Raw genomic sequence first — 60,948 nt, forward strand, 5'->3', positions numbered from 1 at the left:
CAGAGGGACAGCATTGCCTGATTGGAGTTGGTGACAAACTTTACCTGTTTCTAAAGAAGGAGGAACAGTGCTCAGGGCTTCCTCAAGAGGCTAGAAAACCCAGTCAGTTCTCAGTGCTGAGAAGACTTGCGCTTACAAAAGCCAGGAAGGGACATGGAAAAAAAAAAAATACAGAACCTCAAACCATCCTTCGACTTTCTAGAAGCTACACTTTACAAAAGTGCACCACAGGCTAGGACTGATTGCAACCCTCTGCCTGGGAATCTTCTCAGTAATTTGACAAAGTTATTACCCAGTAATGCTTGGCCTTAGCTTTGGGCCTCCAGATTCCTCACTTGAGTCTTCCTCCCCTTTCCAAACTTTCACTCATTATTGATTTCTTTCTGAAAGAAGTTCTATAACTGAAGGTATTCTTTCCCAATTTAGGTAAGATTGAAGGTGAGTGATTCAAGGTGAGTATATGTTATTATGAATATCAATATACCCTCTGATATCACATTGCAATGCTTACTAAAGTAAGTCACTAATTTCAGGAATAGGAATTAGCACTCTGAATACAGAAGTTTATCTATTTAAAAATTTGGTTGCTAATGCTATCTGAGTCTGTATAATTACCTCTCAAATGTTAAATCTATGGAAAAACTCATTTCACATCTGTTTTTTTTCTATTTTATTTTATTTTAAATTGAAGTATCATTGATTTACAACGTTATGTTGTATTATACATATTCTTTTTCAAATCCTTTCCTATTATGGTTTTGAATAAAGTTCCCTGTGCTATACAGTAAAAAAAAAAAAAAAAAAATCACTAATACAAGCAAAGCTACACAGTATAGTCTACTTTAACAATGTGTTTGTCACTAAGAGATGATAGAAACGGTGAGCTATTTCAGCCTTCATCTCTGGCATATTGTTCTGTCTTTGTGCATATTCTTAAATATTTTGTGAACAACATTAAGTCCATCATATCCAATAAATACAAAAGTTGCAAATGGCTGATTAGAAGAGAGATTCAATTTTGATACAAAAATAAACAATATCCTCTGCTTCTGGTTATGATGGAGTAACTGGTGTCCCACTCACCTTCCTCTGTAAAGAGCCACAGGATGGACAGCTGAGTCCTCAATATGAGGCAACTGTGCGCAGACCTTAAACAATAGACAGTGCAAGTCAGAAGCCCTTAAGAGAGAGAAAAACCACCAGGCAAGAACCTGAATATACCATCCTTGTGGCTATATATAATTTTCTGAGAGGAATTTAGAAAGCTGGAATCCAAGCAGACAATGGTTCTTCTGGGCAGAGAGAGAGAGCAGAGTCCAGAGACCATCACAAAATCTGAAGGGTTGTTGTTGTTCAACTGCTCAGTTGTGTCTGACTCTTTGTGACCCCGTGGACTGCAGCACACCTGCGGACAGGCCTCCCTGTCCTTCACCATCTCCTGGAGTTTGCTCAAACTCATGTCCATTGAGTCAGTGATGCTATCCTATCATCTCATCCTCTGTCACTCCTTTCTCCTTTTGCCCTCAATTTTTCTCAGCATCAGGGTCTTTTCCAATGAGTTGGCTCTTTGCATCAGGTGGCCAAAGTATTGGAGTTTCAGCTTCAGCAATAGTCCTTCCAATGAATATTCAGGACTGATTTCCTTTAAGATTGACTGGTTTGATCTCCTTGCAGCCCAAGGGACTCTCAGAAGTCTTTCCAGCACCACAGTTCAAGAGCATCAGTTCTTTGGCATTTAGCCTTCTTTCTGGTCTGACTCTCACATCTGTACATAACTACTGGAAAAACCATAGCTTTGATTATACAGACCTTTGTTGGCAAAATAATATGTCTGCTTTTTAATATACTGTCTAGGTTTGTCATAGCCTTTCTTCCAAGGAGCAAGCATCTTTTAATCCCTTTGCAGCAGTGACCACCTGCAGTGATCTTGGAGCCCAAGAAAATAAAGTCTGTCACTGTTTCCATTGTTTCCCCATCTATTTGCCATGAAGTGATGGGACCAGAGGCCATGATGTTAGTTTTTTGAATGTTGAGTTTTAAACCAACTTTTTCACTCCTCTTTCATTTTCATCAAGAGGCTCTTTAGTTTTTCTTCACTTTCTGCCATAGGGTAGTGTCATCTGTATATCTGAAGTGATTGATATTTCTTCCAGTAATCCTGATTCCGGCTTGTGCTTGATCCAGCCCGGCATTTCACATGATGTACTCTGCATATAAGTTAAATAAGTAGGGTGACAATATACAGCCTTGACGTACTCCTTTCCCAATTTGGAACCAGTTTACTGTTGCCTAGTTCTAACTGTGGCTTCTTGACCTGCATACAGCTTTCTCAGGAGGCAGGTAAGGCAGTCTAGCATTCCCATCTCTTTAGCAATTTTCCACAGTATATTTTGACCCACACAGTCAAAGTCTTTATCATAGTCAATGAAGCAAAAGTGGATGTTTTGCTGGAATCCCCTTGCTTTTTCTATGATTTAGTAGATGTTGGCAGTTTGATTTCCAGTTCCTCTGCCTTTCCTAAATCCAGTTTATACATCTGGAAGTTCTTGATTCACATACTGTTGAAGCCTAGCTTAAAGGAATTTGTGCATTACCTTGCTAGCATGTGATATGAGTGTAACTGTGTAATAATTTGAACATTCTTTGGCATTGCCCTTCTTTGAGATTGGAGTGAAAACTTTTCCAGTCTTGTGGCTGCTGCTGAGTTTTCCAAATACACTAACATATTGAGTGCTGCACATTAACTGTATCATCTTTTAGGAATTGAAATAACTCAGCTGGTATTCCATCACTCCACTAGCTTTGTTCATAGTAATTCTTCCTGAGGCCCACTTAACTTTAGACTCCAGGATATCTGGCTCCCAGTGAATGATCACACCATCGTGGTTATCCTGGTCATTAAGACCTTTTTTTGTACAGTTCTTCTGTATATTCTTACCACCTCTTCTTAATAGCTTCTGCTTCTGTTAGGTCTATACTGTTTATGTCCTTTATTGTTCCCATCTTTGTATGAAATATTCCCTTGGTATCTCTACTTCTCTTGAAGAGAACTCTAGTCTTTCCCATTCTATTGTTTTCCTCTATTTCTTTGCATTGTTCACTTAATCTGAAGGTTAAGTCCCCAAAAGGGAAATCGCAGAAGATGTGGGATTCCCAGTGGGTCTTTGGCTGAGATGGGGGCTTTGACAGCTACAGAGTAAATACCTTGATATTTTACATCTCTTCCAGTTCACTTTGTGTTTGTGTGTGTGTTTAAAATCTAGGAAATGCTTGTCTGGAATATTCTCATATAACCCAGGTCATTCTTTTAAAATGTATTCATCCAGTTGTTTCTTATAATAGTCTTCGACATGTTTTCACTTTGTTGAATATGTACCTAAGCCTTACATTAAATTTTTTGTTGTTGAAAATGTGTCTAAGGCTTATGTTGAATTTTTTCCCTTTCTTGCTGTTTTTGATATCTAATGTTCCATCTGAATTTGCTATTTGTCCAAAAGTAACATGGGAAGTGGTGGAGAGAATGATCAGGTCATGAGTGGAGTCTGCTGTCTCAGAACATGTTCTCAGGGTGTGTGCTTGGCCTTGCTCTGGAAAATATCTCCTTTCTTCTCCTGGGGATTACACATGTTCATTCACAATCTGTGGAGAGAGCAGATGGCCCAGGAGGAGGCCAAGATAACTCTCCTTGAAGCTCCGTAGTGCCAAGTCCTTCTGTTTGGTGATGTCCTTTCACTCTGGTAGGGAGTACAAATCCATTGGTTACAGCTTTTCTTCTCTCTTCTAGTTGGGAGTTAGGAGTCTAATCAAGAAAAACTCAAGATGGTGTGACTGTCATTCCTCCCTCAGACTCTTTCTTCCCACTCTACGTTTTAGAGTCAAACTTCCATAGACTGATTTCAGGTTTTTTCTCTGGCTCACCCCAAATGCTACTTTCTGTCATAAAGGATAAAAAGTTATTTGATGAATTCAAGAGAAAGTAACATGTAGGATGACATAGTTTTCACTTGTACTGCCTTGATTTGACCCTCTTTCATAGATTTTACAAATTTCTGAAAATCCATGGTTTGGGGTTGTAGTCATCTCCTACTTGTGTTGAAGTATTAATTTTTTCATTTGTTTATCATTTTAAGTAGATCAATATATACTGTTTAAAATTGAGAAGTCTTTAAAGAGTTTTAAGTATTTTATATTGTTTTAAATAATAAAGCTTTGCAGTCACAGAATTGATTATAAGGAGTAAAATAATACATACACAAATAAAAGCAAAAACTGTTGTGTCTAAAATACAATGTATACAGATGAATGGATCAAGAAGATGTGGTAAATATATACAATGGAATCTCATTCCATAAAGAAGAATGAAATTGGGTCATTTGTAGAGATGAGAATGGACCCAGAGTCTCCTACAGAGTGAAGTCAGAAGGAAAAAAATATATCATATATTAATACATAAATATAGAATCTAGAAAAATGGTACAGATAAACCTATCTCCAGGGCATGAATAGTGACACAGATATAGAGAACAGACGTGAACACAAGTGGGGAAAGGGAGGGTGGGGTGAATTGGGAGATTAGGATTGACATATGTACACTATCATGTATAAAATAGATAGCTAATGGGAACCTGCTATAAAGCACAGGACGTTCAGCTCGGTGCTCTTATGTTGACTTTGATAGGTGGGAGCAAGGTCCAAAAAGGAGGGAGTATATGCATGCGTGTAGCTGATTCACTTCATTGTATGGCAGAAACTAACACAACATTGTAAAGTGATTATATTTCAATAAAAAATACAGATGTAGAAATCTTATATTACTGGGGGTAAGGAGTGGGGAGGGATAAATTGGGGGATTAGGACTGACATATACACACTATTATATGTAAAATAGATAACCAATAAGGACCTACTGTATAGCACAGGGAGCTCTACTCAATACTTTGTAATGTTCTATATGAGAAAAGAATCAATGGATATGTGTATATGCAAAACAGATTCACTTTGCTCTATACCTGAAATGAACACAACACTGTAAATCAACTATATATATATATACACACACACACATGTAATTGGTACTATAAGGAAGTTACAAAACAGTAGGAAACTGACTTCATTTAAGAAAAAACTTGAGTGAAAATGTTAGTCACTCAGTAGTGTCCAGCTCTTTGTGACCCCTTTGGGCTATAGCCTGCTAGGTTCCTCTGTCCATGGGATTCTCCAGGCAAGAATACTGGAGTGGGTAGCCATTCTCTTCTCCAAGGGATCTTCTCAACCCAGGTATCAAACCCAGGTATCCTGCATGGCAGGCAGATTCTTTACCATCTGAGCCACGAGTGTATAGAAAACAAGGTATAGAAAACATCTGAAAACATACATAATATTTACTTGAGGGAGTAGAATTTGGGAGATTGTGGAAGGAAGAGGAGATTTTATTTTTCACTTTGTGGGATTCTGAACTGTTCATAACAAACATATTGCTTTTATAATAGAAATGTTTTAAGTAATTATCACATACAATCTTATTTAAATGATGAATTGTCCAATATTTTGCATAAGAAATGCATTCTTTGTCTATGCCAAAATCATTTATTTTTTATTGGATTACTCAAAAGGCATTTTCAAAGTTTTCTATGGATTAAGAGTTATAACTTGCCATAACTGTGCAAAAGTGGAAAATCAGAAGATTAGAACCTTTTAGATATTTTATGACTGAGGAATAGAATATAACTGTAAAGTGATGAAAAATAAGGCTTCAGAGGAAAGCAGATGCTGAATATTTGTTTATTAAGGTATTAGACACTAGTGCAAAAAGCAACTAAAATGCCATAAGTAGAGTAACACCATCAAAGTTGCATTTCCAACACATTGCTGATTGAATGTTAGGGAAAAAATTTGGGAGAAAGCAAGAGTGGAAGCAAAACTTGTGATTTAAGACTGTTAATATTAAATGTTCTGCTTAACTCAAATATGCAATTGAAAAACATGACCTGTGAGTCAGACAGCTGGAGCACAAAATATCAGATTTTTATTTAACTGATGAAGTTATTTTGATGCTTGTGGCCATGGTTCAGCTACCTCATTTTCTCTTCCTCCAATTTGAAGTCAAGACTTCGTATTGCATCCATGTGGCAGCTTTAGTCTGAAGAGCTAGGTATCTGTGTTTTGCAATCCCCAGAAACTAAAAATAAAGGCAGGCACAGATTTTCAGGCATGTCTTTTGAATCCAGCTTAGATCCAGACTGAGGTCTAGTTACTTTGGTCTGAAGAGCAGAGTAGAATGTATCCTTTCTTTCAGCAGGCAGATTCTAAAGGAGGAAATCCAAAAAGGCTGAATCACGAATGCTTACTCCTCTTCTTTAGGGGTGGGGTCATAGCAAGGATGCAGAGAGGACAGATTTGTTCCTTGCATACTTTCTCCTCCTTCTTTAAAAATGGGATGAGTAGAGAGTAAGTGAGACTAGGAGCAGAGGAGCCAGGCACAGTGGGCTTCAAACACTTTATAGGCTGGAGTGTTCTCAAGTGAACCTGGGAGCAGAGTAAGCATCTCAGAGCCAGCTGGGTATAGAGGCTATTTCTTCAGCATAGATTAAGAATTCCTGTAAGATAATGAGCTAAGATTTGTTTATTTTAAAAGGAAGATGAGAATGCTAAGCTATGTTATTCCTATAGGAATAAGCTAAGAGCTTAAGGAATGCATTTGCCAGATTTCCTGGTTAGAGTTTAAAGTCTGCCATTTAGAAAAAGCACTCAATCATATTAGTTTTCTTCCTTCTTTTTCCTTCTTTCCTTCCTTCCTTCCCCTCTTCAACTCACTGTCTCTCCCTTCCTTCCTTTTTTCTTCTCTTTTCATTTCATTTCTTTTTTCATTTTTCCTTGTCTTCAATTTTACAGTAATATTATTTCCCAAGCTTTGGGCTAGATATTATTTCATTGGAAAGTTCAAAAGAAGTATATTCAATACCTTAAGGAAAATGCAAGCTTCCCTTGTGGCTCACCTAGTAAAGAATCCATGAACAACAGACTGGTTCAGTTCCAAATCGGAAAAGGAGTACGTCAAGGCTGTATATTGTCACCCTGCTTATTTAACTTACATGCAGAATACATCATGAGAAATCTGGACTGGATGAAGCACAAGCTGAAATCAAGATAGTTTAGAGAAGTATCAGTAACCTCAGATAGGCAGATGACACCACCCTTGTGGCAGAAAGCGAGGAACTAAAGAGCCTCTTGATGAAAGTGAAAGAGGAGAGTGAAAACGTTGGCTTAAAACTCAACACTGAGAAAACTAAGATCATGGCATCTGGTCCCATCACTTCATGGGAAATAGATGGGGAAGGGGAAACATTGGAAACAGTTACAGACTTTATTTTCTTGGGCTCCAAAATCATGGTGACTGCAGCCATGAAATTAAGAGACTCTTGCTCCTTGGAAGAAAAGTTATGACCAACCTAGACAGCTTATTAAAAAGCAGAGACATTACTTTGCCAACAAAGTCCCTCTAGTCAAAGTTATGGTTTTTCCAGTAGTCATGTATGGATGTGAGAGTTGGACTATAAAGAAAGCTGAGCACTGAAGAATTGCTGCTTTTGAACTGTGGTGTTGGAGAAGACTCTTGAGAGTCCCTTGGACTGCAAGTAGATCCAACCAGATCATCCTAAAGGAGATCAGTCCTGAGTGTTCATGGGAAGGACTGATGTTGAAGCTGAAACTCCAATACTTTGGCCACCTGATGCGAAGAACTGACTCATTTGAAAAGCCCGTGATGTTGGGAAAGATTGAAGGCAGGAGGAGAAGGGGACGACAGAGGATAAGATGGTTGGATGGCATCACCGACTCGATGGACATGAGTTTGGGTAAACTCTGGGAGTTGGTGAAGAACAGGGAGGCCTGGTGTGCTGCGGTTCATGGAGTCACAAAGAGTCGGACACGACTGAACGACTGAACTGGAACTGGACTGGAGTGATACCAGGGATTGCATAACTGTAACACTAACTTGCTACAAATAGCTGCACATGCTGGATAAGTTGAAATACACATTATTTTAAATGCATAGCCACATTTGTAAGAAAAAATGTAAATCCTGTATATGTGGGAGAAAAAGCAATCTGAAAATAAAGATAGTGAGCCCATGACTGGATGTAGACTTTGCTAACTAGAGTGAAGAGTGGAGTTAATTGGAATATTTTCAGTCTTAATAACCCATAGAGTTGAGTTTCATGCTTTCATGAGGACAGAAGATGGTGGCCTCAAGGCTGCATAAGACTGGGAGATAGAGCTGGAAAGTCACACATCAAGACTTTAGAAGGAGAAACCAGAAAAACCTTCTTCCATCAGCATAAGTTGGTGGCAAGGAAACTTTACAGCTCTGTCAAGATACAAGGTAAAAAAATTAAAAAGACTTTGGAAATTAGGAATAAAAGGGATTATTCTTAAACTGATAAAGACAATCTACAAAAATGTCTAGAACAAACATCAAATTAATTGCTAAAAAATTTTAAACTTCACTTTGGCAAAAGGACAACAATACTACCATCTATGGTCATTATTGGGCTTCCCTGGTGGCTCAGTTGTAAAAGAATTCATCTGTCAGTGCAGGAAATGCAGGAGACAAGGGTTCAATCCTAGGGTCGGGAAGATCCCCTGGAGAAGAAAATGGCAATCCACTCCAGTATTCTTGCCTGGAGAATTCCATGGACTGAGGAGCCTGGCAGACTATAGTCCAAGGGATCGTAAAAGAATCTGACATGACTGAACGACTGAGCATGCATAGTCATTATTAGTCATCACAGTGAGGGGGGAACAGGGTGTAAGATTTGGAAGTAAGGAGCTCAACACACTGGTTTTACATTCTGTAATTTTCTTCATAGAAAACTCTAAAATCTCTACAGACAACTTGCTAGACATAATAGGGGATTTTAGCAAGGTAGAGGGAAATAAGACAAATTGAAACAATTCAAAAGAAAAATGATCAAAGGATTTGACCAGGTTCTTTACTAGGAAAGGAAATACAAGTGCCCAGTAAATATATTGAAAACTGCTCAAACTGCTAGAATTCAAATTAAAACCATTCTGAATTGTGATTTCACATCCACCTGATTGGCAAAAAATGAAATCTGATGCCCTAAAGGAAACTCTAAAGTGGATTTCTGGAGTTCTTTTTATCTATATTGTTCCTTCCTTTCTGTAACTCTGCCCCTGAACTACCATCCACCTCACCCCCTCTGAGCCCCAATCTGTGCTTCCCCAGCTCAGTGAGACAACCAGCCATTGCTTGTGATGATTTTCCCTTTTGTACAGCAGGTAACAGTGAACATGCCTCCAGCAGAATGTTAGCCCACAATCATTGGGCTCATCTTGATTTTCCCCTTCTCTCAGGCATCACAGTCTGGGGCTGCCTGTTGTCTAACACCTGAAAACAGTTATTTAATTTATCTGATTCAGTTTTCTACGTGTTTACCATGGGAGGGTATTTCTGGTTCCTGTTACTGTATTGTGGCTGGAAACATAAACCCCCTGTGTTACACATGGCTGAGTTCTGAGAGAATGAGGCAATGAAGGAAACAGACTCCAGAAATCTGCACAAGGGCATCCTTGAGTCTTTCCTCATTTTAAGATATGCATGGGTAGAGTAAAGCTTCATGCAGTTGGGAAAAATGACAAGGGATCTGTAACTGAGTGGTTCCAAGAACTCAAGCAGAACATGAAGTTTTAAACAAAGTTGCAAGTCCTTGCTGATCACTTGGGACATTTATTAGAGACTGTAGATGGATCAGACCATATAAATGGGAATAAATTCTTCTTGTAGTAAAGATTACTATGGATCTTCCCTGACAAAGCTTAAGACTAAACCCCGAAAGACTAACTTGCAATTAATGTTACTACCTGTAAAAACAAAGCCTAGTAGTCTGTAGAGGAAGTCTACAAAATTCAGACACAAAAAATGTTAACTTAAAAAAAATCACAATGTCTAAAAATCAACAAAAAATCATTAGACTTTTAAAGAAGGAAAATGTGACTAATAATTAGGAGAAAATATCCAATGAAAAAAACCCAAAATGATGGAAACAAATGGAAGTGATGGAATTATCAGGCAAGGATGTTAGAGTTGTATTATTATGTAAAAAGAAAAATGTGAACTCTGTGAGAGAAATGGAGATATAAAAGCAAGCCAAATGAAATTACAGTGAAAAATACAATATTTAAAATGAGAAGTTCACCAAATTGGGCTAATGGCAGATTATATTCTGCAAAAGAAGACTTAATAATAGAAACCAACCATAATGAAGCATAGAGTAAATAATTTTAGTACATCTAATACATCTGTATGTTTATATACATATATAAAATAGTAATAATTTTAATATATCAAATCCAACATATATACAGCCTATATATTTAGATATAGGCATATAAAATACATATACGTGTATGTATGTGTAATTCTATATATATAAACTAAAATGTTATGATATTTCTGCAGAAATAACTCAAATTTCAGGAGAGAAATTAGAAACAGATCCCTGTATATATAAGAAGTGGAATATGACAGGGGTGCAATTAGTGTCAACAAGGTTTCTTTTGAGACACTCAAGATAGTTCTCTAGATTATTTAAGTACAACATCTGTGGTTCGTGTGAAAATTCCCTCAAAAAAAAACAATATTGAAAGAAGTCTTTAAAACATCTTTTATCCCTATTAAAAAGTGCTTTCTATGAATATATACACAACACACACACACGCACACGCACACCATTTAGCAATTAGTAGACTTTTTTTGGGCTTCCCAGATGGTGTTAGTGGTAAAGTACCCACCTGCCAGTGCAGGAGAAGCAAGAGATAAGGGTTTGATCCCTGGGTTTGGAAGATCCCCTGGAGGAGAGCATGGCAACTCATTCCAATATTCTTGCCTGGAGAATTCCAAGGACAAAGGAGCCTGCCAGGCTACAGTCCAATCCATAGAGTCGCAAAGAATCGGACATGACTGAAGCAACTTAGCGTGCATGCACAGACTTTTGTTAGGACTTTTAGAGTAATATATATGGTTGTGTTAAACATAAGTGAGCAAATGGGAGAGAAAGTAACGTATTCTTCTAAGTAAACAAAATCCTAAAAATACAATAGCTATTTTTGTTGAGAATTTTCTATATGCCAGGTATTTCCTATAGGTTATCTCAATAACTGTCTTGTTAACACTAACACAGACCATTGATATATGTTACTTGAACTTCATAAGTTTGCTGGGTAAAGTTCTCTGTCATTAGGAACTCAAAACCTAATGAAAAGAATATAGATAAAACACAGATATAATGAAATGAATTAACTACATATGTTTCATCATTAACTCTTTAAGTAAAAACTGTTTGAATTCCAAGGATGGAATAATTTAAGTGCATATAAATCAGTCAAGGAGTATGGCCTCAGGCAGATGAACTTTTCATGTTTTAGTAGGAAGAATCAGTCTATTCTCCGCATATGTTTACGTTGTAGTAAGGGGTTGGATATAGAGAATCATTTTCTTCGCTAGGTTCAATATGTGAACACAATTTTGACTAGGATGTAACTAGAGTTAAATAGCATAGGATAAAATAATAGAAATCTTTAATCAAGATTAAGGAAACAAAATCAAGATTTTATATTTCAATTAATGGGCAAATAATGTTCTTAAGAATCAGAAGATAATTAAATAGATATAGGCAGAAAGAACTGCATGAAAAATCTTGAAGAGAGAAGAAGCTGGTTATGGACAAATTGTGCAGTATAGTGATTAAGAACACCACAGCATTTGGAGTCAAATGCCTGCGCTCAAGTCCAGATTCTACCATTGACTCAGTGTGTGATTGCAGGCAAGGCTCTTAATTTCTTTGTATCTCAGTTCAGTAGCAAAAGAGTGAGCACTAAAACCTCTCTCATACTGTTTTGAAAATTAATTAAAGAATCTAAGCAATTACAACAATATCTCATGGACAGTAAGCTCTGCATAAATGTTAGTTTTTTTAAAGAATTAATTTATTTTAATTGGAGGATAATTACTTTACAATATAGTGATGGTTTTTGCCATAAGTGTTAGTTTTTATCATTAGTGTTATTTTGTCTCTCCAACAAAAAATGTTGAAGAGATGCCCAGGATGGCAGTGTAAGAAGACCCTGAGTTCACCTCCTCCCAAGGACACATAAAATCTACATCAACATATAGAGCAATTCCACTTGAAGAAGACCTGAGTGTTTATTGAACAGCTACTACATATAGAAGGACCACACAGAAATGAGCAGGAAAGATGGAGACAGGGTATCCATGAGAATCCCACCCCTGAAACAGTAACTTGCAGTGAGGAGGGAATATTGCTGAAGGACTTGAGCCACCCCACCAAGCAGACTTGCCTTCCCTGACACAGGAAAAAACAAACAGCAGTTTTAACGGCACCTTGACTATATGGAAAGAAAATATGTTTACTAATCACAAAGCATCTGCCAATTAGAAGCACCAGCCTATTGTGTGAGTTCCCCTGGGACTCTTCCTAGTCTGTACTCATTCTAGCTCCAGCGACACTGCCAAGATAATGCTGGCCCAGGAGCTGCCTCTGGCCAGGGGCTTCAGCGCCAGCAGTCCACCAAGGCAGTCTCAGGGGCAGTGCTCTCCAAGGACTGCCCCTGGCCAGGATTCATCCCGCACCTTTAACCTCACTAAGGCAGTTTTGGGCGCATCTCTCCAGGGATGGAACCATGTCCTGGTCATGCTGTGGCCCTGGCCACCCCACCACGTTGACCCTGGGCCCAGTGCTCCCTAGGGGCTGCCCCAGACTGAACACATTCCAGCTCCAGCCAGCCTGCCAAAGCTGTCAGACACAAACAATCTAAACAGAAGGATCTCCTACACAAAGCCATTCCCTGAAGACTGGAGAAAGAGCTGTTTTGGCTAATTCATAGAAACAGAAACTGGAAGTCAAAATAGGAGACAGAAGAATAATGGAAAAAAGTAATTTACTGAATGAAGAGTTTAAAGAAGCAGTCATGAGTATCCTCACCATACTCAAGAGAAGAATGGAAGAATTCAGTGAGAATGTCAACAAAGACTTAAAAAATATAAGAAAGAACCAATCAGAAACACAGAATACAATAACTGGAATAAAGTACAGGAAGCATAGAGTCTCAAACCAGTTGAAAACAGAGATCTACCCAATCATATTATAATTGAAATGAAAAAAAATTAAAGATAGATTCTTAAAGGCAGCAAAACAAAAACAACTAATCATAAACATGGGGAACCAAAGATTAGCAGCTGATTTTTCAACAAAAATCTTTATAGGCCAGTAGGAAGTGGCAGATTATATTTAAACTTAGAGCCTGAAACACTGTACTTTGATAAGGTTATCTTTTCAGAAAAACTGCTCTTTCACTGAACTTTTCTATTTAGTCTCTATTTCATTTATTTCTTCTATGATTTTTATTATAAGCAGAGGCTTTCTACTAAGCTTAGGTTTTATTTATTCTTTTTCAGATTACTTTAGGTATAAAGTATTTTTCAGATGTTTCTTGTTTCCTGAGGCAGGCTTGTATTATTACATACTTCTCTCTTCGAACTGCTGCATCTCAGTGATTTTGGTTTGTTGTGTTTCCATTTTCAAGGTTTCCAAGTATTTTTTTTTTTTATCTCCTCTTTGGTGTCTTCAGTGGCTCATTGATTGTTTAGTAGCATATTGTTTGGTCTCCACATGTTTGTGTATTTTTCAGATTTTTTTCTTGTAGTTGATTTCTAGTTTCATACTGTTGGGAGGTGGAAGGGAGATTCAGGAGGGAGGGAACATATGTATACCTATGGCTGATTCATGTTGATATATAGCAGAAGCCAACACAATACTGTAAAGCAATTATCTTCCAATTAAAAATAAATACCCAAGAACTGGCTTGAATAAGCTCTAATTGAACATGTTCCACGTCTGATTCTAACTGTTGCTTCTTGGCCTGCATACAGGTTTCTCAGGAGACAGGTAAGGTGGTCTGTTACTCCCATCTCTTTAAGAATTTTCCAGTTTGTTGTGATCGACACAGTCAAAGACTAGCCTAATCAATGAAGCAGAAGTAGATATTTTTATGGAATTCCTTTACTTTTTCTTTGATCCAATGAATGTTGATAATTTGATCTCTGGTTCCTCTGCCTTTTCTAAATCCGTCTCATACTTCTGGGAGTTCTCAGTTGACATAATGCTGAAGCCTAGCTTGAAGGATTTTGAGCATTACCTTGCTAGCATGAGAAATGAGCACAATTGTATGGTAGTTTGAGAGTACTTCCCCCAATATTATTTTAATTAGAAAGATAAATGATAACTTTACAGTGGATAAACATGAAAGACACCACCTCTACCTGCGATTAATGTTAGTCATAACTTCAAAATAAGTCACATTAACAAATCAGTGGTAACAAACACTGAACATTACAGAACATCACTTCCAAATCATTCTTGCCAAAAATGCATCGCTGAAATCTAATCACGAGGAAACATCATGAAATCCGAAATATCAGAAATACCGAAATCAGGGATATTTTATACAGTGGTTGATCAGTACTCTTCTAAAATGTCAAAGTCAAGAAAGACCATGAAAAAGTGAGAAACTATCAGAGAAGAGAGGAGACTAAGGAAACCAAGTGACTAAATGCAATGAGGGTCCTGCCTGGATTGGATTGTAGAGTAAAGAGGATATTTGTGGGTAAAGTTATGAAATGCAAATGTGTTTGCAAGAATAGAAAGAAATAGAAATCTTTGTGTACTATTGGTGAAAACGTAAAATGGTACAGCTACTATGGAAAAGAATGTGCAGGCTCTTCAAAAATTTCCAAATAAAACTACCATTTCTTATAGAAAAAAAAAGGGAAAGGACTTTAAATCCTCTGATAATATTTCAGTTTGTTAGATTCAGTCCATCAGTCCTGTCTCTCTGTTGGGACAACTCTACCATTCATTCTGGTCTTGGTTCCTCAAGATATCTAGTTAAGCATGGGCTCTGTGACTTCATTGAGGCCATTGATAAAAATATTGAAAATAAGAAGATGAAGGACAGAGCCCTAGTACAAATCACTATAGAAATCCCTCCAGTTTAATATTAATTCAATAGTTAGCATGCTTCAGGTATATAATCTAATTAGCTCTAGATAGTAGGCTATATTAGGCATCCCAGGTTGCACTAGTGGTAAAGAAACCATCTGTCAATGTAGGAGATGTAAAAGATAAGGTTCAATCCCTGGGTTAGGAAGATCCCCTGGAGGAGGGCATGGCAGGCCATTCCAGTATTCTTGCCTAAATAATCCCATGAACAGAGGAACCTGTTGGGCTACAGTTCATGGGTTTTCAAAGAGTCAAACACAACTGAAGTGACTGAGCATGCACACAAGAACAGTAGACTATATTATTCACCTAAGCCAAGGAATTGTATAATTGGAGGACTATGTATAGTCAGGGAGCTCAGGAAAAATCCCTTAAATTTAAATCTGAAAATGCAGCTCTGATACTTTTCATCACTGTAGCTGTTCAGTTCCTAACTGGGCTGCAGTTTTAGGGCTACATTTCCTCTGAATCATAAACCTGTGTTTTTAAAGAGTAGACAGGAGCACCTATAAATTACCTTTGTGTGTTTCTCATAATGTTGCGTGTATGCTAAGCCACTTCAGTGGTGTCTGACTCTTTGTAACCCTATGGACTGTAGCCCACTAGGCTCCTCTGTTCATGGGATTCTCCAGGCAAGAATACTGGAGTGGGTTGCCATGCCCTCCTTCAGGGAATATTCCAGACCCAGGGATCAAACCTGCATTTCTTGCATCTCCTGCATTGGCAGGTGAGTTCTTTACCACTGGTTCCACCTGGAAAACCCTCTCATAGTTTTTGTCCTGGGAAATTTTTGGTGAAAACAATATGGGTTTCATAGTCAAATCTATTCTGAAGATGCTATCTTAGAGGTTCACATTGCCTGTTAGCATCACAAAGATTTAAAAAATCCCTCAGTGCAGAGGGCCTGTCATGAGACATCACTTAACTCTGCAAGAAACTGTAGTTGCAGAGCACAGGGAGGGAGCCTTCGGGTCCTGTGAAACAAGGTCTAACACCCCAGGGGGAGGCCCTCAACATCATGTGGGGTGGAACACCAACATGTAGAGGAGCCAAAATCCTGTGTGAGGAGAGGTCTGGGCCTCCGGGTGTTCTCCTAGTTCTGTTCCACTGTGCTGAAAGTCTCCAGAAGCTCAGTGTTGGTCCCCACTGGCTCTGCTCATCCCTGCGGAAGAGTGTGGAGGACATGGAGGGCAACCATGATTCCAGAAAGATAGTAGAGGAACCACAGTCAGTCCTGGCTGGAACTGAACGGAGGTATTTGGATGGTTCTCCACAACAAAGGAAAACAGTTCTCTGTGAAATACAGTGTCTTTAAAAGGTGTGACTCTTGGGTGATGTGCTTCTCATTCTCATGGCTAACTTCAATCATTCTGTAAGATGTAGCTACACTCAGAATGAGCTGGAAGAAAGAGCTCCTTATTTTCTGCATTTCCACCACACCCTCTGAAAAGTCGTTTTTCTGTCAGAGGGTCAGAGATCAGAAGAAAGAGAATAGGCTCTACTGTGTTTGCTGTCTTTATGGGAGGAGGATCACAGTAGGTACAGAGGAGTGAGGCTGGCCTCTGCTTCACACAAACCAGGCCTGACATTGCATCATCCTTCGCCTCTCCCTACGTGCACTGGGACTGAGGGATTATGAGAAGGTCAAGACATGATTTCAGTGTTTCTATTATCCAGGGGTTGTGTCAGGCAGCCAAACAACACGCCTCTGCCCCTGCCTCCTTGTCCAAGAGGTGACCTGACTCAGCAAGATCACCCTCTTTCCAGCATAAAAATTCAATCCTCCCATTTGTTCATCCATGTCTTCTCCCACACATGGAAGAGGCCAAGTGTGTTTAATGACCAGAGATTATTTTGTAATCCATTGGGCTACCACCCTACAGAGACTCCCGCTGAGATCAGAATGTTCATTTCCCTGTCAGAAGTCAGCTGTGGGGTTAATCCATGTTGTGTCAGAAGAGTTCAAGGTTTTCCTCTTAGCTCAGATCTTAGACCACATGTCAGTGGCCAGCTGCTTTGGGTAGCGGCAGGAGTTGTGTTCCCAGACCCCTAAACAATAAGTTTTTTAAAAGTTTTTCCAGTCTCTAAACATGTGCATTCCCCCACCCAGTCCACCTTCTCTGCTTCCTGTTTTTCTATTTTTCTTGGCAGCTGTTGGTGTTGGGTAAATATTCCTTTCATGGAGGTGCTTGTCTGTCAGGTCCCATGGAGAGAAAGAAAATGGCAAGTTAATGAATTCAGGATTGTGTCTGGCAGAAGCTGTGTTTCAATCCCATGTGCCACATCTGGCAGCAGGATGAAACAAAAAGTAACAATGGAGTGAAAATGCAGCACTCAGAAACCTGAATTTAAAACAGAATTCCGTAAATATCCTAAAGGTAAATAGCCCTAAAACAGAGAGCATGTGATGAAAGTGAAGAAAAGGGGACCAGGAGAAACAACTTCAAAGCAGTCATTATTGGACAATTTAAAACACTTAAAAAGCAGCAAAGAGAGGTGTTCAAAATGACACCAATCCAAAAACGTAGTGTTTTAGGTTATTGCCTTCCCAGTGATGCCTGATGGGGGTGGCAGTAACAAACTGCCAGGACCAGAACATCTTCCTCAAGATGTCAGAGTTGTTGGAGGCACGTCCCCCTCAATGTCTCCTTCTCTGTGACAGTGTTGCTGGAGCTTTAGGGAAAATGCAGGACGACAGGTCATTATTGCAAGTAGGGTTAGCAGGATTAACGTTTTCCAAAATCTATGTGCTTTAACATTCCAGTATCCTAGGTCACAAATATTTACCCATTTAATGAGTTGGGGCCCAGGAACATATATCTTGTTTAAAGCAGAATTTAATATGCACAGTAGCAGAGGACAGCCTCATATAGAAGAAAACGAAGACTTCCTTGGATATGGTTTTGTAAATTTTAAACAGAAGACTGAAGCTTTGAAATGGCACTGAAGAAGGGACTAATCCCATAAACAAAAGACCATTCCAAAGGGGGCATATATAACAAACATTTGTATAAAACAATAAAGATACCTAAGTGATGTCAACAGAAGTTTATAAAATTTAAAATTCAAAGAGTACTAAGTCAGGGCTCCATTTAGCAGAAAGTCTTTCCTTGGAAGAAAGGAAACATTCTTTCTGAACATTTGAGTGCCTTAAGAGAATGACACACTGATTTCTTCATGAAAAACAAAAATACTACTTTCTATGTAGACTCTTTAGACAAACAGATCAGGCAATCATGCCTAAAGATGTTGCTGGTTGAAAGAGAGAAGCATCTCATTTTACTTCTACAAAGTGGTAGAAATTTTCATTTGCCTAAACCACTAATAAGTCTTTCTTTGCTAAAAGGAAAAAAAAAAACCCCCAAAACATAAAACATCTTAAAAGCAATAACAAAAATTGCAGATGAACAAACACAAATCCTCAGTGGTGCAATTAACTTCAAGAAATCCATGTGCTCACTGGGCAGCTCATCATCCCTGACTTCTCAGCTTACACTTGTACCTCATTGCTCACCAGATGTCAAGTTCAACATCACTTTAATATTTGCTAAATGAACAAACAATAACAGGACTGAAAGCTGATATCAAATAAAACTGCTCATCTTCCTTGAAGACTTGAAGGTAAGGAAATTTAAGGCAAATTTAAGGCAAAAATTTCCAGGAAAATAAAATTTGATGTTTTATTTAATTATTCAAGAGGTCTTATGATGTTACCTAGTAGATTAGAGAAAGTCTCTCTATTAAGGATAGACTCTCTATAAAGGATACAGAAGAATTCTTAGGAGCCATAATGCACTGATGTTATGAGTTACCACTCCAGGGACCAAGACCCTCTAAGGCCAGTTAGACAGGTTTCATGTAGACCATGTATTATGAAGGGATACCAGAGTCTGAGCATAAACTCCTGTATATATAGGGTAAGAAAGGTTGTCTTGTCAGAGGTCTTTTTTAGGAGAAAACTGACTCCAGGGATATACGGAGACTCACTGGGAAACCCTTGTCTAGGGACAATAAACTACTGGTGAGATTAAAAGAAAAATTCTGAGAACAGCAGAATATCAGTTACTCTAGTTTTCCAAAGCCTTGCAAACTCTGACCCAGGGACTTGGACCAGACACCTGGGTAGAGGGGCTTATAACTGGTAGGACTGTATGCATAAAACTTCTGCAAAACATTTGAGTTCAAGGTAATGCCCTTTGTGTACCAGTGTAGCAAAATGACTATAAAGGATTTATCCTTCTCTTTACTAAAGCATGAGTGCGTGCATGCTAAGTCTCTTTCATCATGTCCGATTCTGTGTGACCCTGTGTCTATGGGATTCTCTAGGCAAGAATACTGGGGTGGGTTGCCATGCCCTCCTCCAGGGGATCTTCCTGACCCAGGGATTGAACCCACATCTCTTATGTCTACCCGCACTGGCAGTCAGGCTCTTTACCACTATCACCACCTGGGAAGTCCCACTGGAAACAAAATGAAAGAATGAGTGGTTATCACCATAAGTGCCTGAGACTTGAAGCTACAGTTGCCTATATCAAGGTCACATTTTTTTTTTCACACTTATCCTCTAGTGGATTCCCACTGTACTCTGAATAAAACTGAAACTCCTTGCCAAGGTGAATAAAATTGTATGCATCGATACCTCTCTTCCCCATCCACTATTTTCCCTCCCACTCTCTCTCTTTCTGTTTTTCTTGCTGTTTCATAAACAAACCAAACTACTGCAGCATCTGGGCCTCACATTGATCTCCCTTTCATTCTGATCTGCTCTTAACCTAAATCTTCACCTGCTTCCTCTCCCATTTCAAGCACTTTTTTGCTTAAATGTCACTTTCTTAGAGAGGCCTTTCCCGAGTTCTGGAACTTGTGAGGAAGAATTAGAGTTGGATTAAGGTTTCCTTATTCTGAAGAATGGGACTAAATCAGAATCAGTGCTACTTAGTTAACAATAATTCTGTTATGCACTGGGTCTAGGGTGACCAGAAACACGTAGGTGTCACAGGTATATCTCAGGGTCAGACTGTGATACCTTTTTTAGTACAACACTGTTCAGCGCCATGATTTGAACATTCTTTGAACCAATGTGGCTCTGCAGAGATGAATGCTGGAAGGTACTGTATACAAACTCTCATCATTTAGAAGTAATAGATCAAACATGGAAAGCAGATCATTCTGAAAATTAAATTTCTAAGAAGTAAGGAATTCTACTAAGTCATAGAAGAACATCCAGTATTGTTGAATCACATTTGCACACACACTTCAAGACATCAGAATAGGGATGGACTTCCTTGATGTCGTTTGTCCAATAGTCAGCAACACTGAAGTCTGCTTGGAGCATAGCAAAATGGGTTCAAGAGTGCAAATCAGTCATTTACATCCAAATTTTGACAAATAAGCAACCTTTCTTAAATCTTTATCTATGATACAAAGTAATGATAGAACTAACAGAAAAGAGAACTGACAATGAATAATTTTTACTCCTTCATTCTCAAATACCATATTTACTGAAAAGATTGAATGCAGATGAGAGATGCATCTTATTGTAAATTTTTGTTTTAAAAAAATGCTTGTAACTTTGGAATGTTTATAAGCAAGTTTGTTTATCTAAAGTCAATCGCACCCCAGTGAATTTCCTAAAGTTACTATAGTGGTAACTCATTTAATATCAAGCATGTCTAACTCATATGCATTTAATAAGTCTTGGCACCATGCAAGTGAAGATGGAAAGAGATATTATCATAGTTTATAAACAAAAGAGGGGAGCAACTAATGTTACATGAATCTGTTCACACTTGAGAGTGCCAGGATATTTTTTTTAAGATAATGCTGATTTTTGTGATAGTTACTGAATAGACACAAGTTGCCCCAATTGTCATTCATCAATACAAATGAAGTAGGGCTTCTGCAAGTACAAGTGGGCATGGCAGCAGTATTCACATGTCCAGGGTATCACATTCTTGCTCTGCTCACTCATGTGAGGTGTGTAAGTGGGGAAATATTCCAGCATATTCTCAAAATTCACAGAACACAGATCCAAGAAAAGACCTCAATCACCATAATGTAACCATTCCAAGTATAGGCCATGTTATGGGAAGGGCCCCAGAATTATATTCAAAGTAAACTTTAGGGGTTTATCTAGAGCTATAATTTCTCATTTAGGGGAAACATAAGTGCCTGGGTTCATCTCAGATATTTCTTCTGAAACCTCCATGTAGGCAGTGCTGATTCATTATAAAGGTATTCGTCCTAAGATAGTTTTCTTTAAAATATACATGATTTAGAGAGAGAGAGTTGATGCTAGAATTAGGACAGTGAAAATCCAAGATGAATCCAGAGCACCTTGTAGCACAAATAAGGAGGAAATTGCTCAAAATAAAAATAAAAATAAAAACAGCGAAGTTTGGTACTGTGTAACCTCTACTCTTAATAAGTGGCCCAGTTGATGCTGAGGTTGTAAATTCTGAACTATATTTTGAAAGCACAGAACTAGAGCCACATCTTAACATTTCGCCTTTTAGTAAATAGATGAGGGCCGTGAAATTGGTTTGTTTTCCAAGTTAAAGTCAGATTGACTGCACCACCAGCTGCTAAGGTAAATGTGCCCTTAAGTTGAGCTGAGATGCATTATTTATGGACCACTTACACATAAATGATATTTTTGTAGCTTATTGGAATACTGAGTATTCCTCTAGGTACAGAATCTGCTATCAAGATGAACAATGGAGACCGCTGCTTGGCAGTGTTTTATGTTTCAAAGACAAATGTTTAGGGTTAAGTCTCAGAGACTTCGATAGGAGCCTGGCCAGTCATCCCAGCAGCTATAACCCCACTCTATAAGTCAAAAAGAGTCAGTGAACTTGACCAGACTTTGACTCCTTCCATTGTCAAATATTCTCTTTTGTCGGTTCCTATTTTTTCTTTTTGATTGTTTGTGTTCTTATTTTGGTAAAGTATGTCCACGGAAGTCTCTCAAGAAAAAGCAAGGTAAGTAATTTTCAAACTTGTCTTTCTGAAAATGATCTTTTTGTATTTACATATTGGATTGATAGTTGAAGTATCAATTATTTGAAATTGAAATTCATGATAAAGTTGTAACACAATTTCTAATGCATTGTCTCACTGTCTTCCATTTATATTTTGCTAGACTGGAAGTCATGCTTATTCTTCTTTTCTTCACAACATAATTGTTTCTCTGGAATTTTTAGGGTCTTCTCTAATTCCAACTACTCTGTAACTCATATTGTTATTGTGTCTGGGTGTTGGTCTTTTTAATTCATTTAGCTGGAATCTCGCATCTTTTTGTTCTGGTAAATTTTCTAATATTACTTCTCTGATAATTTGTGCCCCTCTATTTCCTCTGTTTTGTTTAAGGAGTCCTCCTCATAGTTGTTTGGCTGCTAGAATTGATCCTCTAATTTTCTTACATTTTTATCTTGAATTTTCCATCTCTACCTTTTTGCCCTACTTTCTTGATGATTTCTTCAAATTTATTTCTGCAAGTCTTCTATCAAGTTTTTGTTTATGCTACCATATTGTTTTTAATTTTTAAAAGCTTTTTACCTTCTTTTTATAGTATGTATTATTTTTATGAAAGCAGTATCATCTTTTATTTATCTCAGTGTGTTTATCAAAGTTTCATTTTAAAGTTATCTTATGTTCCTTGCATTGTTACATTGGGATCCAACTGATTCCAACCGCAGTTGGACTGGGAGGTCCGGGGGTCAGGCCCAAGGTCTGACTCTTCTTTTAGGCTGGCATATAGCTAGCTCCTAAAAGTGCTGAATGAAATTTTCCTTTGTATATAATGAACCTGGTCTAAATTGATCTTAATCAAGGTCTAGCTCAAGCTTGACAACAAGATAGGAGAATCTTGGAAAAGTCAGACTGAAAAATGCCCCAGGAAGATCAATGTTTGACTGCTCTGGGCAGGGCTCTTCACACTGATATTTTAAGATCTCATTCACCTTTATTTGGAAGAGAGGGGAGATTACATATCAAATGATGGGATAAGAGGACCAGAGGTGGCTGTGTCCCAGACTCTCATATCCCAGTTTGTAAAAAGCTTTACATTGAAAAGCTTTGCAGTTAATAAGAGCCCTCTGCAAATTATTTCAAACACCCTCTGTTGCATAAACACAATTGTTACACGTGGAGCAATACTATTGGTGGTGGGAGTTCTTATAGTTTATGTCACATGACTCATATGTTCGCTGCCTAAAAGGAGTTCATGCATGCTAAGTCACTTCAATCATGGCCAATTCTTTGTAACTCTATGGATGGTAGCCCACCAGGCTCCTCTGTCCATGGAATTCTCCAGGCAAGAATACTGGAGTGGGTTTTCATGCCCACCTCCAAGGGATCTTCCCAATTCAGGGATCAAACCTGAGTCTCTTATGTTTCCTGCATTAGCAGGCAGATTCTTTCCCATTGCATCTCTCATGATTCCTGCATTGGCAGGCAGGTTCTTTTCCACTTACACCTGGGAAGCCTCAAAAAGGAGTTCACATATGTTCAATTTTCTCTGTCTCATTGCCTTTCCAGTGCCTCCTAGAAATTCATGTCTGGAATAATTCCTCAATAAATATTTCCCTTAACTGAACATTAGTGAATATATATCTACTTTAATTATTTTTCTTTAAGCTGGAAAAATTGATATTGGAAAGAAAGAAAGAAAAAGGTGACTTTATGATCTTAATTGGGCTAATTAGTCACCCTAAACTTAAATCTTAGGATGTCCAAAGAGTTGGACATTACTGAGCAAGTGAGCATAAGCTTAAATCTAGGATAGACCACATATACTGATTTCACAGAATTGTAATGATTATATAATAAACTGAATCTGGTCTTACTAATCTGTAACTAGGTTTGCATAATAAGGTCTATTAACTAGGTTAAGTGTTTCTCAGACCTCATTGTATACCAAAATCACCAGAAGCACTTAAAAATAAATACAGATATCTGAGCATCAGTATTTCATGAACAGTGTGAAAAGGCAAAAATATATCACACTGAAAGATGAACTCCCCAAGTCAGTAGGTGCCCAATATGCTACTAGAGAAGAGTGGAGAAATAGCTTCAGAAAGAATGAAGAGATTGAGCAGAAGCAAAAATAATGCCCAGTTGTGGATGTGACTGCTGATGGAAATAAAGTCGGATGCTTAAAAGAACAATATTGCATAGGGACCTGGAATGGTCCATGAATCAAGGTAAATTGGAATTGGTCAAATAGGAGATGGCAAGAGTGAACATTGACATTTTAGGACTCAGTGAACTGAGAATTGATGCTTTTGACCTGTGGTGTTGGAGAAGACTCTTGAGAGTCCCTAGGACTGCAAGGAGATCCAACTAGTTCTTCCTAAAGGAAGTCAGTCCTAAATATTCATTGGAAGGACTGGTGCTGAAGCTGAAACTCCAATACTTTGGCCACCTGATGCGAAAAACTGACTCATTGGAAAAGACCCTGATGTTGGGAAAGATTGAAGGTGGGAAGAGAAGGGGATGACAGAGGATGACATAGTTGGATGGCATCACCGAGTCAATGGACAAGAGTTTGAGTAAGTCCGGGGTTTGGTGATGGACAGGGAGACCTGGCGTGCTGCATGCAGTCCATGGGGGTCACAAAGAGTTGTACACATCTGAGAGACTGGACTGAACTGAACTGAACTAAAATGGACCAGAATGGGTGAATTTAATTCAGAGGACCATTATATCTACTACTGTGGCAAGAATCCCTTAGAAGAAATGGAGCAGCCCTCATATCATTAAAAGAGACCGAAGTGCACTACTTAGGTGCAGTCTCAAAAATGACAGACTGATCTCTGTTCATTTCCAAGGCAAACCACTCAGTATCACAGTAATCCAAGTCTATGCCCCAACCACTAATGCCAAAAACTGAAATTGAAAGATTCCATGAAGATCTACGAGACTTTTTAGAGCTAACACACCCAAAAGATGTCCTTTTCATCACAGGGGACTGGAATGCAAAAGTAGCAAGTCAAGAGATACCTGGAGTAACAGGCAAGTTTGGCCTTGGAGTACAAAATGAAGCAGGGCAAAGGCTAACAGAATTTTGCTAAGAGAACACACTGGTCATAGCAAGCACACTCTTCCAATAGTACAAGAGACTGCTCTACACATGGATATCACCAGATGGACAATATCAAAGCCAGATTGGTTATATTCTTTGCAGCCAAAGATGGAGAAGCTCTATACAGTCAGCAAAAACGAGACTGGGAGCTGACTGTGACTCACATTATGAACTCCTTATTGCAAAATTCAGGCTTAAATTTAAAAAGTAGGGAAAGCCACTAGACCATTCAGGTATGACATAAATCAAATCAGGTCATACAGTGGAAGTGACAAATAGATTCAAGGGATTAGATCTGATAGGTAGAATGCCTGAAGGACTATGGGTGGAGATTCATGACTTTGTACAGGAGGTGGTGATCAAAACCATCCCCAAGAAAAAGAAATGCAAAAAGGCAAAATGGTTGTCTGAGGAGGCCTTATAAATAGCTGAGAAAAGAAGAGAAGTGAAAGGCAAAGGGAAAAAGGAAAGATATATCCATCTTAATGCATAGTTCCAAAGAATAGCAAGGAGAGATAAGAAAGCCTTCCTCAGCAATCAATGCAAAGAAATAGAGGAAAACAATAGAATGGGAAAAACTAGAGATCTCTTCTAGATAATTAGAGATACCAAGGGAACATTTCATGCAAAGATGGGCTCGATAAAGGACAAAAATGGTAGGGACCTAACAGAAGCAGAAGATACTAAGAAGAGGTGGCAAGAATACACAAAAGAACTATAAAAAGGTCTTAATGACCCAGATAACCACAGTGGTGTGATCACTCACCTAGAGCCAGACATCCTGGAATGTGAAGTCAAGTGGGCCTTAGGAAGCATCACGACGAACAAAGCTAGTGGAGGTGATGGAATTCCAGCTGAGCTATTGCAAATCCTGAAAGATGATGCTGTGAAAGTGCTGCACTCAATATGCCAGCAAATTCGGAAAATTTAGCAGTGGCCACAGGACTGGTAATGGTCAGTTTTCATTTCAATCCCAAAGAAAGGCAATGCCAAAGAATAGTCAAACTACTGCAAAATTGCACTCATCTCACATGCTAGCAAAATAATGCTCAAAATTCTCCAAGCTAGTGTTCCACAGTAAATGAACTGAGAAATTCCAGATGTTCAAGCTGGATTTAGAAAAGGTAGAGGAAACAGATCAAATTGCCCACATCTGTTGGATCATTGAAAAAGCAAGAGAATTCCATAAAAACATCTACTTCTGCTTCATTGACTACATTAAAGACTTTGTGTGGATCACGAAAAACTGTGTAAAATTCTTAAAGAGATGGGAATACCAGACCACTTTACTTACCTCCTGAGGAATCTGTATGCAGGTCAAGAAATAACAGTGAGAACTGGGAATGGAACAATAGACTGGTTCAAAATTGGTAAAGGAATACATCAAAGTTGTATATTATCACCTTGCTTATTTAACTTATATGTATAATACATCATGCGAAATGCCAGACTGCATGAAGCAAAAACTAGAATCAAGATTGCCAGGAGAAATATCAATAACCTCAGATACGCAGATGACACCACCCTCATGGCAGAAAGCAAAGAGGAACTAAAGAGCTTCTTGATAAAAGTAAAAGAGGAGAGTGAAAAGGCTGGTTTAAAACTCAACATTCAAAAAATGAAGATCATGGCATCTGGCCCCATCACTTCATGTCAAATAGATGGGGAAACAATGCAAACAGTGACAGACTTTATTTTCTTGGGCTCCAAAATCATGGCAGATGGTGACTGCAGCCATGATATTAAAAGATGCTTGCTCCTTGGAAGGAAAGTTATGACCAACCTAGACAGCATATTAAAAAGCAAAGATGTTACTTTGCCAACAAAGGTCTGTCTAGTCAAAGCTATGATTTTTCCAGTAGTTGTGTATGGATGTGAGAGTTGGATCATAAAGTTGAGCACTGAAGAATTGATGCTTTTGAACTGTGGTGTTGGAGAAGATTCTTGAGAGTCTCTTAGACTTCAAGGAAATCAAACTAGTCAGTCCTAAATGAAATCAGTCCTGAATATTCATTGAAAGGACTGATGCTGAAGCTGATGCTCCAATACTTTGGCCACTTAGTGCAAAGAACTGACTCATTGGAAAAGACCCTGATGCTGGGAAAGATTGAAGACAGGAGGAGAAGGGGACAACAGAGGATGAGATGGTTGGATGGCATCACTGACTTGGTGGATATGAGTTTGAGCAAGCTCCAGGAATTGGTGATGGGCAGGGAAACCTGGTGTGCTGCAGTCCACAGGGTCGCAGAGTTAGACACAACTGAGCGACTGAACTGAACTGAGCCTCAGAGATTCTAATTCTACCAGGTGGGGTAAAACATGGGTAGTGATATTTTTAAAGCTCCACAGGTGATTGTAATGTGCAGACAGTGTTGAAAACTATTGGATGAGAGCTCAGTGAATGTTAGCAATCATTCTAGGGTGATAATGAATAACTTGTTCTCAGCAAACTAAAACATTAATTCTTTAAGCATCATGGAGAAGATAAGGATCTTTGGACTAAAAAACAATCAGTTCATTCTAATATACGCTCATGGTTAGCAATGCTAGAGGAAAAATAGTCATATATGGCATTTCTTCTTTTCTCTGCAGCTGCAAAATCCCTTGAATGTGTTAGGTTCTGTGGAGAAAGTGGAGACCAATGTTCTAAGTATCAGCAAAATATTTTATAAAACAGAATTTGTAAGTAGCTAATAATCACAGAGGATCTCCTAATTTAATACATCACAAAATCTGATGTATTAAATTCAAAGAGCAATCCCTTAAAAGGAATCAGAGTAATTACTACATATAAATTTACAGATATATTTTAAATGTTTGTTTTGTTTTGTTTTTTACAAAACTTCAAATTGTAAATAAGTTATAAAAGCTTTTAATATGTGTACTAAACAAAGTTTTAAGCTATTCTGACATAAATGTAAGTCTAAATTTCTCTATCATCTTCTTTGGAAGAAACTGCACAATGATGGTCTTTGCTTTCAGTCTTAAAAATAAGATATAAATCTCATAGCAGAATGTTACTACTACTGGGGGATCTATAATCAAGTTATTTCATACTTAAAAGGTAACTTTAGAAAGTAAGTCAGAATAAACATTTTCACATGCTAACAAAACCAGAATAAGGGGAAGGCCACCAGGGATGAATAAAGAACTGATTTCTTTTGTAGCTTGTCCAGAGATCTGACTACTTGGAGAATTAATATACAATACTATGTTGAAGGTAAATATATTATTATTACCAATAATAATAAATTTATTCACTGCACTGGAGAGACTACATAAACAACCAAAATTAACCACTTAAAGGAATTACTTCAATGTTTAGAAACGTAAAATAGAAAATTTGCAATGAGATATTTGTTTCAGAACACCCATACACATTCACACAAAAGTCACATAGGATGCCTCTGTGGGTTTTCCCATAGAATGCAACTAATACATATATTAAATATACTAATATACATATTAAAAAACCTGTTATCAAGCACCTAACAGTTGCCAGGCACTGTGCTAAGTGCATCATCTTATCCAATCTTCGTAACAATCCAACCATTATTTCTCCCATTTTACAGATGTGGAAACTGCAGCTCAAAGAGTTCAAATCCCCACTATGCAAAGGGTCAACCAAGAGCAACAGCAACAGCATTACCTGGGAGCTTGTAAGAACTGCGTAACAATAGGCTCCTTCCCAAAACTATGAAATCAGCATCAACATGTTAACAATGTCTCCAGGTGACTTCTTGAAAGTCCCATGGCCAGAGAAGCCTGACTGGCTGCAGTCTGTAGGCTCACAAAGAATTGGACACGACTGAAGCAACTTCACGTGCGTGCACCAAGTGACTCCTGTATGAGAGCAGCACTGGTTTATGTAAGTTGCCCCAGCCATGTGTTTAGGTGCTACCTGAGTCAGGACTTAGCTTGGTCAGTGTTAGTGTAAAGCAGGTATTAAAATGTATATCCTAGGATGTAAATGATACTATTATTTTATAAATTAAAATAAAAGAGGAAAGACTATGAAAATGGGCACACATAGGTCACCCCAGATTGAAGGAAGATAAGAAGGATTGCAGACCCTACAGGTATGAATGGGAGAAGAGTTCACACCCAGAGCAACATGACCCTCTGCCCTCTGACTGACAGAATCTGACGTGACTCTAGGAGCAAGAGGCATCAATTTCTCCAACAGTCCTATGTGCCAACACCTCACAGTGTCTGTGTCCTCAGATTCCACATGCTGAAAGAGCCATTATCTTGTATGGATCAGCAGAGACACTGCTTCACACCCCTTGCTGTGGCTGTCATCACCGTTGCTGGGACCATTTCCTGAGCCAGGTGCGAGCTCAAGCTCCTATAGGACAGCATCACTTGTAGGTTTCTCTGGATATGGACCCCGCCTCTCACTGCAGTTTTCCAAACCCTGACAAAGGCAGAGCCCACCTCATTTATGTCTGAGAATCTTCATATCTTATTTATGTTCTGTCGGCTGCCCCTTGGTGCCCGCTGTTTTCTTTTCCTTCCTCTCATTTTCCTATTCCCAAATCCCTTGACTTTGTCCACAGATTCTGCTCTTCAGCTAGTCACAGCTGAAATACTCTGAGAACCTCTCTGTTCACAGTCAGCAGCCAACACAATATTCCTTGGAACCCTTAGGAGCTAAGGGCAGGCTATGACTTGTGCATCCTGCAAGAAGTAAGACCCTGTTCCCTGGGGGTCCTTCTCTCCATATCCCTGGGGAGCTCATAGGAAAGTCCAAGTCACGTGACTGTGGGACAGCACAGTCAGCCTTCAGCTAAGACTTCACTCCTGGCACAGCCTCCTCTGTCTGCTTCCTTCTTCCTACACAGCAATACCCGTTTACATCTCCATATGTAGGGCTCTGTTCAGTGCCTAGTGCATTAGAGATGCACAATCAGCATTGATGGTTTTGAATGGATCACCAATTCTCTCTCTATACCTGTTCATGCAAATTCGCCAGTTATGCTCAGACGTGTCTGAGCCACCTTAGTGGAGATAGGTTAAGCGGCCAGTGGAATTCCCTTCCATTAATGCAGATGATGGATTCTACAAAGATCGGTGTCATTAGAAATCAGACAGGAGCCACTGCTCTGTTCCTTCCTCTCTGCACACAGTGCTTCTTGCCTCTCTCTCCTGCAGACTTGTCACTTGCAGCTCCTATAAGGCTGCCTCATCTCCTGAGACATTTCCACAATCCATCCTGCATCCACGTGTAATTCAGACCCAAGCTTGGCTTCCCTGGCTCCCACGCGATGTGGTCAAATGGGGCTTATCAGGACTGCCCAAACCCTCCTTGCTGTCGATGCACTCGATCCAGCCCCGAGGAGATGGGACTCCTTGCAGTCATACTCCACCTTTGCCAAGAAATCTCTAATTCCAGGGGATATGTGAATCACCACACTGGGGAATTATTGTATGCTTGGGTTCATTTCTTTTTATTAGGGAAAATAGCATATAACCAGAAGACTGTGTTAGTCACTCAGTCATGTTCGACTCTTTCATGACCCCATGGACTGTAGTCCTCCAGGCTCCTCTGTCCATGGAATTCTCTAGGCAAGGGTACTGGAGTGGGTTGCCATTTCCTTGTCAAGGGTCTCTTCCTGACACAAGGATTGAACTCAGGTCTCCTGCATTGCAGGCAGATTCTTTACCATCTGAGCCACCAGGGAAGACAAACCAGAAACTAAACTAAGTGCTGTAAAATCATTGAATGAATTTAATTTAATCCTTACAGCCCCTTTTTTCAGAGAGAAGATTTTTAGGAGAGGAAACTAAGGCTCAGTTAGGCAAATTAACAAGTAAAGTAGCTAAGGAAGTTACACAGTTAACAAATGGTACAGGCTAGATTAAGACTCATGACTAGCCATCTCCACACCTGATCTGAATCTCTTGAAAAGTGTAGACACTGGCCTGAGTGATGGGTTCCTTCTCCTGATGAGGTACCTCTGTGAAGATGTGTACTCATGCCCAGCAGATAGAGAATTGGTGACTCTGCACTTAAATGAGGGAAATGATGTAGTCATTTAAGACTGCACCTCATCACGTCTGTAGAGGCTGTTCACAAACTAGTTTATAGATGGGTATAGTTACTCCTACTGAAATGCTCAGCGAGTCCCTGCTGTGGGCAGAAATCGGAGGTGGTGCTAAACTGTCCTCCAGGTGGCGCTAATGGTAAAGAATCCGCTTGCCAATGCAGGAGACATGAGACAAACGTTCCACCCCTGGGAGGGAAAGATCCCCTGGAGGAGGACATGGCAATTCACTATAGTATACTTGACTGGAGAACCCCATGGACAGAGGAGCCTGGCTGGCTACGGGCCACAGGGTGGCAAAGAGTCAGACACGGCAGAAGCAACTTAGCACACGTGTACTTGAGTGTCAGCAAGACCCTCAGGGCCCAAGGGTGGGCCCTGGGAATAGTGCTGACAGGAGCATGTCAGCAGAAGGCCCTGCTGACAAGAGCCACCAACACTGTGACGTGGTGATGAGATACGCCCCAGAATCTTTGGCCAACAATAGCTGCCTCCACCGAGAACCAATTCCTCTCTGGAAGCTGTGCAGCAGCCGGGCACTGGCACCTCCCCTGGGAGGCAGGCCAAGGCCACCCTTGGGAGCCCAGTTAGCATGTAGCCTGGGGAGAGCTGGCTCCCCTCACTATGCCCAATGTGAGTCACATTTGTGAGAATAGAGTGTGCTGATTTTTCAGGAAGCTCCTCACTGAGGATGAATAACAAATTCCCAAGTGAAAAACTGGCAGGATTAGACACTCTGAAACTTGAGGTTGGGGAGCCTTCTGCGGAGACATTCAGTTCTGACTGGGTTCCTTGGCTGGAGTGGGGGGACACCTACAGAAGAAGTGTACGTGTTATTTTTTGCCATGGGCTTTGGGACATCTGGCCAGCAGCTGTTTACCAGAAGTCATCCCTTTTAAACTTCAGGGTTCACCATCATCACTGCCCAAGGATTTTTTTTCCCTTAGAGCTGATCTTATTCCTCTGGCACCTCCACCTTTCTGACATCTATTTTTGAAGTGTAACCTAATTCCCTCCTGAAGTTTCTGGGTTGGAGTGTAACCTAATTCCCTCCTGAAATTTCTGGGTGTTTCTCTGAGGCTCTCGTCTTGCTCTTTATTTTAAACACTTTTCTGGGAGTTCTATTTACATGCCTTTCTTAAGGGTCCCCAGACTCCTCTCCATCACCCAGGCTGGGTTGCCAGTGCAAAGCCTCCTTTCATCATTTCACTCATGTTTGGGTCCTGTCTTGCAGCTCCTTCATGTTCCCACCACACAAACATTTCACTCTACACTTTCACATGAAAACACCCTCAGCGATGTTTGCATATAATAAGCTACCTTTTTTCCAGGGCTTGAGAAATTCTCTAGGAAAAACTTAGTCATTTGTGGAGGCTTCTTTAAACTCCATCGTTCTGCTGAGTCTCCAGGTAATTACTGCTCATTGCAGTGCTAACAGCAGCCTCAGATTACCTCCTCCATGCTGGCTAAGGACTTTCCCATGGCACTAGGCAGAGTTTCCGAGGGTGGGAGGTCACTGCCAATCCCTCCTTGGATGAAATGTGCCACAAAGTGCTGCTTGTCCCACAGGCTTGCCATGGAGACTGAATGTCATCACTGATGGATGCATTTATGTATGTTAATAAACAGCACAATGGCTGGCCTCCTTTCCATCTGCATTATATGTATTTGATGCTAAATTTGTTTGAATTCCTTTTGAGTCATCATTTGTTATTCTCACATACTTTGACTCTTGTGATCAGGTGTCCCTACAGAGATGATTCCTTTGAATGTAACAAATCTTTGCAAAGATTTTGCCTTATATCTAGAGAGAGACTATTTTTCTTATCAACTGGCACCTTTTAAATTTACCCTTTTCCTAATTTGTTTCTCCTTTTCTTACACAAAGATCTCTGGAAATATGTAGCGAATTCTCATTAAAGGCAACACCCTCCTATATTCTCAGGTAAATATGTTTGAGAAATTTAATTATGTTTTTTTCCCAGTAAAACAATTTCAGTGATTTTTTTAAATAAAAATATTTTTTCATTCCTTTGATGAAGTGTTGCAAATGTCATTTCTGATCTTGTTCAGACTCACTTTTTTGGCTGAGAGTAAAAAGATTATATATTCACACTTAATGCTGAAATACTTTACTGCAGATATTCCACACCAAAAATATTTTGACTATTTTTTTTTAAATCACATTTAATTTGAAAATAGGAAATATGTTTTTAAACCTAATCAGAAACTGAATACATGCCATAAAAGAATGCCAAAAATGTCACAAGAACCAGGAAGAAGTCTTTATTATTTGATTATTTTAATCATCTGCTACTGCTGCTGCTGCTGCTGCAGCTAAGTTGCTTCAGTCGTGTCCGACTCTGTGCGACCCCATAAACAGCAGCCCACCAGGCTCCCCCGTCTCCGGGATTTTCCAGGCAAGAGGACTGGAGTGGAGTGCCATTGCCTTCTCCGTTTAATCATCTAGTTACTTCATTATAGTAAATATGCGTAACACAATAAATTACTATATTTAGAGAGTAATTATTTTCTCCTAAATCAGGACTACTAATTTTGGCCCAGTTTATTAAGGCATAACTGATACATAAAAACTGAATATATTTAAGATGTACAAGTAATGATTTAATATATGTATACATTGTGAAGTAATTATCACAATAGAGTTGATCAACATATCCATTACACTATATAGTTAATGTTTTCATGTGTGTGGTAAGAACACTTAAGATCTGTTCTCAGGAAATTCCAAGTATACAATACATTATAATTCACTATAGTTGTCTGGCTATACATTAGATTCCCAGAACTTAATCATCATATAACTTAACGTGTGTACCCTGTGGCCAACATTTGCCTATTTTCCCGATCCCCAGTTCCTGGCAATCATCACTCTACCTTCTACTTCTAAGAGATTTAATGTTTTAGATTTCAAAAATGAGTAAGATCATGCAATATTTGTCTTTCTCTGTCTGGCTTATTTTATTTAGTGTAATGTCCTCCAGGTTCAGTCATGCTGTTGCCATGGCAAGTTTCCTTCTTTTGTATGGCTGAATTAGATAGATAGATACAGATACAGATGTAGAATTTGGCATTGTCCTTCTTTGGGATTGGAATGAAAACCAACCTTTTCCAGTCCTTATGGCCACTGCTGAGTTTTCCAAACTTGCTGACATATTCAGTGCAGCACTTTTCAGCATCATCTAGACAGTGTATTAGAAAGCAGAGACATCATTTTACCGACAAAGGTCTGCATAGTCAAAGCTATGATTTTTCCAGCAGTCATGAACAGGTGTAAGATTTGGACCATAAGGAAGGCTGAGTGCTGAACAATTGATGCTTTCAAATCATGGTGCTGGAGAAGACTCTTGAGAGTCCCTTGGACTGCAAGGAGATCAAACCCATTAATCCTAAAGGAAGTCAACCCTGAATATTCATTAGAAGGACTGATGCTAAAGCTGAAGCTCCACTTTGGCCACCTGATGCAAACAGCCAACTCATTGGAAGAGCCCCTGATGCTGGGAAAGATTAAAGGCCAAAGGAGAAGGAGGTGGCAGAGAATGAGATGGTTAGATGGCATTACCAATTCAATGGACATGAATTCGAGCAAACTCTAGGAGATAGTGGAGAACAGAGGAGCCTGGCAAGCTACAGTCCATGAGGTCGAAAAGAGTTGGACATAACTTAGTCACTGAACAAAAAGCAACATAAATGTAGATATATGGATGCATATATCTTATATCTTCTTTATCCATTTAGCTGTCAACAGACACTTACTTGTTTTCTCTTTGACTAGTGTGAATAATGCTACAACGAACATGAGGTTGCAGATATGTCTTGGAGATCCTGATATCATGTCCTTAGGATATATATCCAGAATGAGGTTGCTGAATCATTCATATGATTGATTTTTTGCTTTTAATTTAACAAAATTTTAAGGACTTTTCCATACTTCCGTATTTTCATACTTTCATAATAACTGTACACTGGTACACTCTCACCAACAGTCTACTAGGGTTCCCTTGTCAAGTCTTGTATCTCTTGTCTTTTGATAAAAGTCATCATAACAGGTGTGAGGTTTTTTGATTTGTGTTTCCTTGATGATTAGTGATTTAGAACACCTTTTCAGGTACCTCCTGGCCATTTTGTTTTCCAGTTATCTGTGTCTCTTCTCTGGAGAAATTTCTATTCAAGTTCTTTGCCCATTTTTAATTGGATTATTTGATTTTTTTCTATTGAGTTTTATATGTTATTTATGTGATTTAGATATTAACTTTTTATCATATTTCCAAATATTTTCTCCTATTTCATAGGTGGCCTTTACGTTTTGTTGACGTTTTCCTCACTGTGCACAAGACTTTTAGCTTGATATAGTCTCATTTGCCTCCAGGGTCACAGATGGACGTGTCTTCTGCCTATTCCTGAGCAGGCAGGGTTACTTCTGGACTGTGGCTGAGCAGAGTTAGAGCTGGGTTATGGGCTGCACAGTCTAGCTAAAGCTTTTTCAGTTTTTTTTTTCTTTTCTTTAAATGAAAAACCAACTTCTACTTTCATTGATCCCTTCTATTATCTTTCTAGTCTCTTTTTCACTTATTTTTCTCTAATCTTTATTATTTTCTTCCTTTTGCTAACTTTGAGCTGAGTTTGCTCTCCCTTTTCTAGTAGAAAGTTAGACTAAAACTACGTAAAGTTGTTTATCTGACATCTTTTCCCCCCTAAATTTAGGCATTTATCATAACAAGTTTTCCTCTAAGAATTGTTTTTGCTGAATCCCATACATTTTAGTGTATTGTGTTTCCGTTTTCATTTGTCTCGAGATACATTTTGATTCACTCTTTGAATTCTTCTTTGATCTATTGGTTATTCACGGGCATCTTAATTAATTTCCACATATGAATAAATGTTCCCATTTTCATCCTGTAATTGATTTCTAGTTTCATACCAGTATGATCAGAAAAGATACTTTAAATTGAGTTCACAGACAGATCTGCTTATGAGAGCCTGTTAGAAGGTCTACAGATGAGCTTCTTCATGGTACATAGCTAGGATCAAAATCAGCATGTCCATCACCCAAGGCATGAATAGGCATAGCTCTTCCCATGTTGCTTGGGGGATGGTACTGTTGGCAGAACCAAGGCTAAATGGGACTGTAGACAAGTCCACAGGGGAACTGGTCTGTTTCTGGATCTGTAGCTGCCATGGTCAACAAGCTTCCACCTGTGCTTGGTTTTGCCTTATCAAAATGGCCTTCCTTAGTCTTGGGCTCCATCAGGGTGAACACTAAAGCTTCCATGAATGGTACTTTTGCTCATGGATGGCTGCCAAATTACTGTTTCTGTGGGAGGAAACAAACAGGGCATCTCCTATTCTGTCATCTTGCTGACATCATCTCCAGGTAAATTAATTTGTATACTGGGAAATATGAAACAGGTTTATATAATTCAGTGGATTTTTCTTCCTTAAGTAAATAACAAGTACAAATATTTGGCAATCTTGATTTAAAAAAAAAAATTGAACCTAAGGTTAAAAATGAAACTGGCAGCCTGGGCCTCCTTTTATGATTTTGTGATGAGGTTGCTGATCATATCCCCACCTCCGTCCCATAAAACAAACCCTAACTGGACAAAATTTATAAAGCAACCATTTCTTGCTGATTATAGGTAGACAATAAATTGAGAAATATTTGTTTTTTAAAACTTCCTAAAATTTTTTTCACATAAGAATGTGGGAGTCTGAGGCCTATTTGCTAGTGGTTCTTCCCATCCCAACCCTTCCCTTGCACAACTATAGTTATAGATGATAACTATAGTTTTATTAGCTTGGGTCTGGCCTCAAAACTTGCAGCTTTGCTACCAAAGAAGGTAGGTTTGATTTGTAGCAGCGCATAAAAACTCACAGCTTTGCCACATTGCTATATTTGCCAGAATTAGTCAATAGTAACCTGAAATGGATTGTGATGAGATTATGACCAATTAAAGGTTTATCTTGTAATCCCCAGAATAAAGAAGTCTCATAAATATAGTTAATAAAAGGGAATTAAAATTGATATATATATATATCTCGCTCAGTTTTGTCCAATTTTTGCAACCCTTTGGAATGTAGCCCATTCTGTCCATGGGATTTTCCAGGCAACAATACTGGACTGGGTTGCCATTTCCTGTTCCAGGGGATCTTTCCAACCCAGGGATCAAATCTGAGTCTCTTGCATCTCCTGTATTGGCAGGTGGAAACTATAGCACTGCACCACCTGGGAAGCTATACATATATTTAACCAAAAAGAAGATAGTAAATGGGAGACAGAGAAATCAAAAAGATGTAAGACATATGGAATACTGATTACAAAATATAAATGGATTAAACATTTCAGTTAAAAGGCATGGAGTGTCACACTGGATAAAAATGATATGACTATATGCTTTCTACTAGAGATATACTTTAGATCCAAAGACACAAATGAGTTCAAAGTCAAAAGATGGAAGAAGATACACCATGAAAATAATGACCCAAACAAAAACTGTAGAAAAGCCATAGAATCTATCTTAACCACCTACACATGTATCATTTCAGCTTTTCTTGATCAGGAGCCTGGGTAGGTCAAGTAGAGTTTCTCTCTCCTCTCCTTGTGGGGTCCGGCAGACAGTTCAGGGCTCTTATCAGCAAAGGGGAGTTAGAAATGCCTGCAGCTCTTTCTTTAGAAGCGACTTTTCAAGTTTTTGTGACTCTATATTGACACTAACAATGTTGAAGTACATGAGGAAATGTTTTCTGGTAAAAGTCTACAACTGGTAGGTGGGAAAACTGAACAGGAAGCACATGAGGCTGTTTGCAGTGTTACAGTCCTGGAGTCCGTGGATAAGGTGGGATGGTTGCCCAGGCAGAAAAGTTCTTTTCCCACAACCATCCTACCCTATCCCTTGGTTTTCATGTTGTTTTCCTTGATTCTGTTTGGCTCTTCCCATCTTTGGAGTAGTGCCCTATTTTCTACCTCCGACGACTTGTCTGTAGCACCTCTGCCTGTTTGAGGTCTGGTGTGACTGCTTTTCTAAATGAATCGAGCATTTCTCATGCCCACCAGCTGTATGTGAGTGGTCTGATTTCTCTACATCTTCACTCACACTGGTTACTTTCTCTCTGTTATTTAGAGACATGGTAATGGTTGTGAATTATTATCTTGTTGTAGTTTTGATGTGCATTTCCTAAATGATGAATGATGTTATACATCTTTTCATGTGCTTTTTATCCGTTTGTACATTTTATTTTGAGAAATGTTTATCCAGATAATTTGCTCACTTTTAATAAGTACTTTATCTCCTTTTATCATTTTTTAAGCTTTTTATTTTATATTGAGATATTGCTGCTGCTTCATCACTCAGTCATGTCTGACTCTCTGTGGCCCATGAACTGTAGCCCGCCAGGCTCCCTTGACCATGGAATTTTCCAGGCAAGAATATTGGAGCTGGTTGCCATTTCCTACTCCAGTGCTTCTTCCTGACCTAAGGATTGAACCCATGTCTCTTGATGTCAAGTGGATTCTTTACCACTAACACCACCTGGGAAGCCTTATAGTCAAATAACAATGTTGTGATAGTTTCCGGTGGAGAGCAAAGGGATTCAGTCATATACACATGTCCAGTCTCCCCCAAACTCTCCTCTCATCCAGGCTGCCACATACTATTAAGCAAAATTCCCTGTGCTATGCTGTAGGACTTTGTTGGTTGTCCATTTCAAATATAGCAGTGTGTACATGTTGATCCAAAACTCCCTATCTCTCATTCCTATTCTTCCCCCTGATAACCATAAGTTTCTTCTCTAAGTCTATTTCTGTTTTGTAAATGAGCTCATTTGTATCATTTCTTTTTAGATTCCACATATAAGGGATGTCATATGATATTTATCCTTCTCTGTCTGACTTGCTTGACTCAACATGACAATATCTAGGTCATCTGTGTTGCATGTTGCTGCAAATAGCATTATTTTGTTCCTTTTAATGACTGAATAATACTCCATTGTATATATGTACCACATCTTCTTTATCTTTTCTTCTGTTGATGGACATTTAGGTTGCTTCCATGTCTTGGCTATTGTGAGCAGTACCACAATAAACATTGGGGTGTATGTATTCTTTCAGACCATTTTTTTCTCTAGGTATATGCCCAGGAGTAGGATTGCAGGGTCATATGATAGCTCTATTTTTCTAGTTTTCCAAGGAACCTCCATAATGTTCTCCATAGTGGTGTACCAATTTACATTCCCACCAACAGTGTAGGAGGGTTTCCTTTTCTCCACACCCTCCTCTTTTTATTGTTTGTGGATTTTTTGATGGTAGTCATTCTGACTGGTGTGAGGTGATAATCTCATTGTAGCTTTGATTTGTATTGTTCTAGTCATGAGCGATGTTGAGCATCTACTCATGTATCTTCTGTCCATGCATGTCATCTTTGGAGAAATGTCTGTCTAGGTCTTCTTCCCATTTTTTGATGGGGTTGTTTGTTTTGATGATGTTAAGCCTTGTGAGCTGTTTTGAAGACTAATCCCTTGTCTGTCACATCATTTGCCATTTGCCCATTTTTAAGTTGGATTATCTGATTTTTTTAATTATTGAGTTGTAATTCTTCCATGTGCATTTGTAAGAAATTCTACTGTTTGGTGGTGTGTTCTTTAATATCTGCTAGGTCCAGTTTTTTAATAGTGTTGTTTAAGTATTCTATTTCTTTATTGATTATTTCTAATTGTTCTTTCCATTATTGGAAATGGGATACTAAAGTCTTCAACTATTAAATCTGACTTATCTATTTCTTCCTTCAGTTCTGTGAGTCTATATTGCTTTTAATTTAGGGCTCTCTTGTTATGATTAGAACTGATGTATATTCTTGATGTATTGCTCCATTTATCTTTATATAAAGCACTTGTTTGTCTCTAGTAACAATCTGTCTTTTAAAAAAGTTTTATTGGTGTATAGTTGATCCCTTCATGGATCACTGCCTTATCGTGTGAAGGGGCTTGTGTAACTCTCTGAAGCTATAATCCCTGCAGCTATAAGCATAAAACTGTAACTCACTGAAGCTATAAGCCATGCAGCTATAAGCATAAAACTATAACTCAATGAAGCTATAAACATGACACTGAAAGATGAGTCCACCAAGCCAGAAGGTGTCCAACATGCTACTGGGGAAAAGAGGAGGACAACTACTAATAGCTCCAGAAAGAATGAAGCCACAAGGCCAAAGCAGAACCAACGCTCAGTAGTGGATGTATCTGGTGATGAAAGTAAAATCTGATGCTGTAAAGAACAGTATTGCGTAGGCACCTGGAATGTTAGGTCCATGAATCAAGATAAACTGGACATGGTCAAGCAGGAAATGGCAAGAGTAGACATCAATATCTTAGGAATCAGTGAACTAAAATGGACAAGAATGGGTGAATTTAATTCAAATGACCATTATACCTACTACTATTGGAAAGAATCCCATAGAAGAAATGGAATAGCCCTCATAATCAACAAAAGAGTCCAAAATGCAGTACTTGGGTACAACTTCGGAGACGACAGAATGATGTCGGTTCATCTCCAAGGCAACCCATTCAACATCACCGTAATACAAGTCTATGCCCCAACGACTGATGCCGAAGAAAATGAAGATGATCAGTTCTGTGAAGACCTAGAAGACCTGCCAGAACTAACACCAAAAAACAAACAAACAAACAAACAAAAACCAAGATGTCCTATTTATTATAGGGGATTGGAATGCAAAAATAGGATGTCAAGAAATACCTAGAGTAACAGACAAGTTTGGCCTTAGAGCACAAAATGAAGCAGGGCAAAGGCTAACAGAATTCTGTCAAGAGAATGGACTAGTCACAGCAAACACCCTTTTTCAACAACACAAACGACAACTTCACACATGGACATCACCAAATGGTCAATACTGAAATCAGATTGATAACATTCTTTGTGGCTGAATATGGAGAAGCTGTAGACAGTCAGCAAAAACAAGACCTGGAGCTGACTCTGCCTCAAATCATCAGGTTATCATAGCAAAATTCAGACTTAAACTAAAGAAACTGGGGAAAACCTCTAAGCCAGCCAGATACAACTTAAATCCCCTATAAATATACAGTGGAAATGATGAATAGATTCAAGGATTAGATCTAGGAAACAGAATGCCTGAAGAACTATAGATAGAGGTCCAAAATATTGTACAGCAGGCAGTGAACAAAACCATCCCCAAAAAAAGAAAAGCAAGAAGGCAAAGTGGTTTTCTGAGGAAGGGAAGGGAAGGGAAGTCGCTTAGTCATGTCCAACTCTTTGCGACCCCATGGACTGTAACCTATCAGGCTCCTCTGACCATGGGATTTTCCAGGCAAGAATGCTAGAGTGGGTTGCCATTTCCTTCTCCAGGGGATCTTCCCAACCCAGGGATCGAACCCAGGTCTCCTGCATTGCAGGCTGACGCCTTACCATCTGAGGTTTTCTGAGGAGGTGTTACAAATAGCTGAAGAAGGAAGAGAAGTGATAAACAAGGGAGAAAGGAAAAGGTACACCCTACTAAATGTAGAGTTCCAGGGAATATCAAGGAGATACGAAAAGGCCTTCTTCAGTGAACAATGCAAAGAAATAGAGTAAAACAACAGAAGGGGAAAGACTAGAGATATCTTTAAGAAAATTGGAAATAGCAAAGGAAAATTCCACCCAAGGATGGACACAATAAAGGACAGAAATGGTAAAGACCTAATAGAAGCAGAAGAGATTAAGAAGAGATGGAAAGAATACAGAAGAACTGTACAAAAAAAGATCTTAATGACTCAGATAACCTCTATGGTGAGGTCATTCACCCAGAGCCAGACCTCCTGGAGTGTGAAGTCAAGTGGGCCTTAGGAATCACTGCTGTTAATAAAGCTAGTGGAGGTGATGTAATTGCAGCAGAGCTATTTAAAATCCTAAAAGATGATGCTATCAAAGTGCTGCATCAATTCAGTTCAGTTCAGTTCAGTTGCTCAGTCGTGTCTCTTTGCAACCCCATGGACTGCAACACATCAGGATTCCCTGTCCATCACCAACTCCTGGAGTTTATCCAAAGTCATGTCCATCGAGTCAGTGATGCTATCCAACCATCTCATCTTCTGTCATTTCCTTCTCCTCCTGCCCTCAATCTTTCCCAGCATCAGGGTCTTTTCAAATGAATTAGCTCTTCACATTAGGTGGCCAAAGTATTGGAGTTTCAGCTTCAACATCAGTCCTTCCAATGAACACTCAGGACTGATCTCCTTTAGAATTTCCTTGCAGCCCAAGACTCTCAAGAGTCTTCTCCAACACCACAGTTCAAAAGCATCAATTCTTCAGGGCTCAGCTTTCTTTACAATCCAGCTCTCACATCCATACATGACCACTGGAAAAACTATAGCCTTGACTAGATGGACCTTTGCTGGCAAGTAATGTCTCTGCTTTTTAACATGCTATCTAGGTTGGTCATAACTTTCCTTCCAAGGAGTAAGCGTCCTTTAATTTCATGGCTGCAGTCACCATCTGCAGTGATTTTGGAGCCCAAAAAAATAGTCAGCCACTGTTTCCACTGTTTCCCCATCTATTTGCCATGAAGTGATGGGACTGGATGCCATGATCTTAGTTTTCTGAATGTTGAGCTTTAAGCCAACTTTTTCACTCTCTTCTTTCACTTTCATCAGGAGGCTCTTTAGTTCTTCACTTTCTGCCATAAGGGTGGTGTCATTTGCATATATGAGGTTATTGATATTTCTCCCAGCAATCTTGATTCCAGCTTGTGCTTCCTCCAGCCCAGGGTTTCTCATGATGTACTCTGCATATAAGTTAAATAAGGAGGGTAACAATATACAGCCTTGACATACTCCTTTTCCTATTTGGAACCAGTCTGTTGTTCCATGTCCAGCTCTAACTGTTGCTTTCTGACCTGCATACAGACGTCTCAAGAGGCAGGTCAGGTGGTCTGGTATTTCCATCTCTTTCAGAATTTTCCACAGTTTATTGTGATCCACACAGTCAAAGGCTTTGGCATAGTCAATAAAGCAGAAATATGTTGGGATCCTTTAATGGATCGGAACTTGGTGGTATGTAGTCAATGGTAAGAAATTAAAAGAAAGAAAGAAAGAGGCTGATATTCTCTGGTTTACACAGAACACCAATATAACTCTAAGACAAAGAGTTAGCACCGCCTACGTAGGCTCAGGGCGCCCTCTCGAAGAGGTCTTGAAAGCCCAGGCAAGTAAGTAGGCACAGTGGGCCCCTATACTCCAGAGAATTAGCCTGAAAGAGAGAGAGAGAGAAATGAAGAAAGATACGGGGACCCATGCTCTGATGGAACAAGGGTGTTTATTCAACATATTGTGGGCATATATAAACTGTCTTACAAGATAGCTTTTTCAGCAAAGATAGGGATCAAAAATCTTAAAAATCACCAAGGAAACATAAGGCTCAAAGAGAGAGGGTTGTAAATAATTACTTTCCATATCAGAAAGGAAGAGGGTCGTAAACAGGTACTTTTCACTGTATGGAAAATCTAATGAAGGAAATGCCTGCATTTCTCGGTCCTGGAAGCAGCTTGCTCTCACACCTGCATTCAGGAGCTAATAAGGAACAGAGGATTTATGCAAGACAGCAAACAGCACACAGGAAGCCTCCTGTTAAATGCTCTCTAATAGAAATAGATGTTTTTCTGGAACTCTTGCTTTTTCCATGATCCAGGTGATGTTGGCAATTTGATCTCTGGTTCCTCTGCCTTTTCTAAAACCAGCTTGAACATCTGGAAGTTCACAGTTCACGTATTGCTGAAGCCTGGCTTGGAGAATTTTAAGAATTACTTTACTAGCGTGTGATATGAGTGCAATTGTGCGGTAGTTTGAGCATTCTTTGGCATTGCCTTTCTTTGGGATTGGAATGAAAACTGACCTTTTCCAGTCCTGTGTCCACTGCTGAGTTTTCCAAATTTGCTGGCTTATTGAGTGCAGAACTTTCACAGCGTCATCTTTTAGGATTTGAAATAGCTCAACTGGAATTCCATCACCTCCACTAGCTTTGTTTGTAGTGATGCTTCCTAAGGCCTACTTGACTTCACCTTCCAGGATGTCTGGATCTAGGTGAATTGTCACACCATAGTGATTATCTGGGTCATGAAGATCTTTTTTTGTATAGTTCCTCTGTGTATTCTTGCCACCTCTTGTTAATATCTTCTGCTTCTGTTGGGTCCATACCATTTCTGTCCTTTATTGAGCCTATCTTTGCATGAAATGTTCCCTTGGTATATCTAATTTTCCTGAAGAGGTCTCTAGTCTTTCTTGTTCTATGGTTTTCCTCTCTTTCTTTGCATTGATCACTGAAGAAAGCTTTCTTATCTCTCCTTGCTTTTCTTTGTAACTCTGCATTCAAACGGGTATATCTTTCCTTTCCTTCTTTGCTTTTTGCTTCCCATCTTTTCACAGCTGTTTGTAAGGCCTCCTCAGACAGCCATTTTGCTTTTTGTGTTTCTTTTTCTTGGGGATGGTCTTGCTCCCTATCTCCTGTATAATGTCATGAACCTCTGCCATAGTTCACCAGGTACTCTGTCTATCAGATTAGTCCCTTAAATCTATTTCTCACTTCCACTGTATAATCATAAGGGATTTGATTTACATCATACCTGAATGGTCTAGTGGTTTTTCCCCACTTTCTTCAATTTAAGTCTGAATTTGGCAATAAGGTGTTCATGATCTGAGCCACAGTCAGCTCCTGGTATTGTTTTGTTGACTGTATAGAGCTTCTCCATCTTTGGCTTCAAAAAATATAATCAATTTGATTTCAGTGTTGGCCATCTAGTGATGTCCATGTGTAGAGTATTATCTTGTGTTGTTGGAAGAAGGTGTTTGCTATGACCAGTGTGTTCTCTTGACAAAACTCTATTAGCCTTTGCCCTGCTTCATTCTGTACTCCAAGGCCAAATTTGCCTGTTACTCCAGGTGTTTCTTGACTTCCTACTTTTGCATTCCAGTCCCCTATAATGAAAAGAACATCTTTTTTGGGTGTTAGCTCTAAAAAGTCTTGTAGGTCTTCATGAACCATTCAAGTTCAACATCTTCAGTGTTACTGGTCGAGGCATAGACTTGGATTACCATGATACTGAATAGTTTGCCTTGGAAACGAACAGAGATCATTCTGTCATTTTTGAGATTGCATCCAAGTACTGCACTTTGGACTCTTTTGTTGACTATGATGGCTACTCCATTTCTTCTAAGGGATTCTTGCCCACAGAAGTAGATATAATGGTCATCTGAGTTAAATTCACCCATTCCAGTCCATTTTAGTTCACTGATTCTTAAAATGTCAACATTCACTCTTGCCATCTTATGTTTGACCACTTATAATTTGCCTTGATACATGGACCTAACATTCCAGGTTCCTATGCAATATTGCTCTTTACAGCATCGGATCTTGCTTCTATCACCAGTCACATCCACAACTGGGTGTTGTTTTTGCTTTGGCTCCTTCCCTTCATTCTTTCTGGAGTTATTTCTCCACTGATGTCCAGTACTATATTGGGCACCTCCCAACCTGGGGAGTTCATCTTCCAGTGTCCTATCTTGTGCCTTTTCATACTGTTCATTGGGTTCTCAATGCAAGAATACTAAAGTGGCTTGCCATTCCCTTCTCCAGTGGATCACATTTTGTCAGAACTCTCCATCATGACCTGGCCATCTTGGGTGGCCCTACATGGCATGGCTTAGTTTCAATGAGTTAGACAAGGCTGTGGTCCATGTGATCAGATTGGCCAGTTTTCTCTGATGGTGGTTTCATTCTGTCTGCCTTCTGATGCCCTCTCTCAGCGCCTACTGTCTTACTGGAGCAGCGAGCTGCAGCTGCGTGGCACTGGAGTGGTGAGCATCCCAAGAGGAGATACCTCACGTCCAAGGTAAGAGAAACCCCAATAAGACAGTAGGTGCTACACCAATGTGTCAGCAAATTTGGAAAACCCAAAAGTGGCCACAGAATTTGAAAAGGGCAATCCTCATTCCAATTCCCAAGAAGGGAAGTAAGTACTAAAGAGTGTCAAACCACTGGACAATTGCACTCACCTCCCACGCTAGTATGGTTATGCTCAAAATCCTGTATGTTAGGCTTCAGCATTATAAGAACCAAGAACTTCTAGATGTCCAAGCTGGGTTCAGAAAAGGCACAGGCACAAGACATCAAATTGCCAACATTACTGGATCATAGAGAAGGCAAAGGAATTCCAGAAAAAAAATCTACCTCTGTTTCATTGACTACACTAAAGCCTATAACTGTGTGGATCATTAGAAACTGTGGAAAACACTCAAAGCAATGGAAATATCAGACTGTCTCACTGGTCTCCTGAGAAGCCTGTATGCTTGTTAAGAAGCAACAGTTAGAACCCTATATGGGACAACTGATTGGTTCAGAATTGAGAAGGGAGTATGACAAGGCTGTTTACTGACACTCTGTCTATTTAACTTATACACAGAGCACATCATAAGAAATGCTGGGCTGGATGAGTTACAAGCTAGAATCAAGAGTTATGGGAGACATATCAGCAACCTCAGATATGCAGAGGATACCACCCTAATGGCAGGAAGAAAAAGAGGAACTAAAGAACCTCTTGATGAAGGTGAAGGAGAAGAGTGAAAAAGCCGGCTTAAAACTCAATATTAAAAAAAAGCTAAGATCATGGCATCTGGCCCCGTCATTTCATGGCAAATAAAAGGGAAAAAGGTGGAAGCATGTCAGATTTTCTCTTTTGGGGCTCTAAAATCACTGCATATGGTGACTGCAGCCTTGAAACTAGAAGATGATGGCTTCTTGGCAGGAAAGCTGTGACAAACCTAGACAATATGTTAAAAAGCAAAGACATCTCTTTGCTGACAAAGGTCCATATAATCAAGGCTATGGTCTTTCCAATAGCCACATATGGTTGTGAGAGCTGAACCATTATGAAGGCAGTGTTGAAGAACTGATGTTTTCAAACTGAGGTGCTGGAGAAGATTCCTGAGAGTCCCTCGGACAGTAAGGAGATAAAACCAGTCAATCTTAGGGGAAATCAACCCTAAATGCTCATTGGAAGGATTGTTGCTGAAACTGAAGATCCAGTACTTTGGCCACCTGATGCAAATAGCTGACTCATTAGAAAAGTCTCTGATGCTAGGAAAGATTGAAGGCACAAGGAGAATAGGGTGATAGAAGATGATGCAATGGATGTGAACTTGGGCAAACTCCAAGAGATGGTGGGGGACAGGGAGGCCTGGTGTGCTGAGTTTATGGGGTCATGAAGAGTTGGACACGACTTGGTGACTGAACACATCAACAATCACATAGTTGAATTACAATGTTATAAAGAACATTTTATATATATATATATATATATATATATATATATATTCGTTTTCATATTCTTTTCCATTCTAGTTTATCACAGCATATTGAAAGTGGTTCCCGGTGCCTTACAGTAAGACTTTATTGTTTCAAGTTGTCTTAAAGTCTATTTTTAAAATATGTATTCGTATAGCCATTCCAATTCCTTTTAGGTTTCTGTTTGCATGGTCTATACCTTTTTACATAATTTTACTTTCAACTTATTTTTGTTTTTGTAGATAAAATGTCTCTTGTGGACAGCATGTAGTTGAAGCATGGAGTTGCAGAGGAGAAAATTGGAAAAGTTAAAATACCACAAATCTCACTGTTCTTAATGAGATTTAACCATTTTTCTTGGATGAGTTTTCCCTGGATTTCTGTAAGCCTTTGGTTAATTTACAGAGTTTAGAAAGGCTGATTCTGACAATTTTTACCAATGTTCTCAATTTTTTACAGATGAGAAGTTTTTTTGGAAGTTTTATCCTACCATTTTCAGGGATGTAACCACGTAATCTGATTTTTTTTAAAAGTGGCATATCAAACAAAGATACTGAGATATTCACAAATGACTATAAAAGAGAATCATCAATATAATATTTGTTAAGCATAAATAATAATTCAAGTCCTGCATTAATGCCTTTTGAAGACTACATTATATAATGATTGTTGGTTAGTGGTTCCAAATGGAATTATTTTTAGAGAAAGGAAAAAGAATGTCTGCCTAACTTATGAGAAAATGTGGGATTGTTTCTATATCTTTATGCTTTAGTCTAGACATAAGATACTTTTAGTTCCTCTGAATAGACAGCTTTGTCTTCTTGTTTCTAAGTCTCTGAGTATCCATTTCCTTGTGCTTTCCTGTGCTTCCATAGAATGGAAGCATTCCTTGATATGCTTAACTATCTCCTCCTTGTTTTGGAGTACTTCAATCACACATTAATTTATCTGGAATATAGTCCCTGGCAACCAAGTCCAACAGCGTCAAGAGAATGGATTCAAAAAGGAAACGATGACAAAGAATAACTGGACTTTCTGCTTGTATCTTACAAAATCAATACTTTTACTCAACTAGTTACAGTAATATAGGAGAGTTTGGTATATTTGGGGATTGCAAATAATGCTTCAGATTGAAAATAGACATAGGACAGATCATGAAAATGAGTGTATAGGTGGTACTCAGATTTGCTTTTTATTTATGTATTTATTATTAACTTACCATTTCATTTTCCAACTTTTATTTTATATTGGAGTAAAGTTTATTTACAATATTGTGTTAGTTTCAGTGTACAACAAAGTGATTCAATTATACATGCATATATATTAATATATATTCTTTTTCATATTCATTGCCCAATTAGGTTATTGCAGAATATTGAGTTTTCTGTGCTATACAGTAGGTCCTTGCTGGTACTTACAATACCACTTCTTTAATAATATAAATCTGTATTGTTAAATATTAAGGAGTTAAATATTAAAATGGGATGACCATTCACTAGGCTATTGCAATCTTACAGGCAAAAGCTATATGAGCCAAAACTAAAGCAAGAAAGAATGAAATAGAGGGAAAGAGATATTTGGAGTCAGACTGTATAAGACTTGACTATAAATAAATATAACTAGTACAAGTATACAAGTAAATAATAATATCTTGGAATAAGATTCGAACATCATACCAAGAATTCTGTCTTATTTTGTCTGCTAGAATGGAGAACATCTATATAGAGGAGCAATGCGAATAGAAGGAAAATTCAGTTTTGGACTGAATTCAGCAGGACAGAATTTGGTAGAGGACAGAAAGGACAGAAATAGTAGAGATCTAGTAGATGTTGAGGATATCAAAAAGAGATGGCAAGAATACATGGAAGAACTGTACAAAAAAGATCTAAATGAACTGGATAACTACCATGGTGTCATCAGACCCCCAAAGCCAGACATCCTGGCATGTGAAGTCAAGTGAGCCTCAGGAAAGCATTGCTGTTAATAAAGCTAGTGGATGCGATGAAATTCAGTAGAGCTATTCAGAACACTAAAGGATGATACTATCAAAGTGTTGTACTCAATATGTCACAATTCTGAAGACCCAGCAGTGGCCACAGGACTGGAAAAGGTCAATTCTCATCCCAATTCCCAAGAAGGGTAGTACTAAAGGATGTTCGAACCTTCAGACGATTGTACTCATCTCCCATGCTAGTAAGTTCATGCTAAAAATCTTGCATGCTATGCTTCAGCATTACACGAACAGGAGAACTTCCAGATGTCCAAGCTGGGTTTAGAAAAGGCAGAGGAACCAGAGATCAAATTGCCAACATTCGCTAGATCATAGAGAAAGTAAGGGAATTCCAGAAAAATATCTACCTCTGTTTCCTTGACTATGCTAAAGCCTTTCACTGTGTGGTGGTGGTGTTGGTTTAGTTGCTAAATTGTGTCCGACTCTCGCAACCCCATGAACTGTAACCTGCCAGGCTCCTCTGTCCATGGGGATTCTCCAGGCAAGAATACTGGAGTTGGTTGCCATTTCCTTCTCCACTTTCACTGTGTGGATTATAACAAACTATGGAAACCTCGCTCTTAAAGAGGTGGGAACACCAGACCATCTTATCTGTCTCCTGAGAAGCCTATTTGTAGGTCAAGAAGCAAGAGTTAGAAGCTTGTATGGAACAACTGATTGGTTCAGGATTGAGAAAGGAGTACAACAGGTCTGTTAGCTGTCATCCTGTTTATTTAACCTATATGCTGAGCACATCCTGAGAAATGCCAGGCTGGATGAGTTAAAATCTTGAATCAAGATAGGCGGGAGAAACATCAACAACCTCAGATATGTGGATAATACCACTTTAATGGTAGAAAGCAAAGAGGAACGAAAGAGTCTCTTGATGAGGGTGAAAGAGGGGAGTGAAAAAGCTGGCTTAAAACTAAATATTAAAAAAACTAACATTACAGCATCCATCCCCATTACTTCATGGCAAATAGAAGTGGGAAAAGTGGAAGTAGTGACAGATTTTCTCTTCTTAGGCTCTAAAATCTGTGGATTTAGACTGCAGCCATGAAATCAGATGATTGGTTTTCAGCAATAAAGCTATGACAAACCTAGACAGTGTGTTGAAAATCAGAGACATTATTTTACTGACAAAGTTCCGTGTAGTCAAGGCTATGGTCTTTCCAGTGGTCATATACGGTTGTGAGAGCTGGACTTTAAAGAAGGCAGAGCACCAAAGAATTGACGCCTTTGAATTGTGGTGGTGGAGAAGACTCCTGAGAGTCCCTTGGATAGCAAGGAGGTCAAACCAGTCAATCTTAAGGGAAATCAACCCTGAATAATCATTGAAAGAACTGTTGCTGAAGCTGAAGCTGCAGTATTTTGGTCACCTGATGCAAATAGCTGATTCATTAGAAAAGTCTTTGATGCTGGGAAAGATTGAGGGCAGAAGGAGAAGAGGGCATCAGAAGATGAGATGGCTGGATGGCATCACCGATGCAATGGACATGAACTTGGGCAAACTTCAGGAGATGATGAGGGACAGGGAGCCTGGAATGCTGCAGCCCAAGAGATTGCAGAGAGTTGGACACAACTGGGTGACTGAACAACAGCAACAGTGTCTACTGGAATGGAGAACATCTACAGAGGAGCAATGTGAGTAGAAGGAGAATTCAGTTTTGGATTGGATATGTAATGTGTGATCTGCCTCTGTAATATCTGGATGAAGCCAGATATACATATCTGGAAGCCAAGAGAGAATTCAAGAGAAAGGTCAGAGTTGGAAATATAATTGGATTTTCTTTTATTTATTACAAGCCATGGATATCATGTGATACAGTCTGAATCAGATACAACTGGAAATTTGTTGGATGAGAAGTTCCATAAAAGTGTACAACTTTGATTGCAAAAGATATACCCTGGACTGAATACCCCTGTATTTTTTCTTAAATGAAATAAACTTATAAATATTTAATCTATAATTAACAAAAATTTTATATTGTTAAGAATTAAATAGCGTCAGGAAGATCCCCTGGAGAAGGGAATGGCTACCCACTCTAGTATTCTCGCCTGGAGGATTCCATGAACAGAGGAACCTGGTGGGCTATAGTCCATAGGATTGCAAAGTCAGACATGACTGAGTTACTAAGACTTTCACTTTTTTTAAAATGGATATAGGAGTTATTCACTCTTAGATGGTAGGTGAATACGATGATGACTATAAATGCCCAAGGCACTCAACTGAGCATTCAGGAAATATTAGCTTGCATATGTTGAGTTGCCATGCAAGTCAAAAAGAGTTGTGTCACTAAGGAACAAGTGAATAATTGAAGCAAATAATCCCAACAGGTCAAGTAAAATGACCCTAGTATTTCAGTTGTTTACCAAATTCATTCTGTGATGTGTGTCAGGGGCTCACAACTCAGTGAGTGACCCCTTGTAGGGAAAGTGAAAATGGTAAACACTTTCCTGCATGAGTTTTCTTAGTCATTGTAGTTGGTTATCTTGCTGAAATATATTCTTACTCACCACCTTTGTTTTTATTTCAGTTCCTTAACTCCCTGACTTCTGGAGATCCCTAGTTTGAGAAGCTGAATCTCCATTGATATGTATGTTTCAAAATCACACAAACGGGGAGAGAACAAGATGGAAGAGGAGTAGGTGGACGTGGAGTACATCTCTCTCCATGGATACATCAGGAATACACTTTCAAACACAGAAATGCATGCAGAACTCCAGCTGAGAGTGGACAGGAGTACATGGCCAATGGAAACGAGTATATAGAACCATGAAAAACTCGGTAGAACAAAGGAACTAGGGGGAAAAACAGGAGTGTTAGTAGGGCTGGGCCTGCCCTCAGCAGGTGAGGGAAATGAAGCAGGGATCCAATACCCACATCAGGGCAATTGTCTGAGTCAGAGGAGAAGCATTTAAGGCTGAGAGTGAAATAGCTGATCTGTGGCAGCTTAAGTGGAATGAGAATTAGACAGTCCTTGCTGCAGCCATACATACCCTGGACTGGGCACAGGTGCCCTGGAAGGTGCAATGGCTGGGAGCTGGAGTTTAGGGACTGTGGAGCAATCCCAGGGCAAGTGCTGGTGTTGACTGCAGAGAGATGGATTGAGGGGATGTGAGGGAGGAGATCGTGGTGGGAAATGCTTGTAGAGGAAAGCCAGGTGGCCATGGAAGCAAGGTGATACTGGTGAATCACTCATAGGGGTTGGAGCCATCACCATAGCCTCTCTTTCCCCACCACCAGCATCTGTAGCTGAACAATAGAGAGGCTGGCCCATCAAAGACCTGATGCACTGAACTACAGAGTAGGATCGCACCCAGGGTGCTCTTTAAGTGACTGAAGTGCCAATCTACAGAACAGAACTCCAGCCAGGGGGCCCCTCTATGTGCCTGACACGTCGAACAACAGTGAAGGACCCCAGGCAAGGGAAACCTCTAAGTTCCTGAATGGGCGGAGCTATGGAGAAAGACTGGCCAAAGAGGCCTTCTTATCACCAGCTACAAGAGGCTTAAAAGAGGACTCTGATAGGGCTATAACTCCTGGGGTGGAGGCAGTCCGTGTCCCTCCACACTTGGTGCTGCCAGGGTCCCCACAAGCCAAGCAGCTGCGCCACCCTCACACCCAACTCTCACTGGGGCAGAGCTGCCACAGACAAAAAAAATCTTGCATCTATGTGCACAGGGTTGCTTCAGTCATGTACAACTCTTTGCAACCTTGTAGACTATGGCCTACCAGGCTTCTTTGTCAGGGGAGTTCTCCAGGGAAATATATTGGAGTGTATTGGCCAATACTGGTTGCATACCCTTCTAGAGCACTATATTTCCTGCTTCTCTATTGTCAACTCCCCTGAATATGTGGTGCTGCCAGAAACCCTGAGACAAAATCAGCTGTACCACCTCCACACCTGGCTCTCATAGGGTCAAACCCAAGTCCTCCAGGGCAGTCTCAAGAACAAACCCCAGTGGACAACCCACATGCAAAGGTGGAAATAAAACCAGAATTGAAACCCAGGGGCAGTGCAGCTAAGGAAGAAGACCCAAACCCTTCCCACCAGCTGTACATGCTGCAGATTAAATTCACACAATCAACTAGGCAGACTGTGTCTATTGAATATATAAAAGGACATTGAGAACTACCACAATAGAAAACGCACTTGTTCTGATAGCTGTGGACATTGGAGGCAAGAACACACAGGAGTAGGACCAGATTAAGAAAATGTAAGTCCTAAATAATACATTAGATGAGATGGATCACGTTGATATCTTCAAGACATTCATTCCAAATGCAGAAGAATACACCTTCTTCTTAAGTGCATATGGAACATTCTCCAGGATAGACCACATCTTGGGTCACAAATCAAACCTCAGTAAATTTAAGAAAGTTGAAATCATATCAAACATCTTTTCCAATCACAACGCTATGAGACAAGATATCAATTATGAGGAAAAAAACGGTAAAAAACACAAACACATGGAGATTAAACAATGTTTCTAAATAACCAACAGGTTACTGGAGAAATCAAAAGGGAAGTAAAAAAATTTCTAGAAACAAATGACAAGGAAAACACGACAACTCAAAACCTATGGGATAAAGCAAAAGCAGTTCTAAGAGGGAAGTTTATAGCAATACAATCCTACCTCAGGAAACAAGAAAAACATCGAATAGACAACCTCGCTTTACACCTAAAACGACTGGAAAAAAGAGAACAACCCCCCCCCCCAAATTAGCAGAAGGAAAGGAATCATAAAGATCTGAGCAGAAATAAATGAAAAAGAAATGAAAGAAACAACAATAAAGATTAATAAAACTAAAAGCTGGTTCTCAGAGAAGATAAACTAAATTGACAAATTTTGGCCAAACTCATCAAGAAAAAAAGAGAGAAGAATCAAATCAACAAAGTTAGAAATGGAAAAGGAAAGGTTACAGCAGACAGTGCAGAAATACAAAGGATTATAAGAGACTATTATGAACAACTATGTGGCAATAAAGTGAATAACCAGAAGAAATGGACAGATTCTTAGAAAAGTTCAATCTTCCAAAACTGAACCAAAAAGATATAGAAATTATAAACAACCCAATTACAAGCACTGAAATTGAAACTGTGATCAAAAATCTCCCCCAAAACAAAAGCCCAGGACCAGATGGCTTCACAAGAGAATTCTATCAAACATTTAGAGAAGAGCTAATACCTATCCTTCTAAAACTCTTTCAAAAAATTTCAGGGGAAGGAACACTTCCAAATTCATTCTATGAGGCCACCATCACCCTAATACCAAAACCAGACAAAGACAGCACAAAAAAAGGAAACTACAGGCCAATAACACTGATGAACATAAATGCAAAAATCCTCAACCAAATTATAGCAAACAAAATTCAGCAACACGTCAAAAAGCTCGTACACCATGATCAAGTTGGGTTTATTCCAGGGATACAAGGATTCTCAATATATACAAATCAATCAATGTGATACACCATATTAACAAATTGAAAGATAAAAACCATATAATCATCTCAATAGATGCAGAAAAACCTTTGATAAAATTCAGCACACTTTTATGATTAAAACTCTTCAAAAAATGGGCATAGAAGGAAAGTATCTCAACACAGTAAAGGCCATATATGATAAGCCTACAGCAAACATTATTCTCAATGGTGAAAAACTGAAAGCATTCCCGCTAAGATCAGGAACAAAACAAGGGTGTCCACTTTCACCACTATTATTCAACATAGTTTTGGAAGTCCTAGCTACAGCAATCAGAAAAGAAAAAGAAATAAAAGGAATCCAGATCAGAAAAGAAGTAAAGCTCTCACTGTTTGCAGATGACAAGAAACTGTACGTTGAAAATCCTAAAGATAGTATCAGAAAATTACTAGAGCTAATCAGTGAATTTAGCAAAGTTGCAGGATACAAAATCAATACGCAGAAATCACTTGCATTTCTGTATACTAACAATGTAAAATCAGAAAGAGCAATTAAGGAATCAATCCCATTCCCCACTGAAACAAAAAGAATTAAATATCTAGGAATAAACTTACCTAAGGATACAAAAGAACTGTACACAGAAAATTATAAGACACTAATGAAAGAAATCAAAGATGACAGAAACAGGTGGAGCGATATTCCATGTTGCTGGGTAAGAAGAGTGAATATTGTGAAAATGACTATACTATCAAATGCAACCTACAGATTCAATGAGATCCCTATCAAATTACCAATGACATTTTTCATAGAACTAGAGTTAAAAATTTCACAATTCATATGGAAATTCAAAAGACCCCGATTAGCCAAAGCAGTCTTGAGAAAGAAAAATGGAGCTGGAGGAATCAACCTTCCTGACTTCAGATTATACTACAAAGCTAAAGTCATCAAGACAGTATGGTACTGGCACAAAAACAGAAATATAGACCAATGAAACAAGATAGAAAGCCAAGAAATAAACCCATGCACCCATGGGTACCTTATTTTTTACAAAAGGAGGCAAGAATATACAATGGGGGCAAATACAGCCTCTTCAATAGGTGGTGCTGGGAAAACTGGAGAGCTACAAAATTAGAATATTTCCTAATACCAAACACAAAGATAAACTCAAAATGGATTAAAGACTTAAAATTAAGACCAGAAACTATAAACTCTTAGAGAAAAACATAGGCAGAACACTCGATGATATAAATCAAAGCAAGATCCTCTATGACCCAACTCCTAGAGTAATGGAAATAAAAACAAAAGTAAATAAGTGGGACCTGATTAAACTTAAAAGCTTTTGCACAGCAAAGGAAACTATAAGCAAGGTAAAAAGAAAACCCTCAGAATGAGAGAAAATATTAGCAAATGAAACAACTGACAAAGGATTAATTCCCAAAATATACAAGCAGCTCATACAACTCAATGCCAGAAAAACAAACAACCCAATCAAAAAGTAGGAAAAAGACCTAAACAGACATTTCTCCAAAGAAGACACACAGATGACTAACAAACACATGAAAAGATGCTCAATATCGCTCATTATTAGAGAAATGCAAATCAAAACTACAATGAGATATCACCTCACACCAGTCAAAATGGCCATCATCAAAAAGTCTACAAAGAATAAATGCTGGAGAGGGTGTGGAGAAAAGGGAACACTCTTGCACCGTTTGTGGGAATGTAAATCGATACAGACACTAGGTATGTAAATTGATACATAGATCTCCATACAGTACGGAGATTCCTTAAAAACCTAGGAATAAAACCACCATACGACTCAGCAATCCCACTCTGAGGCATATACCCTGTTCAGTTCAGTTCAGTCGCTCAGTCGTGTCTGACTCTTTGCGACCCCATGAACTGCACCACGTCAGACCTCCCTGTCTATCACCAACTCCCTGAGTCCACCCAAATCCATGTCCATCGAGTCGGTGATGCCATCCAGCCATCTCATCCTCTGTCATCCCCTTCTCCCCATGCCTCCAATCTTTCCCAACATCAGGGTCTTTTCAAATGAGTCAGCTCTTCGCATCAGGTGGCCAAAGTATTGGAGTTTCAGCTTCAACATCAGTCTTTACAATGAACAACCAGAACTGATCTCCTTTAGGATGGACTGTTTGGATCTCCTTGCAGTCCAGGGGACTCTCAAGAGTCTTCTCCAACACCACAGTTCAAAAGCATCAATTCTTTGGTGCTCATCTTTCTTTATAGTCTAGCTCTCACATCCATACATGACCACTGGAAAAACCATAGCCTTGACTAGACTCGCCTTTGTTGGCAAAGTAATGTCTCTGCTTTTTAATATGCTGTCTTGGTTGGTCATAACTTTCCTTCCAAGGAGGAAGCGTCTTTTAATTTCATGGCTGCAATCACCATCTGCAGTGATTTTGGAGCCTAGAAAAATAAAGTCAGCCACTGTTTCCACTGTTTCCTCATCTATCTGCCATGAAGTGATGGGACCGGATGCCATGATCTCAGCCTTCTGAGCTTTAAGCCAACTTTTTCACTCTCCTCTTTCACTTTCATCAAGCTGCCATAAGGGTGGTGTCATCTGCATATCTGAGGTTATTGATATTTCTCCCGGCAATCTTGATTCCAGCTTATGCTTCCTCTAGCCCAGCATTTCTCATGATGTACTCTGCATCTAAGTTAAATAAGCAGAGTGACAATATACAGCCTTGATGTACTCATTTTCCTATTTGGAACCAGTCTGTTGTTCCATGTACAGTTCTAACTGTTGCTTCCTGACCTGCATATACCCTGAGGAAACCAAAATTGAAAAAGACACATATATCCCATTATTCACTGTGGCAGTATTTACAATAGCTAGAACATGGAAGCAACCTAGATGTCCATCAATAAATGAATGGATAAAGAGGTAGTGGTATATATACACAATGGAATATTACTCAGCCATAAAAAGGAATGACTTTGAGTCAGTTCTAATGAGGTGGGTAAACCTAGAACCTATTATACAGAGTGAAGTAAGTCAAAAAGAGGAAGAGAAATATCATATTCTAACTCATATATACAGAATCTAGAAAAATGGTGCTGAAGAATTGATTTACAGGGCAGCAATGGAGAAATAGATATAGAGAATAGACTTGTGGACATAGGGAGAGGTGAGGAGAGGGGGAGATGTATGGAAAGAGTAACATGGAAACTTACATTACCATATGTAAAATAGATAGCCAATGGGAATTTTCTATATGGCTAAGGAAACTCAAACAGGGACTCCAAATCAACCTAGAGGGGTGGGATGGGTGGGAGATGGGAGGGAAGTTCAAAAGGGAGGGAATATATGTATACCCATGGCTGATTCATGTTGAGGTTTTTACAGAAAACAACAGAATTCTGTAAAGCAATTATCCTTCAAAAAATTAATTAATTAAAAAAAATCAGATGCTCAACATGAACTCTCTCTGTATAATAAAAGAGGGCTGCTGTGGATTGCTTGCATGCCCCCAAATTCATATGTGGAAACCTTATGGCTGTATAATTAATTAAGATGAGATCATAGTGGAGTAGGAATTCAATACAACTTAGCAATTAGCATTAGTTGCTCAGTCGTGTCTGACTCTTTGTGACCCCATGAACTGAAGCCCACCAGGTTCCTCTGTCCATGGGATTCTCCAGGCAAGAATACTGAAATGGGTTGCTATTCCCTTCTCCAGGAGATCTTTCCGACCCAGAGGTTGAACCCGAGTCTCCTGCATTTCAGGCAGATTCTTTACCATCTGAGTCACCAGGGAATATAACTTAGGTGTCCTCATAAAAAGGCAAATTTGAACTCAGACATGCACACAGGAAGAACACCATGTGAAGATAATGACAGAGATCAGGACTATGTTTGTATATGCCAAGAAATCCAGGTGGCAGTAGTGATAAAGAACCTGCCTGCCAATGCAGGAGACATAAGAGACATTGCTTCGATCCCTGGGTTGTGAAGATCCCCTGGAGGAGGGCATGGCAATCCACTCCAGTATTCTTGCCTGGAGAATCCCATGGACGGAGGATCCTGGCAGGCTACAGTCCATAGGGTTGCACAGAGTTGGACACGACTGAAGGAATTTACCATGCATGCATGCCAAAGATGGCCAGAAGACCACCTGGAAGCTAGCGGACAGGCACGGAATAAATTCCTCTTCACAGCCCCCAAAGGGAACCAACCTGTTTATGTCTTGATCTCAGACTTCTGGCCTCCAAAACTGTGAGACAAGAAATTTCTGTCGTTTAAACGACTCGGTTTGAGGTGCTTTGTTACACAGTTCTAGCAAACTAATGCAGAGGCTTTAGTTTTTTTCCCTTGGTATATTCAATAGAAAGAATTTTTCTCTCCTCTTTTTTTGCTTTTTCCTTTCTCCTAAGACAGTCTTTGGACCTCCCTTTCAAATCAATTTTTCAAGGAATATTCTCTATGATACATTCTTGAGGAAGTCCTTGTTGCATTTATATTTCAAAACTGAAAGGTTATTAATTGTCTTCCTCCTGGTGGTTGTGTTGAAAATGTTGATTGGATCCATTCTTTAAAGTGTGATTCAACATTCATTTATCTCCATACCTAGTCTCCTAAACTGGCGAAGAGCGTGTGAAAATGAACTGCCATGAACATTTTATGACTCTGATGAAACATTTATATTAGGAATTAAAATTAAACATTCAGTTCCAATGCCATCCCTTTCTATTTAGAGTGAGTAATAGTGTTTAGTTATCCTCAACTTCAACTGAAGAGAGGGTATATTTGAAAGAGGAGTAGTAGAGGGATGTGGGAGAGAAAGTTTGTGTTACTTTTCTGAGTTTATGATTAATGCTGTTTTAGATCATAGAAAGCTACTTGCGATTTGGAAGGAATGAGAAAAAGAAACTAAAAAGTGGAATATTACTGTATTTTATTCCAAGAAAAGATATTCTGTCCTCTTTAGAGAGCAGCATGATTGAAAGAGGGGGTCAGCCAATGGCCACCTGTATCAGAGCTATACCCCAAAGAGCCTGGGTTTCTGTATCCTGTTTAAGACCCTGCCAGGCCACAGAATCATTTTGGCCTGTTTCACACGGATGCTTCAACCATGTGTACAGAGCTGAAATAAAGAGTAAATGACAATCCATCTGTTTTATAATTCAACCTATTTCAAGCCACATTTATCAGATACTTCTGTAAGGTATGCTCTTTACTAACTGTGTAGAAATGAATCAGGTTTTGGCTATGCCTTGTTCAGTGCACAGTCTAGTGAGGGAAATCAAATAATCTTCATGGGAGAGGTCAGACTTGTAATGTATCAAATATAGTGATCAAGTCATATTCTTCAAATACAGTAGATTTTTGATAAGAATTAAATTCTATAGATAACTGTAAGTTGGCCATAGGGACACAGAATAAAGGAACAATTAATTCTGCCAGGAGACATTAAGGAAAGTCTCAGAAAAGAAGTTATAATTGAGACTTAAAAGCTATCTAAAACTTCACTTGGTTAAAAAAATATGTAGGAAAAAAGGCATTTTTGGTTGAGGTTTTCAGTTTAGAAAAAGTTAAAAAGCAAACAAGTATGACTTGATTAAAACAAAAGTCATAATAATATTGATTAAATACATAATTCATCCTGGGTATTATACATGCAACATTTTATTTTTCAGTATTTCTGTAGGGAATATTATTAACCTAGTACAGGAATGAAAGCATGATTGTCACACAGTCATCGAGTATCAGCCAGGATCAGAACAATTAGTCCGTCACTTGGAAAAAAATAGAGAGGGGGTTTGGATAATTTTTAGTCAAAGAAATGGTATGTTTTGGTTTATTTTCAGTCAAGAGGAAAAAAGATTGGAGGGTGGAAGCATTCTGCCAAGATGACCTAAATCAAATTCAATAATTTAGAAACATGCACCTCTGATGCTCTAATTCAA

General features: G+C 39.1%; 1 long non-coding RNA gene across 1 annotated transcript; it reads left to right on the forward strand.

Annotated features, from left to right (window-relative positions):
* Positions 1–18,659: 18,659 nt before the first annotated feature.
* Positions 18,660–55,360, forward strand: LOC145546035 (uncharacterized). Its single transcript, XR_014082436.1, has 4 exons — positions 18,660–18,719; positions 28,755–29,050; positions 46,053–46,138; positions 52,117–55,360. It is a non-coding gene; the product is annotated as an uncharacterized LOC145546035 (long non-coding RNA).
* The last annotated feature ends 5,588 nt before the right edge of the window (positions 55,361–60,948 follow it).

This window comes from Giraffa tippelskirchi, chromosome 4 (genome assembly GCF_054371585.1).
Source record: "Giraffa tippelskirchi isolate mGirTip1 chromosome 4, T2T-mGirTip1v1.2.pri, whole genome shotgun sequence".
NCBI lineage: Eukaryota > Metazoa > Chordata > Mammalia > Artiodactyla > Giraffidae > Giraffa > Giraffa tippelskirchi.